Source organism: Cervus elaphus, chromosome 19 (genome assembly GCF_910594005.1).
Source record: "Cervus elaphus chromosome 19, mCerEla1.1, whole genome shotgun sequence".
Taxonomy (NCBI): Eukaryota; Metazoa; Chordata; class Mammalia; order Artiodactyla; family Cervidae; genus Cervus; species Cervus elaphus.
In genome coordinates, this window is record NC_057833.1 from 96,648,875 (window position 1) to 96,720,963 (window position 72,089).

The following is a 72,089-nucleotide window of genomic DNA, read 5'->3' on the forward strand; positions in this document are numbered from 1 at the left end:
ACGTGTGTGGAAGGGCCATCCCCGTCGTAACTCGAGACTATACTCCAGGTTCCCGCCGCAACTCGAGAAAAACCATGAGACTTCCCCCTCGCCGCGAGATGAGGCCCGATACCCCTGCACTGTGTGCAGAGCAATTCCGTGTTGCACATCACACATGAAAGGAGTCTTGATTTCCTTGGTGGCACTCCAGAGAAACCCCAAGAACACTGTTTCAAGGCTAGAGGGATCCTGAGGTCACTGTAGCAACACGAAAGAGCTCCGTGGACCAAAAATCAACTCGAGATGAGAGGTTAGTCCCTGGCTTCGACTCCAGAGGAATACCACCTTACCACAAGCACCTCAAGTGGAGGCTTCTCTCAGCCTTAGGTATGTTAGAGGGACCCTGAGTTTGCGGCCTCAAGTGGAATGGACACCGCGATGCCCTGACTCAAAATAAGGCCGGATATCCTTGCAGTGACTTGAATGCAGGCTCGTCTTGCATCTCCCAAGACGAAAGGATGTCTGAATCACCTGTGTAGACCACAGAGAAAGACCTAGTTCCCCACCTCATCGCGATCGGAGGCCTCACATCCTTTGAAAACTCCAGAGGTACACGGAGATCAGTGCCTCGAAAGGAGACGATGCCTGACTCCTCGTGAAACTTGATAGGAGTCCCAGGATTCCTGTGGCACGTGGAAAGGGACCCTTGGTCTCCCGCCTCAGCTGGAGAGGCGTCCCAATTGCCCTGCCAAGCCTCGAGGAGAATCCCGAGTTGTCCCTCGCAACTAGGCAGGAGTCCTGAAGTCGCTGAACAAACACGTGGGTAGAGGTACCATCCCCGTCTTAACTCGAGAATATACCCCAGGTTCCCGCCGCAACTCGAGAAAAACCATGAGACTTCCCCCTCGCCGCGAGATGAGGCCCGATTCCCTTGCACTGCGTGCAGAGCAATTCCGTGTTGCACATCACACATGAAAGGAGCCTTGATTTCCTTGGTGGCACTCCAGAGAAACCCCAAGAACACTGTTTCAAGGCTAGAGGGATCCTGAGGTCACTGTAGCAACACGAAAGAGCTCCGTGGACCCAAAATCAACTCGAGATGAGAGGTTAGTCCCTGGCTTCGACTCCAGAGGAATACCACCTAACCACAAGCACCTCAAGAGGAGGCTTCTCTCAGCTCTAGGTATGTTATAGGGACCCTGAGTTTGCGGCCTAAAGTGGAATGGACACCGCGATGCCCTGACTCAAAATAAGGCCGGATATCCTTGCAGTGACTTGAATGAAGGCTCGTCTTGCATCTCCCAAGACGAAAGGATGTCTGAATCACCTGTGTAGACCACAGAGAAAGACCTAGTTCCCCACCTCATCGCGATCGGAGGCCTCACATCCTTTGAAAACTCCAGAGGTACACGGAGATCAGTGCCTCGAAAGGAGACGATGCCTGACTCCTCGTGAAACTTGATAGGAGTCCCAGGATTCCTGTGGCACGTGGAAAGGGACCCTTGGTCTCCCGCCTCAGCTGGAGAGGCGTCCCAATTGCCCTGCCAAGCCTCGAGGAGAATCCCGAGTTGTCCCTCGCAACTAGGCAGGAGTCCTGCCGTCGCTGAACAAACACGTGTGTGGAAGGGCCATCCCCGTCGTAACTCGAGAATATACCCCAGGTTCCCGCCGCAACTCGAGAAAAACCATGAGACTTCCCCCTCGCCGCGAGATGAGGCCCGATTCCCCGGCACTGCGTGCAGAGCAATTCCGTGTTACACATCACACATGAAAGGAGCCTTGATTTCCTTGGTGGCACTCCAGAGAAACCCCAAGAACACTGTTTCAAGTCTACAGGGATCCTGAGGTCACTGTAGCAACACGAAAGAGCTCCGTGGACCAAAAATCAACTCGAGATGAGAGGTTAGTCCCTGGCTTCGACTCCAGAGGAATACCACCTTACCACAAGCAGCTCAAGAGGAGGCTTCTCTCAGCTCTAGGTAAGTGAGAGGGACCCTGAGTTTGCGGCCTCAAGTGGAATGGACACTGCGATGCCCTGACGCGAAATAAGGCCGGATATCCCTGCAGTGACTTGAATGCAGGCTCGTCTTGCATCTCCCAAGACGAAAGGATGACTGAATCCCCTGGGGAGACCACAGAGAAAGACCTAGTTCCCCACCTCATCGCGACCGGAGGCCTCACATCCTTTGAAAACTCTAGAGGTACGCGAAGATCAGTGCCTCCAAAGGAGACGATGCCTGACTCCTCGTGAAACTTGATAGGAGTCCCAGGATTCCTGTGGCACGTGGAAAGGGACCCTTGGTCTCTCGCCTCAGCTGGAGAGGCGTCCCAATTGCCCTGCCAAGCCTCGAGGAGAATCCCGAGTTGTCCCTCGCAACTAGGCAGGAGTCCTGACGTCGCTGAACAAACACGTGGCTGGAAGGGCCATCCCCGTGGTAACTCGAGAATATACCCCAGGTTCCCGCCGCAACTCGAGAAAAACCATGAGACTTCCCCCTCGCCGCGAGATGAGGCCCGATTCCCCTGCACTGCGTGTAGAGCAATTCCGTGTTGCACATCACACATGAAAAGAGCCTTGATTTCCTTGATGGCACTCCAGAGAAACCCCAAGAACACTGTTTCAAGGCTAGAGGGATCCTGAGGTCACTGTAGCAACACGAAAGAGCTCCGTGGACCAAGAATCCACTCGAGATGAGAGGTTAGTCCCTGGCTTCGACTCCAGAGGAATACCACCTTACCACAAGCACCTCAAGAGGAGGCTTCTCTCAGCTCTAGGTATGTGAGAGGGACCCTGAGTTTGGGGCCTCAAGTGAAATGGACACTGTGATGCCCTTACACGAAATAAGGCCGGATATCCCTGCAGTGACTTGAATGCAGGCTCGTCTTGCATCTCCCAAGACGAAAGGATATCTGAATCCCCTTTGGAGACCACAGAGAAAGACCTAGTTCCCCAACTCATCACGACCGGAGGCCTCACATCCTTTGAAAACTCCAGAGGTACGCGGAGATCAGTGCCTCCAAAGGAGACGATGACTGACTCCTCGTGAAACTTGATAGGAGTCCCAGGATTCCTGTGGCACGTGGAAAGAGAACCTTGGTCTCCCGCCTCAGCTGGAGAGGCGTCCCAATTGCCCTGCCAAGCCTCGAGGAGAATCCCGAGTTGTCCCTCGCAACTAGGCAGGAGTCCTGCCGTCGCTGAACAAACACGTGGGTGGAAGGGCCATTCCCGTCGTAACTCGAGAATATACCCCAGGTTCCCGCCGCAACTTGAGAAAAACCATGAGACTTCGCCCTCGCCGCGAGATGAGGCCCGATTCCCCTGCACTGCGTGCAGAGCAATTCCGTGTTGCACATCACACATGAAAAGAGCCTTGATTTCCTTGATGGCACTCCAGAGAAACCCCAAGAACACTGTTTCAAGGCTAGAGGGATCCTGAGGTCACTGTAGCAACACGAAAGAGCTCCGTGGACCAAGAATCAACTCGAGGTGAGAGGTTAGTCCCTGGCTTCGACTCCCGAGGAATACCACCTTACCACAAGCACCTCAAGAGGAGGCTTCTCTCAGCTCTAGGTATGTGAGAGGGACCCTGAGTTTGCGGCCTCAAGTGGAATGGACACTCCGATGCCCTGACGCGAAATAAGGCCGGATATCCCTGCAGTGACTTGAATGCAGGCTCGTCTTGCATCTCCCAAGACGAAAGGATGTCTTAATCCCCTTTGGAGACCACAGAGAAAGACCTAGTTCCCAACCTCATCGCGACCGGAGGCCTCACATCCTTTGAAAACTCCAGAGGTACGCGGAGATCAGTGCCTCCAAAGGAGACGATGCCTGACTCCTCGTGAAACTTGATAGGAGTCCCAGGATTCCTGGGGCACACGGAAAGGGACACTTGGTCTCCCGCCTCAGCTGGAGAGGCGTCCCAATTGCCCTGCCAAGCCTCGAGGAGAATCCCGAGTTGTCCCTCGCAACTAGGCAGGAGTCCTGCCGTCGCTGAAAAAACACGTGGGTGGAAGGGCCATTCCCGTCGTAACTCGAGAATATACCCCAGGTTCCCGCCGCAACTTGAGAAAAACCATGAGACTTCCCCCTCGCCGCGAGATGAGGCCCGATTCCCCTGCACTGCGTGTAGAGCAATTCCGTGTTGCACATCACACATGAAAAGAGCCTTGATTTCCTTGATGGCACTCCAGAGAAACCCCAAGAACACTGTTTCAAGGCTAGAGGGATCCTGAGGTCACTGTAGCAACACGAAAGAGCTCCGTGGACCAAGAATCCACTCGAGATGAGAGGTTAGTCCCTGGCTTCGACTCCAGAGGAATACCACCTTACCACAAGCACCTCAAGAGGAGGCTTCTCTCAGCTCTAGGTATGTGAGAGGGACCCTGAGTTTGGGGCCTCAAGTGTAATGGCACTGTGATGCCCTGACGCGAAATAAGGCCGGATATCCCTGCAGTGACTTGAATGCAGGCTCGTCTTGCATCTCCCAAGACGAAAGGATATCTGAATCCCCTTTGGAGACCACAGAGAAAGACCTAGTTCCCCACCTCATCACGACCGGAGGCCTCACATCCTTTGAAAACTCCAGAGGTACGCGGAGATCAGTGCCTCCAAAGGAGATGATGCCTGACTCCTCGTGAAACTTGATAGGAGTCCCAGGATTCCTGTGGCACGTGGAAAGGGACTCTTGGTCTCCCGCCTCAGCTGAAGAGGCGTCCCAATTGCCCTGCCAAGCCTCGAGGAGAATCCCGAGTTGTCGCTCGCAACTAGGCAGGAGTCCAGACGTCGCTGAACAAACACGTGTGTGGAAGGGCCATCCCCGTCATAACTCGAGAATATACCCCAGGTTCCCACCGCAACTCGAGAAAAACCATGAGACTTCCCCCTCGCCGCGAGATGAGGCCCGATTCCCCTGCACTGCGTGTAGAGCAATTCCGTCTTGCACATCACACATGAAAGGAACCTTGATTTCCTTGATGGCACTCCAGACAAACCCCAAGAACACTGATTCAAGGCTAGAGGGATCCTGAGGTCACTGTAGCAATACGAAAGAGCTCCGTGGACCAAGAATCAACTCGAGATGAGAGGTTAGTCCCTGGCTTCGACTCCAGAGGAATACCACCTTACCACAAGCACCTCAAGAGGAGGCTTCTCTCAGCTCTAGGTATGTGAGAGGGACCCTGAGTTTGCGGCCTCAAGTGGAATGGACACTGCGATGCCCTGAATCGAAATAAGGCCGGGTATCCCTGCAGTGACTTGAATGCAGGCTCGTCTTGCATCTCCCAAGACGAAAGGATGTCTGAATCCCCTGTGGAGACCGCAGAGAAAGACCTAGTTCCCCACTTCATCGCGACCGGAGGCCTCACATCCTTTGAAAACTTCAGAGGTACGCGGAGATCAGTGCCTCGAAAGGAGACGATGCCTGACTCCTTGTGAAACATGATAGGAGTCCCAGGATTCCTGTGGCACGTGGAAAGGGACCCTTGGTCTCCCGCCTCAGCTGGAGAGGCGTCCCAATTGCCCTGCCAAGCCTCGAGGAGAATCCCGAGTTGTCCCTCGCAACTAGGAAGGAGTCCTGACGTCGCTGAACAAACACGTGTGTGGAAGGGCCATCCCCGTCGTAACTCGAGAATATACCCCAGGTTCCCGCCGCAACTCGAGAAAAACCATGAGACTTCCCCCTCGCCGCGAGATGAGGCCCGATTCCCTTGCACTGCGTGCAGAGCAATTCCGTGTTGCACATCACACATGAAAGGAGCCTTGATTTCCTTGGTGGCACTCCAGAGAAACCCCAAGAACATTGTTTCAAGGCTAGAGGGATCCTGAGGTCACTGTAGCAACATGAAAGAGCTCCGTGGACCACAAATCAACTCGAGATGAGAGGTTAGTCCCTGGCTTCGACTCCAGAGGAATACCACCTTACCACAAGCACCTCAAGAGGAGGCTTCTCTCAGCTCTAGGTATGTGAGAGGGACCCTGAGTTTGCGGCCTCAAGTGGAATGGACACCGCGATGCCCTGACTCGAAATAAGGCCGGATATCCCTGCAGTGACTTGAATGCAGGCTCGTCTTGCATCTCCCAAGACGAAAGGATGTCTGAATCCCCTGTGGAGACCACAGAGAAAGACCTAGTTCCCCACCTCATCGCGACCGGAGGCCTCACATCCTTTGAAAATTCCAGAGGTACGCGATCACTGCCTCCAAAGGAGACGATGCCTGACTCCTCGTGAAACTTGATAGGAGTCCCAGGATTCCTGTGGCACGTGGAAAAGGACACTTGGTCTCCCGCCTCAGCTGGAGAGGCGTCCCAATTGCCCTGCCAAGCCTCGAGGAGTATACCGATTTGTCCCTCGCAACTAGGCAGGAGTCCTGCCGTCGCTGAACAAACACGTGGGTGGAAGGGCCATCCCCGTCATAACTCGAGAATATACCCCAGGTTCCCACCGCAACTCGAGAAAAACCATGAGACTTCCCCCTCGCCGCGAGATGAGGCCCGATTCCCCTGCACTGCGTGCAGAGCAATTCCGTGTTGCACATCACACATGAAAGGAGCCTTGATGTCCTTGATGGCACTGCAGAGAAACACCAAGAACACTGTTTCAAGGCTAGAGGGATCCTGAGGTCACTGTAGCAACACGAAAGAGCTCCATGGACCAAAAATCAACTCGAGATGAGAGGTTAGTCCCTGGCTTCGACTCCAGCGGTATACCACCTTACCACAAGCACCTCAAGAGGAGGCTTCTCTCAGCTCTAGGTATGTGAGAGGGACCCTGAGTTTGCGGCCTCAAGTGAAATGGACACCGCGATGCCCTGACTCGAAATAAGGCCGGATATCCCTGCAGTGACTTGAATGCAGGCTCGTCTTGCTTCTCCCAAGACGAAAGGATGTCTGAATCCCCTGTGGAGGCCACAGAGAAAGACCTAGTTCCCCACCTCATCGCGACCCGAGGCCTCACATCCTTTGAAAACTTCAGAGGTACGCGGCGATAAGTGCCTCCAAAGGAGAAGATGCCAGATTCCTCAAGAAGCTTGATAGGAGTCCCAGGATACCTGTGCCACGTGGAAAGGGACTCTTGGTCTCCCGCCTCAGCTGGAGAGGCGTCCCAATTCCCCTGCCAAGCCTCGAGGAGATTCCCGAGTTGTCCCTTGCAACTAGGCAGGTGTCCTGACGTCGCTGAACAAACACGTGAGTGGAAAGGCCATCCCTGTCGTAACTCGAGAATATACCCCAGGTTCCCGCCGCAACTCGAGAAAAACCATGAGACTTCCCCCTCACCGCGAGATGAGGCCCGATTCCCCTGCACTGTGTGCAGAGCAATTCCGTCCTGCACATCACACATGAAAGGAACCTTGATTTCCTTAATGGCACTCCAGAGAAACCCCAAGAACACTGTTTCAAGGCTAGAGGGATCCTGAGGTCACTGTAGCAAAACGAAAGAGCTCCGTGGACCAAGAATCAACTCGAGATGAGAGGTTAGTCCCTGGCTTCGACTCCAGAGGAATACCACCTTACCACAAGCACCTCAAGAGGAGGCTTCTCTCAGCTCTAGGTATGTGAGAGGGACCCTGAGTTTGCGGCCTCAAATGGAATGGACACTGCGATGCCCTGACGCAAAATAAGGCCGGATATCCCTGCAGTGACTTGAATGCAGGCTCGTCTTGCATCTCCCAAGACGAAAGTATGTCTGAATCCCCTGTGGAGACCACAGAGAAAGACCTAGTTCCCCACCTCATCGCGACCGGGGGCCTCACATCCTATGAAAACACCAGAGGTACAAGGAAATCAGTGCCTCCAAAGGAGACGATGCCTGACTCCTCGTGAAACTTGATAGGAGTCCCAGGATTCCTGTGGCACGTGGAAAGGGACCCTTGGTCTCCCGCCTCAGCTGGAGAGGCGTCCCAATTGCCCTGCGAAGCCTCGAGGAGAATCCCGAGTTGTCCCTCGCAACTAGGCAGGAGTCCTGCCGTCGCTGAACAAACACGTGGGTGGAAGGGCCATCCCCGTCGTAACTCGAGAATATACCCCAAGTTCCCGCCTCAACTCGAGAAAAACCATGAGACTTCCCCCTCGCCGCGAGATGAGGCCCGATTCCCCTGCACTGCGTGCAGAGCAATTCCGTGTTGCACATCACACATGAAAGGAGCCTTGATTTCCTTGATGGCACTGCAGAGAAACACCAAGAACACTGTTTCAAGGCTAGAGGGATCCTGAGGTCACTGTAGCAACACGAAAGAGCTCCATGGACCAAAAATCAACTCGAGATGAGAGGTTAGTCCCTGGCTTCGACTCCAGAGGAATACCACCTTACCACAAGCACCTCAAGAGGAGGCTTCTCTCAGCTCTAGGTATGTGAGAGGGACCCTGAGTTTGCGGCCTCAAGTGAAATGGACACCGTGATGCCCTGACTCGAAATAAGGCCGGACATCCCTGCAGTGACTTGAATGCAGGCTCGTCTTGCATCTCCCAAGACGAAAGGATGTCTGAATCCCCTGTGGAGACCACAGAGAAAGACCTAGTTCCCCACCTCATCGCGACCGGAGGCCTCACATCCTTTGAAAACTTCAGAGGTACGCGGCGATAAGTGCCTCCAAAGGAGAGGATGCCTGATTCCTCAAGAAGCTTGATAGGAGTCCCAGGATTCCTGTGCCACGTGGAAAGGGACCCTTGGTCTCCCGCCTCAGCTGGAGAGGCGTCCCAATTCCCCTGCCAAGCCTCGAGGAGATTCCCGAGTTGTCCCTCGCAACTAGGCAGGAGTCCTGACGTCGCTGAACAAACACGTGAGTGGAAAGGCCATCCCTGTCGTAACTCGAGAATATACCCCAGGTTCCCGCCGCAACTCGAGAAAAACCATGAGACTTCCCCCTCACCGCGAGATGAGGCCCGATTCCCCTGCACTGTGTGCAGAGCAATTCCGTCCTGCACATCACACATGAAAGGAACCTTGATTTCCTTAATGGCACTCCAGAGAAACCCCAAGAACACTGTTTCAAGGCTAGAGGGATCCTGAGGTCACTGTAGCAAAACGAAAGAGCTCCGTGGACCAAGAATCAACTCGAGATGAGAGGTTAGTCCCTGGCTTCGACTCCAGAGGAATACCACCTTACCACAAGCACCTCAAGAGGAGGCTTCTCTCAGCTCTAGGTATGTGAGAGGGACCCTGAGTTTGCGGCCTCAAATGGAATGGACACTGCGATGCCCTGACGCAAAATAAGGCCGGATATCCCTGCAGTGACTTGAATGCAGGCTCGTCTTGCATCTCCCAAGACGAAAGTATGTCTGCATCCCCTGTGGAGACCACAGAGAAAGAACCAGTTCCCCACCTCATTGCGACCGGGGGCCTCACATCCTATGAAAACACCAGAGGTACAAGGAAATCAGTGCCTCCAAAGGAGACGATGCCTGACTCCTCGTGAAACTTGATAGGAGTCCCAGGATTCCTGTGGCACGTGGAAAGGGACCCTTGGTCTTCCGCCTCAGCTGGAGAGGCGTCCCAATTGCCCTGCCAAGCCTCGAGGAGAATCCCGAGTTGTCCCTCGCAACTAGGCAGGAGTCCTGAAGTCGCTGAACAAACACGTGGGTGGAGATACCATCCCCGTCTTAACTCGAGAATATACCCCAGGTTCCCGCCGCAACTCGAGAAAAACCATGAGACTTCCCCCTCGCCGCGAGATGAGGCCCGATTCCCCTGCACTGCGTGCAGAGCAATTCCGTGTTGTACATCACACATGAAAGGAGTCTTGATTTCCTTGGGGGCACTCCAGAGAAACCCCAAGAACACTGTTTCAAGTCTACAGGGATCCTGAGGTCACTGTAGCAACAAGAAAGAGCTCCGTGGACCAAGAATCAACTCGAGATGAGAGGTTAGTCCCTGGCTTCGACTCCAGAGGAATACCACCTTACCACAAGCACCTCAAGAGGAGGCTTCTCTCAGCTCTAGGTATGTGAGAGGGACCCTGAGTTTGCGGCCTCAAGTGGAATGGACACAGCGATGCCCTGACGCGAAAGAAGGCCGGATATCCCTGCAGTGACTTGAATGCAGGCTCGTCTTGCATCTCCCAAGACGAAAGGATGTCTGAATCCCCTGTGGAGACCACAGAGAAAGACCTAGTTCCCCACCTCATCGCGACCGGAGGCCTCACATCCTTTGAAAACTTCAGAGGTACGCGGCAATAAGTGCCTCCAAAGGAGAGGATGCCTGATTCCTCATGAAGCTTGATAGGAGTCCCAGGATTCCTGTGGCACGTGGAAAGGGACCCTTGGTCTCCCGCCTCAGCTTGAGAGGCGTCCCAATTGCCCTGCCAAGCTTCGAGGAGAATCCCGAGTTGTCCCTCGCAACTAGGCAGGAGTCCTGCCGTGGCTGAACAAACACGTGGGTGGAAGGGCCATCCCCGTCGTAACTCGAGAATATACCCCATGTTCCCGACTCAACTCGAGAAAAACCATGAGACTTCCCCCTCGCCGCGAGATGAGGCCCGATTCCCCTGCACTGCGTGCAGAGCAATTCCGTCCTGCACATCACACTTGAAAGGAGCCTTGATTTCCTTGATGGCACTCCCGAGAAACACCAAGAACACTGTTTCAAGGCTAGAGGGATCCTGAGGTCACTGTAGCAACACGAAAGAGCTCCGTGGACCAAGAATCAACTCGAGATGAGAGGTTAGTCCCTGGCTTCGACTCCAGAGGAATACCACCTTACCACAAGCACCTCAAGAGGAGGCTTCTCTCAGCTCTAGGTATGTGAGATGGACCCTGAATTTGCGGCCTCAAGTGGAATGGACACCGCGATGCCCTGACTCGAAATAAGGCCGGATATCCCTGCAGTGACTTGAATGCAGGCTCGTCTTGCATCTCCCAAGACGAAAGGATGTCTGAATCCCCTGTGGAGACCACAGAGAAAGACCTACTTCCCCACTTCATCGCGAATGGAGGCCTCACATTCTTTGAAAACTCCAGAGGTACGCGGAGATCAGTGCCTCCAAAGGAGACGATGCCTGACTCCTCGTGAAACTTGATAGGACTCCCAGGATTCCTGTGCACGTGGAAAGGGACCCTTGATCTCCCGCCTCAGCTGGAGAGGCGTCCCAATTGCCCTGCCAAGCCTCGAGGAGAATCCCGAGTTGTCCCTCGCAACTAGGCAAGAGTCCTGACGTCGCTGAACAAACACGTGGTTGGAAGGGCCATCCCCGTCGTAACTCGAGAATATACCCCAGGTTAACGCCGCAACTCGAGAAAAACCATGAGACTTCCCCATCGCCGCGATATGAGGCCCGATTCCCCTGCACTGCGTGCAGAGCAATTCCGTGTTGCACATCACACATGAAAGGAGCATTGATTTCCTTGGTGGCACTCCAGAGAAACCTCAAGAACACTGTTTCAAGGCTACAGGGATCCTGAGGTCACTGTAGCAACACGAAAGAGCTCCGTGAATAATCAACTCGAGATGAGAGGTTAGTCCCTGGCTTCGACTCCAGAGGAATACCACCTTACCACAAGCACCTCAAGAGGAGGCTTCTCTGAGCTCTAGGTATGTGAGAGGGACCCTGAGTTTGCGGCCTCAAGTGGAATGGACACCCGCGATGCCCTGACTCGAAATAAGGCCGGATATCCCTACAGTGACTTGAATGCAGGCTCATCTTGCATCGCCCAAGACGAAAGGATGTCTGAATCCCCTGTGGAGACCACAGAGGAAGACCTAGTTCCCCACCTCATCGCGACCGGAGGCCTCACATCCTTTGAAAACTCCAGAGGTACGCGGAGATCAGTGCCTCCAAAGGAGACGATGCCTGACTCCTCGTGAAACTTGATAGGAGTCCCAGGATTCCTGTGGCACGTGGAAAGGGGACCCTAGGTCCTCCCGCCTCAGCTGGAGAGGCGTCCCAATTGCCCTGCCAATCCTCGAGGAGAATCCCGAGTTGTCCCTCGCACTAGGCAGGAGTCCTGCCGGCGCTGAACAAGCACGTGTGTGGATGGGCCATCCCCGTCGTAACTCGAGAATATACCCCAGGTTCCTGCCGCAAGTCGAGAAAAACCATGAGACTTCCCCCTCGCCGCGAGATGAGGCCTGATTCCCCTGCCCTGCATGCAGAGCAATTCCGTGTTGCACATCACACATGAAAGGAGCCTTGATTTCCTTGGTGGCACTCCAGAGAAACCCTAAGAACACTGTTTCAAGGCTAGAGGGATCCTGAGGTCACTGTAGCAACACAAAAGAGCTCCGTGGACCAAAAATCAACTCGAGATGAGAGGTTAGTCCCTGGCTTCGACTCCAGAGGGAATACCACCTTACCACAAGCACCTCAAGAGGAGGCTTCTCTCAGCTCTAGGTATGTGAGAGGGACCCTGAGTTTGCGGCCTTAAGTGGAGTCGACACCGCGATGCCCTGGCTCGAAATAAGGCCGGATATATCTGCAGTAACTTGAATGCAGGCTCATCTTGCATCTCCCAACACGAAAGGATGTCTGATTCCCCTGTGCAGACCACAGAGAAAAATCTAGTTCCCCACCTCATCGCGACCGGAGGCCTCACATCCTTTGAAAACTCCAGAGGTACGCGGAGATCAGTGCCTCCAAAGGAGACGATGCCTGACTCCTCTTGAAACTTGATAGAAGTCCCAGGTTTCCTGTGGCACGTGGATAGGGACCCTTGGTCTCCCGCCTCAGCTGGAGAGGCGTCCCAATTGCCCTGCCAAGCCTCGAGTAGAATCCCGAGTTGTCCCTCGCAACTAGGCAGGAGTCCTGAAGTCGCTGAACAAACACGTGGGTGGAAGGGCTATCCCCGTCGTAATTCGAGAATATACCCCAGGTTCCCGCCGCAACTCGAGAAAAACCATGAGACTTCCCCCTCGCCGCGATATGAGGCCTGATTCCCCTGCACTGCGTGCAGAGCAATTCCGTGTTGCACATCACACGTGAAAGGAGCATTGATTTCCTTGATGGCACTCCAGAGAAACCCCAAGAACACTGTTTCAAGGCTAGAGGGATCCTGAGGTCACTGTAGCAACACGAAAGAGCTCCGTGGAACAAAAATCAACTCGATTTGAGAGGTTAGTCCCTGGCTTCGACTCCAGAGGAATACCACCTTACCACAAGCACCTCAAGAGGAGGCTTCTCTCAGCTCTAGGTATGTGAGAGGGACCCTGAGTTTGCGGCCTCAAGTGGAGTCGACACCGGGATGCCCTGGCTCGAAATAAGGCCGGATATATCTGCAGTGACTTGAATGCGGGCTCGTCTTGCATCTCCCACGACGAAAGGATGTCTGAATCCCCTGTGGAGACCACAGAGAAAGACCTAGTTCCCCACCTCATCGCGACCGGAGACCTCACATCCTTTGAAAACTCCAGAGGTACGCGGAGATCAGTGCCTCCAAAGGAGACGATGCCTGACTCCTCGTGAAACTTGATAGGAGTCCCAGGATTCCTGTGGCTCGTGGAAAGGGACCCTTGGTCTCCCGCCTCAGCTGGAGAGGCGTCCCAATTGCCCTGCCAAGCCTCGAGGAGAATCCCGAGTTGTCCCTCGAAACTAGGCAGGAGTCCTGACGTCGCTGAACAAACACGTGGGTGGAAGGGCCACCCCGTCGTAACTCGAGAATATACCCCAGGTTCCCGTCGCAACTCGAGAAAAACCATGAGACTTCCCCCTCGCCGCGAGATGAGGCCCGATTCCCCTGCACTCCGTGCAGAGCAATTCCGTGTTGCACATCACACATGAAAGGAGCCTTGATTTCCTTGATGGCACTCCAGAGAAACCCCAAGAACACTGTTTCAAGGCTAGAGGGATCCTGAGGTCACTGTAGCAACACGAAAGAGCTCCATGGACCAAAAATCAACTCGAGATGAGAGGTTAGTCCCTGGCTTCGACTCCAGAGGAATACCACCTCACCACAAGCACCTGAAGAGGAGGCTTCTCTCAGCTATACGTATGTGAGAGGGACCCTGAGTTTGCGGCCTCAAGTGGAATGGACACCGCGATGCCCTGACTTGAAATAAGGTCGGATATCCCTGCTGTGACTTGAATGCAGGCTCGTCTTGCATCTCCCAAGATGAAAGGATGTCTGAATCCCCTGTGGAGACCACAGAGAAAGACCTAGTTCCCCACCTCATCGCGACCGGAGGCCTCACATCCTTTGAAAACTCCAGAGGTACGCGGAGATCAGTGCCTCCAAAGGAGACGATGCCTGACTCCTCGTGAAACTTGATAGGAGTCCCAGGATTCCTGTGGCACGTGGAAAGAGACCCTTGGTCTCCCGCCTCAGCTGGAGAGGCGTCCCAATTGCCCTGCCAAGCCTCGAGGAGAATCCCGAGTTGTCCCTCGCAACTAGGCAGGAGTCCTGACGTCGCTGAACAAACACGTGGGTGGAAGTGCCATCCCCGTCGTAACTCGAGAATATACCCCAGGTTCCCGCCGCAACTCGAGAAAAACCATGAGACTTCCCCCTCGCCACGAGATGAGGCCCGATTCCCCTGCACTGCGTGCAGAGCAATTCCGTGTTGCACATCACACATGAAAGGAGCCTTGATTTTCTTGGTGGCACTCCAGAGAAACCCCAAGAACACTGTTTCAAGGCTAGAGGGATCCTGAGGTCACTGTAGCAACACGAAAGAGCTCCGTGGACCAAAAATCAACTCGAGATGAGAGGTTAGTCCCTGGCTTCGACTCCAGAGGAATACCACCTTACCACAAGCACCTCAAGAGGAAGCTTCTCTCAGCTCTAGCTATGTGCTGAGTTTGCAGTCTCAAGTGGAATGGACACCGAGATGCCCTGGCTCAAAATAAGGCCGGATATCCCTGCAGTGACTTGAATGCAGGCTCGTCTTGCATCTCCCAAGACGAAAGGATGTCTGAATCCCCTTTGGAGACCACAGAGAAAGACCTAGTTCCCCACGTCATCGCGACCGGAATCCTCACGTCCTTTGAAAACTCCAGAGGTACGCGGAGATCAGTGCCTCCAAAGGAGACGATGCCTGACTCCTCGTGAAACTTGATAGGAGTCCCAGGATTCCTGTGGCACGTGAAAAGGGACACTTGGTCTCCCGCCTCAGCTGGGGAGGCGTCCCAATTGCCCTGCCAAGCCTCGAGGACAATCCCGAGTGGTCCCTCGAAACTAGGCAGGAGTCCTGACGTCGCTGAACAAACACGTGGGTGGAAGGGCCATCCCCGTCGTAACTCGAGAATATACCCCAGGTTCCCGCCGCAACTCGAGAAAAACCGTGAGACTTCCCCCTCGCCGCGAGATGAGTCCCGATTCCCCTGCACTGCGTGCAGAGCAATTCAGTGTTGCACATCACACATGAAAGGAGCCTTGATTTCCTTGATGGCACTCCAGAGAAACCCCAAGAACACTGTTTCAAGGCTAGAGGGATCCTGAGGTCACTGTAGCAACACGAAAGAGCTCCGTGGACCAAAAATCAACTCGAGATGAGAGGTTAGTCCCTGGCTTCGACTCCAGAGGAATTCCACCTTACCACAAGCACCTCAAGAGGAGGCTTCTCTCAGCTCTAGGTATGTGAGAGGGACCCTGAGTTTGCGGCCTCAAGTGGAATGGACACCGCGATGCCCTGACTCGAAATAAGGCCGGATATCCCTGCAGTGACTTGAATGCAGGCTCGTCTCGCATCTCCTAAGACGAAAGGATGTCTGAATCCCCTGTGGAGACCACAGAGAAAGACCTAGTTCCCCACCTCATCGCGACCGGAGGCCTCACATCCTTTGAAAATTCCAGAGGTACGCGATCACTGCCTCCAAAGGAGACGATGCCTGACTCCTCGTGAAACTTGATAGGAGTCCCAGGATTCCTGTGGCACGTGGAAAAGGACCCTTGGTCTCCCGCCTCAGCTGGAGAGGCGTCCCAATTGCCCTGCCAAGCCTCGAGGAGAATCCCGATTTGTCCCTCGCAACTAGGCAGGAGTCCTGACGTCGCTGAACAAACACGTGGGTGGAAGGGCCATCCCCGTCATAACTCGAGAATATACCCCAGGTTCCCACCGCAACTCGAGAAAAACCATGAGACTTCCCCCTCGCCGCAAAATGAGGCCCGATATCCTGCACTGCGTGCAGAGCAATTCCGTGCTGCACATCACACATGAAAGGAGCCTTGATTTCCTTGGTGGCACTCCAGAGAAACCTCAAGAACACTGTTTCAAGGCTAGAGGGAACCTGAGGTCACTGTAGCAACACGAAAGAGCTCCGTGGACGAAAAATCAACTCGAGATGAGAGGTTAGTCCCTGGCTTCGACTCCAGAGGAATACCATCTTACCACAAGCACCTCAAGAGGAGGCTTCTCTCAGCTCTAGGTATGTGAGAGGGACCCTGAGTTTGTGGCCTCAAGTGAAATGGACACCGCGATGCCCTGACTCGAAATAAGGCCGGATATCCCTGCAGTGACTTGAATGCAGGCTCGTCTTGCATCTCCCAAGACGAAAGGATGTCTGAATCCCCTGTGGAGAAGACAGAGAAAGACCTAGTTCCCCACCTCATCGCGACCGGAGGCCTCACATCCTTTGAAAACTTCAGAGGTACGCAGCGATAAGTGCCTCCAAAGGAGACGATGCCTGACTCCTCGTGAAACTTGATAGGAGTCCCAGGATTCCTGTGGCTCGTGGAAAGGGACCCTTGGTCTCCCGCCTCAGCTGGAGAGGCGTCCCAATTGCCCTGCCAAGCCTCGAGGAGAATCCCGAGTTGTCCCTCGCAACTAGGCAGGAGTCCTGACGTCGCTGAACAAACACGTGGGTGGAAGGGCCATCCCCGTCGTAACTCGAGAATATACCCCAAGGTTCCCGCCGCAACTCGAGAAAAACCATGAGACTTCCCCCTCGCCGCGAGATGAGGCCCGATTCCCCTGCACTGCGTGCAGAGCAATTCCGTGTTGCACATCACACATGAAAGGAGCCTTGATTTCCTTGATGGCACTCCAGAGAAATACCAAGAACACTGTTTCAAGGCTAGAGGGATCCTGAGGTCAATGTAGCAACACAAAAGAGCTCCGTGGACCAATAATCAACTCGAGATGAGAGGTTAGTCCCTGGCTTCGACTCCAGAGGAATACCACCTTACCACAAGCACCTCAAGAGGAGACTTCTCTCAGCTCTAGGTATGTGAGAGGGACCCTGAGTTTGCGGCCTCAAGTGGAATGGACACCGCGATGCCCTGACTCGAAATAAGGCCGGATATCCCGGCAGTGACTTGAATGCAGGCTCGTCTTGCATCTCCCAAGATGAAAGGACGTCTGAATCCCCTGTGGAGACAACAGAGAAAGACCTAGTTCCCCACCTCATCGCGACCGGAGGCCTCACATCCTTTGAAAACTCCAGAGGTACACGGAGATCAGTGCCTCCAAAGGAGACGATGCCTGACTCCTCGTGAAACTTGATAGGAGTCCCAGGATTCCTGTGGCACGTGGAAAGGGACCCTTGGTCTCCCGCCTCAGCTGGAGAGGCGTCCCAATTGCCCTGCCAAGCCTCGAGGAGTATACCGATTTGTCCCTCGCAACTAGGCAGGAGTCCTGCCGTCGCTGAACAAACACGTGGGTGGAAGGGCCATCCCCGTCGTAACTCGAGAATATACCCCGAGTTCCCGCCTCAACTCGAGAAAAACCATGAGACTTCCCCCTCGCCGCGAGATGAGGCCCGATTCCCCTGCACTGCGTGCAGAGCAATTCCGTGTTGCACATCACACATGAAAGGAGCCTTGATGTCCTTGATGGCACTGCAGAGAAACACCAAGAACACTGTTTCAAGGCTAGAGGGATCCTGAGGTCACTGTAGCAACACGAAAGAGCTCCATGGACCAAAAATCAACTCGAGATGAGAGGTTAGTCCCTGGCTTCGACTCCAGAGGAATACCACCTTAACACAAGCACCTCAAGAGGAGGCTTCTCTCAGCTCTAGGTATGTGAGAGGGACCCTGAGTTTGCGGCCTCAAGTGAAATGGACACCGCGATGCCCTGACTCGAAATAAGGCCGGATATCCCTGCAGTGACTTGAATGCAGGCTCGTCTTGCTTCTCCCAAGACGAAAGGATGTCTGAATCCCCTGTGGAGGCCACAGAGAAAGACCTAGTTCCCCACCTCATCGCGACCCGAGGCCTCACATCCTTTGAAAACTTCAGAGGTACGCGGCGATAAGTGCCTCCAAAGGAGAGGATGCCAGATTCCTCAAGAAGCTTGATAGGAGTCCCAGGATACCTGTGCCACGTGGAAAGGGACCCTTGGTCTCCCGCCTCAGCTGGAGAGGCGTCCCAATTCCCCTGCCAAGCCTCGAGGAGATTCCCGAGTTGTCCCTTGCAACTAGGCAGGAGTCCTGACGTCGCTGAACAAACACGTGAGTGGAAAGGCCATCCCTGTCGTAACTCGAGAATATACCCCAGGTTCCCGCCGCAACTCGAGAAAAACCATGAGACTTCCCCCTCACCGCGAGATGAGGCCCGATTCCCCTGCACTGTGTGCAGAGCAATTCCGTCCTGCACATCACACATGAAAGGAACCTTGATTTCCTTAATGGCACTCCAGAGAAACCCCAAGAACACTGTTTCAAGGCTAGAGGGATCCTGAGGTCACTGTAGCAAAACGAAAGAGCTCCGTGGACCAAGAATCAACTCGAGATGAGAGGTTAGTCCCTGGCTTCGACTCCAGAGGAATACCACCTTACCACAAGCACCTCAAGAGGAGGCTTCTCTCAGCTCTAGGTATGTGAGAGGGACCCTGAGTTTGCGGCCTCAAATGGAATGGACACTGCGATGCCCTGACGCAAAATAAGGCCGGATATCCCTGCAGTGACTTGAATGCAGGCTCGTCTTGCATCTCCCAAGACGAAAGTATGTCTGAATCCTATGTGGAGACCACAGAGAAAGACCTAGTTCCCCACCTCATCGCGACCGGGGGCCTCACATCCTATGAAAACACCAGAGGTACAAGGAAATCAGTGCCTCCAAAGGAGACGATGCCTGACTCCTCGTGAAACTTGATAGGAGTCCCAGGATTCCTGTGGCACGTGGAAAGGGACCCTTGGTCTCCCGCCTCAGCTGGAGAGGCGTCCCAATTGCCCTGCGAAGCCTCGAGGAGAATCCCGAGTTGTCCCTCGCAACTAGGCAGGAGTCCTGCCGTCGCTGAACAAACACGTGGGTGGAAGGGCCATCCCCGTCGTAACTCGAGAATATACCCCAAGTTCCCGCCTCAACTCGAGAAAAACCATGAGACTTCCCCCTCGCCGCGAGATGAGGCCCGATTCCCCTGCACTGCGTGCAGAGCAATTCCGTGTTGCACATCACACATGAAAGGAGCCTTGATTTCCTTGATGGCACTGCAGAGAAACACCAAGAACACTGTTTCAAGGCTAGAGGGATCCTGAGGTCACTGTAGCAACACGAAAGAGCTCCATGGACCAAAAATCAACTCGAGATGAGAGGTTAGTCCCTGGCTTCGACTCCAGAGGAATACCACCTTACCACAAGCACCTCAAGAGGAGGCTTCTCTCAGCTCTAGGTATGTGAGAGGGACCCTGAGTTTGCGGCCTCAAGTGAAATGGACACCGCGATGCCCTGACTCGAAATAAGGCCGGACATCCCTGCAGTGACTTGAATGCAGGCTCGTCTTGCATCTCCCAAGACGAAAGGATGTCTGAATCCCCTGTGGAGACCACAGAGAAAGACCTAGTTCCCCACCTCATCGCGACCGGAGGCCTCACATCCTTTGAAAACTTCAGAGGTACGCGGCGATAAGTGCCTCCAAAGGAGAGGATGCCTGATTCCTCAAGAAGCTTGATAGGAGTCCCAGGATTCCTGTGCCACGTGGAAAGGGACCCTTGGTCTCCCGCCTCAGCTGGAGAGGCGTCCCAATTCCCCTGCCAAGCCTCGAGGAGATTCCCGAGTTGTCCCTCGCAACTAGGCAGGAGTCCTGACGTCGCTGAACAAACACGTGAGTGGAAAGGCCATCCCTGTCGTAACTCGAGAATATACCCCAGGTTCCCGCCGCAACTCGAGAAAAACCATGAGACTTCCCCCTCACCGCGAGATGAGGCCCGATTCCCCCTGCACTGTGTGCAGAGCAATTCCGTCCTGCACATCACACATGAAAGGAACCTTGATTTCCTTAATGGCACTCCAGAGAAACCCCAAGAACACTGTTTCAAGGCTAGAGGGATCCTGAGGTCACTGTAGCAAAACGAAAGAGCTCCGTGGACCAAGAATCAACTCGAGATGAGAGGTTAGTCCCTGGCTTCGACTCCAGAGGAATACCACCTTACCACAAGCACCTCAAGAGGAGGCTTCTCTCAGCTCTAGGTATGTGAGAGGGACCCTGAGTTTGCGGCCTCAAATGGAATGGACACTGCGATGCCCTGACGCGAAATAAGGCCGGATATCCCTGCAGTGACTTGAATGCAGGCTCGTCTTGCATCTCCCAAGACGAAAGGATGTCTGAATCCCCTGTGGAGACCACAGAGAAAGACCCAGTTCCCCACCTCATTGCGACCGGGGGCCTCACATCCTATGAAAACACCAGAGGTACAAGGAAATCAGTGCCTCCAAAGGAGACGATGCCTGACTCCTCGTGAAACTTGATAGGAGTCCCAGGATTCCTGTGGCACGTGGAAAGGGACACTTGGTCTTCCGCCTCAGCTGGAGAGGCGTCCCAATTGCCCTGCCAAGCCTCGAGGAGAATCCCGAGTTGTCCCTCGCAACTAGGCAGGAGTCCTGAAGTCGCTGAACAAACACGTGGGTGGAGATACCATCCCCGTCTTAACTCGAGAATATACCCCAGGTTCCCGCCGCAACTCGAGAAAAACCATGAGACTTCCCCCTCGCCGCGAGATGAGGCCCGATTCCCCTGCACTGCGTGCAGAGCAATTCCGTGTTGTACATCACACATGAAAGGAGTCTTGATTTCCTTGGGGGCACTCCAGAGAAACCCCGAGAACACTGTTTCAAGTCTACAGGGATCCTGAGGTCACTGTAGCAACAAGAAAGAGCTCCGTGGACCAAGAATCAACTCGAGATGAGAGGTTAGTCCCTGGCTTCGACTCCAGAGGAATACCACCTTACCACAAGCACCTCAAGAGGAGGCTTCTCTCAGCTCTAGGTATGTGAGAGGGACCCTGAGTTTGCGGCCTCAAGTGGAATGGACACAGCGATGCCCTGACGCGAAAGAAGGCCGGATATCCCTGCAGTGACTTGAATGCAGGCTCGTCTTGCATCTCCCAAGACGAAAGGATGTCTGAATCCCCTGTGGAGACCACAGAGAAAGACCTAGTTCCCCACCTCATCGCGACCGGAGGCCTCACATCCTTTGAAAACTTCAGAGGTACGCGGCAATAAGTGCCTCCAAAGGAGAGGATGCCTGATTCCTCATGAAGCTTGATAGGAGTCCCAGGATTCCTGTGGCACGTGGAAAGGGACCCTTGGTCTCCCGCCTCAGCTTGAGAGGCGTCCCAATTGCCCTGCCAAGCTTCGAGGAGAATCCCGAGTTGTCCCTCGCAACTAGGCAGGAGTCCTGCCGTCGCTGAACAAACACGTGGGTGGAAGGGCCATCCCCGTCGTAACTCGAGAATATACCCCAAGTTCCTGACTCAACTCGAGAAAAACCATGAGACTTCCCCCTCGCCGCGAGATGAGGCCCGATTCCCCTGCACTGCGTGCAGAGCAATTCCGTCTTGCACATCACACTTGAAAGGAGCCTTGATTTCCTTGATGGCACTCCCGAGAAACACCAAGAACACTGTTTCAAGGCTAGAGGGATCCTGAGGTCACTGTAGCAACACGAAAGAGCTCCGTGGACCAAGAATCAACTCGAGATGAGAGGTTAGTCCCTGGCTTCGACTCCAGAGGAATACCACCTTACCACAAGCACCTCAAGAGGAGGCTTCTCTCAGCTCTAGGTATGTGAGATGGACCCTGAATTTGCGGCCTCAAGTGGAATGGACACCGCGATGCCCTGACTCGAAATAAGGCCGGATATCCCTGCAGTGACTTGAATGCAGGCTCGTCTTGCATCTCCCAAGACGAAAGGATGTCTGAATCCCCTGTGGAGACCACAGAGAAAGACCTACTTCCCCACTTCATCGCGACCGGAGGCCTCACATTCTTTGAAAACTTCAGAGGTACGCGGAGATCAGTGCCTCCAAAGGAGACGATGCCTGACTCCTCGTGAAACTTGATAGGACTCCCAGGATTCCTGTGCACGTGGAAAGGGACCCTTGATCTCCCGCCTCAGCTGGAGAGGCGTCCCAATTACCCTGCCAAGCCTCGAGGAGAATCCCGAGTTGTCCCTCGCAACTAGGCAAGAGTCCTGACGTCGCTGAACAAACACGTGGTTGGAAGGGCCATCCCCGTCGTAACTCGAGAATATACCCCAGGTTAACGCCGCAACTCGAGAAAAACCATGAGACTTCCCCATCGCCGCGATATGAGGCCCGATTCCCCTGCACTGCGTGCAGAGCAATTCCGTGTTGCACATCACACATGAAAGGAGCATTGATTTCCTTGGTGGCACTCCAGAGAAACCTCAAGAACACTGTTTCAAGGCTACAGGGATCCTGAGGTCACTGTAGCAACACGAAAGAGCTCCGTGGACCAATAATCAACTCGAGATGAGAGGTTAGTCCCTGGCTTCGACTCCAGAGGAATACCACCTTACCACAAGCACCTCAAGAGGAGGCTTCTCTGAGCTCTAGGTATGTGAGAGGGACCCTGAGTTTGCGGCCTCAAGTGGAATGGACACCGCGATGCCCTGACTCGAAATAAGGCCGGATATCCCTACAGTGACTTGAATGCAGGCTCGTCTTGCATCGCCCAAGACGAAAGGATGTCTGAATCCCCTGTGGAGACCACAGAGGAAGACCTAGTTCCCCACCTCATCGCGACCGGAGGCCTCACATCCTTTGAAAACTCCAGAGGTACGCGGAGATCAGTGCCTCCAAAGGAGACGATGCCTGACTCCTCGTGAAACTTGATAGGAGTCCCAGGATTCCTGTGGCACGTGGAAAGGGACCCTAGGTCTCCCGCCTCAGCTGGAGAGGCGTCCCAATTGCCCTGCCAATCCTCGAGGAGAATCCCGAGTTGTCCCTCGCAACTAGGCAGGAGTCCTGCCGGCGCTGAACAAGCACGTGTGTGGATGGGCCATCCCCGTCGTAACTCGAGAATATACCCCAGGTTCCTGCCGCAAGTCGAGAAAAACCATGAGACTTCCCCCTCGCCGCGAGATGAGGCCTGATTCCCCTGCCCTGCATGCAGAGCAATTCTGTGTTGCACATCACACATGAAAGGAGCCTTGATTTCCTTGGTGGCACTCCAGAGAAACCCTAAGAACACTGTTTCAAGGCTAGAGGGATCCTGAGGTCACTGTAGCAACACAAAAGAGCTCCGTGGACCAAGAATCAACTCGAGATTAGAGGTTAGTCCCTGGCTTCGACTCCAGAGGAATACCACCTTACCACAAGCACCTCAAGAGGAGGCTTCTCTCAGCTCTAGGTATGTGAGAGGGACCCTGAGTTTGCGGCCTTAAGTGGAGTCGACACCGCGATGCCCTGGCTCGAAATAAGGCCGGATATATCTGCAGTAACTTGAATGCAGGCTCATCTTGCATCTCCCAACACGAAAGGATGTCTGATTCCCCTGTGCAGACCACAGAGAAAAATCTAGTTCCCCACCTCATCGCGACCGGAGGCCTCACATCCTTTGAAAACTCCAGAGGTACGCGGAGGTCAGTGCCTCCAAAGGAGACGATGCCTGACTCCTCTTGAAACTTGATAGAAGTCCCAGATTTCCTGTGGCACGTGGATAGGGACCCTTGGTCTCCCGCCTCAGCTGGAGAGGCGTCCCAATTGCCCTGCCAAGCCTCGAGTAGAATCCCGAGTTGTCCCTCGCAACTAGGCAGGAGTCCTGAAGTCGCTGAACAAACACGTGGGTGGAAGGGCCATCCCCGTCGTAATTCGAGAATATACCCCAGGTTCCCACCGCAACTCGAGAAAAACCATGAGACTTCCCCCTCGCCGCGATATGAGGCCTGATTCCCCTGCACTGCGTGCAGAGCAATTCCGTGTTGCACATCACACGTGAAAGGAGCATTGATTTCCTTGATGGCACTCCAGAGAAACCCCAAGAACACTGTTTCAAGGCTAGAGGGATCCTGAGGTCACTGTAGCAACACGAAAGAGCTCCGTGGAACAAAAATCAACTCGATTTGAGAGGTTAGTCCCTGGCTTCGACTCTAGAGGAATACCACCTTACCACAAGCACCTCAAGAGGAGGCTTCTCTCAGCTCTAGGTATGTGAGAGGGACCCTGAGTTTGCGGCCTCAAGTGGAGTCGACACCGGGATGCCCTGGCTCGAAATAAGGCCGGATATATCTGCAGTGACTTGAATGCGGGCTCGTCTTGCATCTCCCACGACGAAAGGATGTCTGAATCCCCTGTGGAGACCACAGAGAAAGACCTAGTTCCCCACCTCATCGCGACCGGAGACCTCACATCCTTTGAAAACTCCAGAGGTACGCGGAGATCAGTGCCTCCAAAGGAGACGATGCCTGACTCCTCGTGAAACTTGATAGGAGTCCCAGGATTCCTGTGGCTCGTGGAAAGGGACCCTTGGTCTCCCGCCTCAGCTGGAGAGGCGTCCCAATTGCCCTGCCAAGCCTCGAGGAGAATCCCGAGTTGTCCCTCGAAACTAGGCAGGAGTCCTGACGTCGCTGAACAAACACGTGGGTGGAAGGGCCATCCCCGTCGTAACTCGAGAATATACCCCAGGTTCCCGTCGCAACTCGAGAAAAACCATGAGACTTCCCCCTCGCCGCGAGATGAGGCCCGATTCCCCTGCACTCCGTGCAGAGCAATTCCGTGTTGCACATCACACATGAAAGGAGCCTTGATTTCCTTGATGGCACTCCAGAGAAACCCCAAGAACACTGTTTCAAGGCTAGAGGGATCCTGAGGTCACTGTAGCAACACGAAAGAGCTCCATGGACCAAAAATCAACTCGAGATGAGAGGTTAGTCCCTGGCTTCGACTCCAGAGGAATACCACCTCACCACAAGCACCTGAAGAGGAGGCTTCTCTCAGCTATACGTATGTGAGAGGGACCCTGAGTTTGCGGCCTCAAGTGGAATGGACACCGCGATGCCCTGACTTGAAATAAGGTCGGATATCCCTGCTGTGACTTGAATGCAGGCTCGTCTTGCATCTCCCAAGACGAAAGGATGTCTGAATCCCCTGTGGAGACCACAGAGAAAGACCTAGTTCCCCACCTCATCGCGACCGGAGGCCTCACATCCTTTGAAAACTCCAGAGGTACGCGGAGATCAGTGCCTCCAAAGGAGACGATGCCTGACTCCTCGTGAAACTTGATAGGAGTCCCAGGATTCCTGTGGCACGTGGAAAGAGACCCTTGGTCTCCCGCCTCAGCTGGAGAGGCGTCCCAATTGCCCTGCCAAGCCTCGAGGAGAATCCCGAGTTGTCCCTCGCAACTAGGCAGGAGTCCTGACGTCGCTGAACAAACACGTGGGTGGAAGTGCCATCCCCGTCGTAACTCGAGAATATACCCCAGGTTCCCGCCGCAACTCGAGAAAAACCATGAGACTTCCCCCTCGCCACGAGATGAGGCCCGATTCCCCTGCACTGCGTGCAGAGCAATTCCGTGTTGCACATCACACATGAAAGGAGCCTTGATTTTCTTGGTGGCACTCCAGAGAAACCCCAAGAACACTGTTTCAAGGCTAGAGGGATCCTGAGGTCACTGTAGCAACACGAAAGAGCTCCATGGACCAAAAATCAACTCAAGATGAGAGGTTAATCCCTGGCTTCGACTCCAGAGGAATACCACCTCACCACAAGAACCTCAAGAGGAGGCTTCTCTCAGCTCTAGGTATGTGAGAGGGACCCTGAGTTTGCGGCCTCAAGTGGAATGGACACCGCGATGCCCTGGCTCTAAATAAGGCCGGATATCCCTGCAGTGACTTGAATGCAGGCTCGTCTTGCATCTCCCAAGACGAAAGGATGTCTGAATCCCCTGTGGAGACCACAGAGAAAGACCTAGTTCCCCACCTCATCGCGACCGGAGGCCTCACATCGTTTGAAAACTCCAGTGGTACGCGGAGATCAGTGCCTCCAAAGGAGACGATGCCTGACTCCTCGTGAAACTTGATAGGAGTCCAAGGATTCCTGTGGCACGTGGAAAGAGACCCTTGGTCTCCCGCCTCAGCTGGAGAGGCGTCCCAATTGCCCTGCCAAGCCTCGAGGAGAATCCCGAGTTGTCCCTTGCAACTAGGCAGGAGTCCTGCCGTCGCTGATCAAACACGTGTGTGGAAGGTCCATCCCCGTCGTAACTCGAGAATATACCCCAGGTTCCCGTCGCAACTCGAGAAAAACCATGAGACTTCTAACTCGCCGCGAGATGAGGCCCGATTCCCCTACACTGTGTGCAGAGCAATTCCGTGTTGCACATCACACATGAAAGGAGCATTGATTTCCTTGATGGCACTCCAGAGAAAACCCAAGAACACTGTTTCAAGGCTAGAGGGATCCTGAGGTCACTGTAGCAACACGAAAGAGCTCCGTGGACCAAAAATCAACTCGAGATGAGAGGTTAGTCCCTGGCTTCGACTCCAGAGGAATACCACCTTACCACAAGCACCTCAAGAGGAAGCTTCTCTCAGCTCTAGCTATGTGCTGAGTTTGCAGTCTCAAGTGGAATGGACACCGAGATGCCCTGGCTCAAAATAAGGCCGGATATCCCTGCAGTGACTTGAATGCAGGCTCGTCTTGCATCTCCCAAGACGAAAGGATGTCTGAATCCCCTGTGGAGACCACAGAGAAAGACCTAGTTCCCCACGTCATCGCGACCGGAATCCTCACGTCCTTTGAAAACTCCAGAGGTACGCGGAGATCAGTGCCTCCAAAGGAGACGATGCCTGACTCCTCGTGAAACTTGATAGGAGTCCCAGGATTCCTGTGGCACGTGAAAAGGGACACTTGGTCTCCCCGCCTCAGCTGGGGAGGCGTCCCAATTGCCCTGCCAAGCCTCGAGGACAATCCCGAGTGGTCCCTCGAAACTAGGCAGGAGTCCTGACGTCGCTGAACAAACACGTGGGTGGAAGGGCCATCCCCGTCGTAACTCGAGAATATACCCCAGGTTCCCGCCGCAACTCGAGAAAAACCGTGAGACTTCCCCCTCGCCGCGAGATGAGTCCCGATTCCCCTGCACTGCGTGCAGAGCAATTCAGTGTTGCACATCACACATGAAAGGAGCCTTGATTTCCTTGATGGCACTCCAGAGAAACCCCAAGAACACTGTTTCAAGGCTAGAGGGATCCTGAGGTCACTGTAGCAACACGAAAGAGCTCCGTGGACCAAAAATCAACTCGAGATGAGAGGTTAGTCCCTGGCTTCGACTCCAGAGGAATACCACCTTACCACAAGCACCTCAACAGGAGGCTTCTCTCAGCTCTAGCTATTTGCTGAGTTTGCGGCCTCAAGTGGAATGGATACCGCGATGCCCTGACTCGAAATAAGGCCGGATATCCCTGCAGTGACTTGAATGCAGGCTCGTCTTCCATCTCCCAAAACGAAATAATGTCTGAATCCCCTGTGGAAACCACAGAGAAAGACCTAGTTCCCCACCTCATCGCGAACGGAGGCCTCACATCCTTTGAAAACTCCAGAGGTACGGGGAGACCAGTGCCTCCAACGGAGAGGATGCCTGACTCCTCGTGAAACTTGATAGGAGTCCCAGGATTCCTGTGGCACGTGGAAAGGGACCCTTGGTCTCCCGCCTCAGCTGGAGAGGCGTCCCAATTGCCCTGCCAAGCCTCGAGGAGAATCCCGAGTTGTCCCTCGCAACTAGGCAGGAGTCCTGACGTCGCTGAACAAACACGTGGCTGGAAGGGCCATCCCCGTCGTAACTCGAGAATATACCCCAGGTTTCCGCTGCAACTTGAGGAAAACCATGAGACTTCGCCCTCGCCGCGAGATGAGGCCCGATTCCCCTGCACTGCGTGCAGAGCAATTCAGTGTTGCACATCACACATGAAAGGAATTTTGATTTCCTTGATGGCACTCCAGAGAAACCCCAAGAACACTGTTTCAAGGCTAGAGGGATCCTGAGGTCACTGTAGCCACACGAATGAGCTCCGTGGACCAAAAATCAACTCGAGATGAGATGTTAGTCCCTGGCTTCGACTCCAGAGGAATACCACCTTACCACAAGCACCTCAAGAGGAGTCTTCTCTCAGCTCTAGGTATGTGAGAGGGACCCTGATTTTGTGGACTCAAGTGGAATGGACACTGCGATGCCCTGACTCGAAACAAGGCCGGATATCCCTGCAGTGAATTGAATGCAGGCACGTCTTGCATCTCCCAAGATGAAAGGATGTCTGAATCCCCCGTGGAGACCACAGAGAAAGACCTAGTTCCCCACCTCATCGCGACCGGAGGCCTCACATCCTTTGAAAATTCCAGAGGTACGAGGAGACCAGTGCCTCCAACGGAGACGATGCCTGACTCCTCGTGAAACTTGATAGGAGTCCCAGGATTCCTGTGGCACGTGGAAAGGGACCCTTGGTCTCCCGCCTCAGATGGAGAGGCGTCCCAATTGCCCTGCCAAGCCTCGAGGAGAATCCCGAGTTGTCCCTCGCAACTAGGCAGGAGTCCTGACGTCGCTGAACAAACACGTGGGTGGAAGGGCCATCCCCTTCGTAACTCGAGAATATACCCCAGGTTCCCGCCGCAACTCGAGAAAAACCATGAGACTTCCCCCTCGCCGCGAGATGAGGCCTGATTCCCCTGCCCTGCGTGCAGAGCAATTCCGTGTTGCACATCACACATGAAAGGAGCCTTGATTTCCTTGATGGCACTCCAGAGAACCCCCAAGAACACTGTTTCAAGGCTAGAGGGATACTGAGGTCGCAGTAGCAACACGAAAGAGCTCCGTGGACCAAAAATCAACTCGAGATGAGAGGTTAGTCCCTGGCTTCGACTCCAGAGGAATACCACCTAACCACAAGCACCTCAAGAGGAGGCTTCTCTCAGCTCTAGGTATGTGAGAGGGACCCTGATTTTGCGGACTCAAGTGGAATGGACACTGCGATGCCCTGACGCGAAATAAGGCCGGATATCCCTGCAGTGACTTGAATGCAGGCTCGTCTTGCATCTCCCAAGATGAAAGATTGTCTGAATCCCCTGTGGAGACCACAGAGAAAGACCTAGTTCCCCACCTCATCGCGACCGGAGGCCTCACATCCTTCGAAAACTCCAGAGGTACGCGGAAATCTGTGCCTTCAAAGGAGACGATGCCTGACTCCTCGTGAAACTTGATAGGAGTCCCAGGATTCCTGTGGCACGTGGAAAGGGACCCTTGGTCTCCCGCCTCAGATGGAGAGGCGTCCCAATTGCCCTGCCAAGCCTCGAGGAGAATCCCGAGTTGTCCCTCGCAACTAGGCAGGAGTCCTTATGTCGCTGAACAAACACGTGTGTGTAACGGCCATCCCTGTCGTAACTCGAGAATATACCCCAGGTTCCCGCCGCAAGTCGAGAAACACCAAGAGACTTCCCCCTCGCCGCGAGATGAGGCCTGATTCCCCTGCCCTGCGTGCAGAGCAATTCCGTGTTGCACATCACACATGAAAGGAGCCTTGATTTCCTTGATGGCACTCCAGAGAAACCCCAAGAACACTGTTTCCAGGCTAGAGGGATCCTGAGGTCACTGTAGCAACACGAAAGAGCTCCGTGGACCAAAAATCAACTCGAGATGAGAGGTTAGTCCCTGGCTTCGACTCCAGAGGAATACCACCTTACAACAAGCACCTCAACAGGAGGCTTCTCTCAGCTCTAGCTATTTGCTGAGTTTGCGGCCTCAAGTGGAATGGATACCGCGATGCCCTGACTTGAAATAAGGCCGGATATCCCTGCAGTGACTTGAATGCAGGCTCGTCTTGCATCTCCCAAAACGAAATAATGTCTGAATCCCCTGTGGAAACCACAGAGAAAGACCTAGTTCCCCACCTCATCGCGAACGGAGGCCTCACATCCTTTGAAAACTTCAGAGGAACACGGAGATCAGTGCCTCCAAAGGAGACGATGCCTGACTCCTCGTGAAACTTGATAGGAGTCCCAGGATTCCTGTGCACGTGGAAAGGGACCCTTGGTCTCCCGCCTCAGCTCGAGAGGCGTCCCAAATACCCTGCCAAGCCTCGAGGAGAATCCCGAGTTTTCCCTCGCAACTAGGCAGGAGTCCTGCCGTCGCTGAACAAACACGTGGTTGAAAGGGCCATCCCCGTCGTAACTCGAGAATATACCCCAGGTTCCCGCCGCAGCTCGAGAAAAACCATGAGACTTCCCCCTCACCGCGAGATGAGGCCTGATTCCCCTGCACTGCATGCAGAGCAATTCGGTGTTGCACATCACACGTGAAAGGAGCCTTGATTTCCTTGATGGCACTCCAGAGAAACCCCAAGAACACTGCTTCAAGGCTAGAGGGATCCTGAGGTCACTGTAGCAAAACGAAAGAGCTCCGTGGACCACAAATCAACTCGAGATGAGAGGTTAGTCCCTGGCTTCGACTCCAGAGGCATACCACCTTACCACAAGCACCTCAAGAGGAGGCTTCTCTCAGCTCTAGGTATGTGAGAGGGACCCTGAGTTTGCGGCCTCAAGTGGAATGGACACCGCGATGCCCTGACTCGAAATAAGGCCGAATATCCCTGCAGTGACTTGAATGCAGGCTCGTCTTGCATCTCCCAAGATGAAAGGATGTCTGAATCCCCTGTGGAGACCACAGAGAAAGACCTACTTCCCCACCTCATTGCGACCGGAGGCCTCACATCCTTTGAAAACTCCAGAGGTAAGCGGAGATCAGTGCCTCCAAAGGAGACGATGCCTGACTCCTCGTGAAACTTGATAGGAGTCCCAGGATTCCTGTGGCACTTGGAAAGAGACCCTTGGTCTCCTGCCTCAGCTGGAGAGGCGTCCCAATTGCCCTGCCAAGCTTCGAGGAGAATCCCTAGTTATTCGTCGCAACTAGGCAGGAGTCCTGACGTCGCTGAACAAACACGTGGCTGGAAGGGCCATCCCCGTCATAACTCGAGAATATACCCCAGGGTCCAACTGCAACTCGAGAAAAACCATGAGACTTCCCCCTCGTCGCGAGATGAGGCTCGATTCTCCTGCACTGCATGCAGAGCAATTCCGTGTTGCACATCAAATATGAAAGGAGCCTTGATTTCCTTGATGACACTCCAGAGAAAACCCAAGAACACTGTTTCAAGGCTAGAGGGATCCTGAGGTTACTGTAGCAACACGAAAGAGCTCCGTGGACCAAAAATCAACTCGAGATGAGAGGTTAGTCCCTGGCTTCGACTCCAGAGGAATACCACCTTACCACAAGCACCTCAAGAGGAGGCTTCTCTCAGCTCTAGTTATGTGAGAGGGACCCTGATTTTGCGGACTCAAGTGGAATGGACACTGCGATGCCCTGACGCGTAATAAGGCCGGATATCCCTGCAGTGACTTGAATGCAGGCTCGTCTTGCATCTCCCAAGATGAAAGATTGTCTGAATCCCCTGTGGAGACCACAGAGAAAGACCTAGTTCCCCACCTCATCGCGACCGGAGGCCTCACATCCTTTGAAAACTCCAGAGGTACGCGGAGATCAGTGCCTCCAAAGGAGACGATGCCTGACTCCTCGTGAAACTTGATAGGAGTCCCAGGATTCCTGTGGCACGTGGAAAGGGACCCTTGGTCTCCCGCCTCAGCTCGAGGGGCGTCCCAATTGCCTTGCCAAGCCTCGAGGAGAATCCCGAGTTGTCCCTCGCAACTAGGCAGGAGTCCTGCCGTCGCTGAACAAACACGTGGGTGGAAGGGCCATCCCCGTCGTAACTCGAGAATATACCCGAGGTTCCCGTCGCAACTCGAGAAAAACCATGAGACTTCCCCCTCACCGCGATATGAGGCCTGATTCCCCTGCACTGCATGCAGAGCAATTCCGTGTTGCACATTACACATGAAAGGAGCCTTGATTTCCTTGGTAGCACTCCAGAGAAACCCCAAGAACACTGTTTCAAGGCTAGAGGGATCCTGAGGTCACTGTAGCAACACGAAAGAGCTCCGTGGACCAAAAAACAACTCGAGATGAGAGGTTAGTCCCTGGCTTCGACTCCAGAGGAAGACCACCTTACCACAAGCACCTCAAGAGGAGGCGTCTCTCAGCTCTAGGTATGAGAGAGGGACCCTGAGTTTGCGGCCTCAAGTGGAATGGCTACCGCGATGCCCTGACTCGAAATAAAGGCCGGATATCCCTGCAGTGACTTGAATGCAGGCTCGTCTTGCATCTCCCAAGACGAAAAGATGTCTGAATCCCCTGTGGAGACCACAGAAAAAGACCTAGTTCCCCACCTCATCGCGACCGGAGGCCTCACATCCTTTGAAAACTCCAGAGGTACGTGGAGATCAGTGCCTCTAAAGGAGACGATTCCTGACTCCTCGTGAAACTTGATAGGAGTCCCAGGATTCCTGTGGCACGTGGAAAGGGACCCTTGGTCTCCCGCCTCAGCTGGAGAGGCGTCCCAATTGCCCTGCCAAGCCTCGAGGAGAATCGCGAGTTGTCCGTCGCAACTAGGCAGGAGTCCTGCCGTTGCTGAACAAACACGTGGGTGGAAGGGCCATCCCCGTCGTAATTCGAGAATATACCCCAGGTTACCGCTGCAACTGGAAAAAAACCATGAGACTTCCCCCTCGCCGCGAGATGAGGCCCGATTCCTCTGCACTGCGTGCAGAGCAATTCTGTGTTGCACATCACATATGAAAGGAGCCTTGATTTCCTTGATGGCACTCCAGAGAAATCCCCAGAACACTGTTTCAAGGCTAGAGGGATCCTGAGGTCACTGGAGCAACACGAAAGAGCTCCGTGGACCAAAAATCAACTCGAGATGAGAGGTTAGTCCCTGGCTTCGACTCCAGAGGAATACCACCTTACCACAAGCACCTCAAGAGGAGGCTTATCTCAGCTCTAGGTATGTTAGAGGGACCCTGAGTTTGCGGCCTCAAGTGGAATGGACACCGCGATGAACTGACGTGAAATAAGGCCGGATATCCCTACAGTGACTTGAATGCAGGCTCGTCTTGCACCTCCCAAGACGAAAGGATGTCTGAATCCCCTGTGGAGACCACAGAGAAAGACCTAGCTCCCCACCTCATCGCGACCGGAGGCCTCACATCCTTTGAAAACTCCAGAGGTACGCGGAGATCAGTGCCTCCAAAGGAGACGATGCCTGACTCCTCGTGAAACTTGATAGGAGTCCCAGGATTCCTGTGGCACGTGGAAAGGGACCCTTGGTCTCCCGCCTAAGCTGGAGAGGCGTCCCAATTGCCCTGCCAAGCCTCGAGAAGAATCCCGAGTTGTCCCTCGCAACTAGGCAGGAGTCCTTACGTCGCTGAACACACACGTGGGTGGAAGGGCCATCCCCGTCGTAACTCGAGAATATACCCCAGGTTCCCGCCGCAACTCGAGAAAAACCATGAGACTTCCCCCTCGCCGCGAGATGAGGCAATATTCCCCTGCACTGCGTGCAGAGCAATTCCGTCTTGCACATCACACATGAAACGAGCCTTGATTTCCTTGATGGCACTCCAGAGAAACCCCAAGAACACTGTTTAAAGGCTAGAGGGATCCTGAGGTCACTGTAGCAACACGAAAGAGCTCCGTGGACCAAGAATCAACTCGAGATGAGAGGTTAGTCCCTGGCTTCGACTCCAGAGGAATACCACCTTACCACAAGCACCTCAAGAGGGGGCTTCTCTCAGCTCTAGGTATGTGAGAGGGACCCTGAGTTTGCGGCCTCAAGTGGAATGGACACTGCGAAGCCCTGACTCGAAATAAGGCCGGATATCCCTGCAGTGACTTGAATGCAGGCTCGTCTTGCATCTCCCAAGACGAAAGGATGTCTGAATCCCATGTGGAGACCACAGAGAAAGACCTAATTCCCCACCCCATCGCGACCGGAGGCCTCACATCCTTTGAAAACTCCAGAGGTACGCGGAGATCAGTGCCTCCAAAGGAGACGATGCCTGACTCCTCTTGAAACTTGATAGGAGTCCCAGGATTCCTGTGGTACGTGGAAAGGGACCTTTGGTCTCCCGCCTCAGCTGGAGAGGCGTCCCAATTGCCCTGCCAAGCCTCGAGGAGAATCCCGAGTTGTCCCTCGCAACTAGGCAGGAGTCCTGACGTCGCTGAACAAACACCTGGGTGGAAGGGCCATCCCCGTCGTAACTCGAGAATAGACCCCAGGTTCCCGCCGCAACTCGAGAAAAACCATGAGACTTCCCCCTCGCCGCGAGATGAGGCCCGATGCCCCTGCACTGCGTGCAGAGCAATTTCGTCTTGCACATCACACATGAAAGGAGCCTTGATTTCCTTGATGGCACTCCAGAGAAACCCCAAGAACACTGTTTCAAGCCTCGAGGGATCCTGAGGTCACTGGAGCAACACGAAAGAGCTCCGTGGACCAAAAATCAACTCGAGATGAGAGGTTAGTCCCTAACTTCGACTTGAGGAATACCACCTTACCACAAGCACCTCAAGAGGAGGCTTCTCTCAGCTCTAGGTATGTGAGAGGGAACCTGAGTTTGGGGCCTCAATTTGAATGGACACTGCAATGCCCTGACGCGAAATAAGGCCGGATATCCCTGCAGTGTCTTGAATGCAGGCTCGTCTTGCATCTCCCAAGATGAAAGGATGTCTGAATCCCCTGTGGAGACCACAGAGAAAGACCTAGTTCCCCACCTCATCGGGACCGGAGGCCTCACATCCTTTGAAAACTCCAGAGGTACGCGGAGATCAGTGCCTCCAACGAAGACGATGCCTGACTCCTCGTGAAACTTGATAGGAGTCCCAGGATTCCTGTGGCACGTGGAAAGGGACCCTTGGTCTCCCGCCTCAGCTGGAGAGGCGTCCCAATTGCCCTGCCAAGCCTCGAGGAGAATCCCGCGTTGTCCCTCGAAACTAGGCAGGAGTCCTGACGTCGCTGAACAAACACGAGTGTGGAAGGCCCTTCCCGTCGTAACTCGAGAATATACCCCAGGTTCCCGCCGCAACTCGAGAAAAACCATGAGACTTCCCCCTCGCCGCGAGATGAGGCCCGATTCCCCTGCACTGCGTGCAGAGCAATTCCGTCTTGCACATCACACATGAAAGGAGCCTTGATTTCCTTGATGGCACTCCAGAGAAACCCCAAGAACACTGTTTCAAGGCTAGAGGGATCCTGAGGTCACTGTAGCAACACGAAAGAGCTCCGTGGCCCAAAAATCAACTAGAGATTAGAGGTTAGTCCCTGGCTTCGACTCCAGAGGAATACCACCTTACCACAAGCACCTCAAGAGGAGGCTTCTCTCAGCTCTAGCTATGTGAGAGGGACCCTGAGTTTGCGGCCTCAAGTGGAATGGACACCGCGATGCCCTGACTCGAAATAAGGCCGGATATCCCTGCAGTGACTTGAATGCAGGCTCGTCTTGCATCTCCCAAGATGAAAGGATGTCTGAATCCCCTGTGGAGACCACAGAGAAAGACCTAGTTCCCAACCTCATCGCGACCGGAGGCCTCACATCCTTTGAAAACGCCAGAGCTATGCGGAGATCAGTGCCTCCAAAGGAGACGATGCCTGACTCCTCGTGAAACTTGATAGGATTTCCAGGATTCCTGTGGCACGTGGAAAGGGACCCTTGGTCTCCCGCCTCAGCTGGAGAGGCGTCCCAATTGCCCTGCCAAGCCTCGAGGAGAATCCCGAGTTGTCCTTCGCAAATAGGCAGGAGTCCTGACGTCGCTGAATAAACACGTGGGTGGAAGTCCATCCCCGTCGTAACTCGAGAATATACCCCAGGTTCCCGCCGCAACTCGAGAAAAACCATGAGACTTCCCCCTCGCCGCGAGATGAGGCCCGATTCTCCTGCACTGCGTGCAGAGCAATTCCGTGTTGCACATCACATATGAAAGGAGCCTTGATTTCCTTGATGGCACTCCAGAGAAACCCCAAGAACACTGTTTCAAGGCTAGAGGGATCCTGAGGTCACTGTAGCAACACGAAAGAGCTCCGTGGACCAAAAATCAACTCGAGATGAGAGGTTAGTCCCTGGTTTCGACTCCATAGGAATACCACCTACCACAAGCACCTCAAGAGGAGGCTTCTCTCAGCTCTAGGTATGTGAGAGGGACCCTGATTTTGCGGCCTCAAGTGGAATGGACACTGCGATGCCCTGACGCGAAATAAGGCCGGATATCCCTGCAGTGACATGAATGCAGGCTCGTCTTGCATCTCCCAAGACGAAAGGATGTCTGAATCCCCTGTGGAGACCACAGAGAATTACCTAGTTCCCCACCTCATCGCGACCGGAGGCCTCACATCATTTGAAAACTCCAGAGGTACGCGGAGATCAGTGCCTCCAAAGGAGACGATGCCTGACTCCTCGTGAAACTTGATAGGAGTCACAGGAATCCTGTGGCACGTGGAAAGGGACCCTTGGTCTCCCGCCTCAGCTGGAGAGGCGTCCCAATTGCCCTGCCAAGCCTCGAGGAGAATCCCGAGTTGTCCCTCGCAACTAGGCAGGAGTCCTGACGTCGCTGAACAAACACGTGGGTGGAAGGGCCATCCCCATCGTAACTCGAGAATATACTCCAGGTTCCCGCCGCAACTCGAGAAAAACCATGAGACTTCCCACTCGCCGCGAGATGAGGCCCGATTCCCCTGAACTGCGTGCAGAGCAATTCCGTGTTGCACATCACACATGAAAGGAGCCTTGATTTCCTTGATGGCACTCCAGAGAAACCCCAAGAACACTGTTTCACGGCTGGAGGGATCCTGAGGTCAATGTAGCAACACGAAAGAGCTCCGTGGACCAAGATTCAACTCGAGATGAGAGGTTAGTCCCTGGCTTCGACTCCAGAGGAATACCACCTTATCACAAGCACCTCAAGAGGAGGCTTCTCTCAGCTCTAGGTATGTGAGAGGGACCCTGAGTTTGCGGCCTCAAGTGGAATGGACACCGCGATGCGCTGACGCGAAATAAGGCCGGATATCCCTGCAGTGACTTGAATGCAGGCTCGTCTTGCATCTCCCAAGATGAAAGGATGCCTGAATCCCCTGTGGAGACCACAGAGAAAGACCTAGTTCCCCACCTCATGGCGACCGGAGGCCTCACATCCTTTGAAAATTCCAGAGGTACGCGGAGATCTGTGCCTTCAAAGGAGACGATGCCTGACTCCTCGTGAAATTTGATAGGAGTCCCAGGATTCCTGTGGCAGGTGGAAAGGGACCCTTGGTCTCCCGCCTCAGATGGAGAGGCGTCTCAATTGCCCTGCCAAGCCTCGAGGAGAATCCCGAGTTGTCCCTCGCAACTAGGCAGGAGTCCTTACGTCGCTGAATAAACACGTGTGTGTAACGGCCATCCCCGTCGTAACTCGAGAATATACCCCAGGTTCCCGCCGCAACTCGAGAAAAACCATGAGACTTCCCCCTCGCCGCGAGATGAGGCCCGATTCCCCTGCCCTGCGTGCAGAGCAATTCCGTGTTGCACATCACACATGAAAGGAGCCTTGATTTCCTTGATGGCACTCCAGAGAAACCCCAAGAACACTGTTTCAAGGCTAGAGGGATCCTGAGGTCACTGTAGCAACACCAAAGAGCTCCGTGGACCAAAAATCAACTCGAGATGAGAGGTTAGTCCCTGGCTTCGACTCCAGAGGAATACCACCTTACCACGAGCACCTCAAGAGGAGGATTCGCTCAGCTCTACGTATGTGAGAGGGACCCTGAGTTTGCGGCCTCAAGTGGAACGGACACCGTGATGCCCTGACTCGAGATAAGGCCGGATATCCCTGCAGTGACTTGAATGCAGGCTCGTCTTACATCTCCCAAGACGAAAGGATGTCTGAATCCCCTGTGGAGACCACAGAGAATTACCTAGTTCCCCACCTCATCGCGACCGGAGGCCTCACATCCTTTGAAAACTCCAGAGGTACCCGGAGATCAGTGCCTCCAAAGGAGACGATGCCTGACTCCTCGTGAAACTTGATAGGAGTCCCAGGATTCCTGTGGCACGTGGAAAGGGACCCTTCGTCTCCCGCCTCAGCTGGAGAGGCGTCCCAATTGCCCTGCCAAGCCTCGAGGAGAATCCCGAGTTGTCCCTCGCAACTAGGCAGGAATCCTGCCGTCGCTGAACAAGCACGTGTGTGGAAGGGCCATCCCCGTCGTAACTCGAGAATATACCCCAGGTTCCCGGCGCAACTCGAGAAAAACCATGAGACTTCCCCCTCGCCGCGAGATGAGGCCCGATTCCCCTGCACTGCGTGCAGAGCCATTCCGTGTTGCACATCACACATGAAACGAGCCTTGATTTCCTTGGTGGCACTCCAGAGAAACCCGAAGAACACTGTTTCAAGTCTACAGGGATCCTGAGGTCACTGTAGCAACACGAAAGAGCTCCGTGGACCAAAAATCAACTAGAGATGAGAGGTTAGTCCCTGGCTTCGACTCCAGGGGAATACCACCTTACCACAAGCACCTCAAGAGGAGGCTTCTCTCAGCTCTAGGTATGTGAGAGGGACCCTGATTTTGCGGCCTCAAGTGGAATGGACACTGCAATGCCCTGACGCAAAATAAGGCCGGATATCCCTGCAGTGACTTGAATGCAGGCTCGTCTTGCATCTCCCAAGATGAAAGATTGTCTGAATCCCCTGTGGAGACCACAGAGAAAGACCTAGTTCCCCACCTCATCGCGACCGGAGGCCTCACATCCTTTGAAAACTCCAGAGGTACGCGGAGATCTGTGCCTTCAAAGGAGACGATGCCTGACTCCTCGTGAAATTTGATAGGAGTCCCAGGATTCCTGTGGCAGGTGGAAAGGGACCCTTGGTCTCCCGCCTCAGATGGAGAGGCGTCTCAATTGCCCTGCCAAGCCTCGAGGAGAATCCCGAGTTGTCCCTCGCAACTAGGCAGGAGTCCTTACGTCGCTGAATAAACACGTGTGTGTAACGGCCATCCCCGTCGTAACTCGAGAATATACCCCAGGTTCCCGCCGCAACTCGAGAAAAACCATGAGACTTCCCCCTCGCCGCGAGATGAGGCCCGATTCCCCTGCCCTGCGTGCAGAGCAATTCCGTGTTGCACATCACACATGAAAGGAGCCTTGATTTCCTTGATGGCACTCCAGAGAAACCCCAAGAACACTGTTTCAAGGCTAGAGGGATCCTGAGGTCACTGTAGCAACACCAAAGAGCTCCGTGGACCAAAAATCAACTCGAGATGAGAGGTTAGTCCCTGGCTTCGACTCCAGAGGAATACCACCTTACCACAAGCACCTCAACAGGAGGCTTCTCTCAGCTCTAGCTATTTGCTGAGTTTGCGGCCTCAAGTGGAATGGATACCGCGATGCCCTGACTCGAAATAAGGCCGGATATCCCTGCAGTGACTTGAATGCAGGCTCGTCTTCCATCTCCCAAAACGAAATAATGTCTGAATCCCCTGTGGAAACCACAGAGAAAGACCTAGTTCCCCACCTCTTCGCGAACGGAGGCCTCACATCCTTTGAAAACTCCAGAGGTACGCGGAGACCAGTGCCTCGAACGGAGACGATGCCTGACTCCTCGTGAAACTTGATAGGAGTCCCAGGATTCCTGTGGCACGTGGAAAGGGACCCTTGGTCTCCCGCCTCAGCTGGAGAGGCGTCCCAATTGCCCTGCCAAGCCTCGAGGAGAATCCCGAGTTGTCCCTCGCAACTAGGCAGGAGTCCTGACGTCGCTGAAGAAACACGTGGCTGGAAGGGCCATCCCCGTCGTAACTCGAGAATATACCCCAGGTTTCCGCTGCAACTTGAGGAAAACCATGAGACTTCGCCCTCGCCGCGAGATGAGGCCCGATTCCCCTGCACTGCGTGCAGAGCAATTCAGTGTTGCACATCACACATGAAAGGAACTTTGATTTCCTTGATGGCACTCCAGAGAAACCCCAAGAACACTGTTTCAAGGCTAGAGGGATCCTGAGGTCACTGTAGCAACACGAAAGAGCTCCGTGGACCAAAAATCAACTCGAGATGAGAGGTTAGTCCCTGGTTTCGACTCCATAGGAATACCACCTTACCACAAGCACCTCAAGAGGAGGCTTCTCTCAGCTCTAGGTATGTGAGAGGGACCCTGATTTTGCGGCCTCAAGTGGAATGGACACTGCGATGCCCTGACGCGAAATAAGGCCGGATATCCCTGCAGTGACATGAATGCAGGCTCGTCTTGCATCTCCCAAGACGAAAGGATGTCTGAATCCCCTGTGGAGACCACAGAGAATTACCTAGTTCCCCACCTCATCGCGACCGGAGGCCTCACATCATTTGAAAACTCCAGAGGTACGCGGAGATCAGTGCCTCCAAAGGAGACGATGCCTGACTCCTCGTGAAACTTGATAGGAGTCACAGGATTACTGTGGCACGTGGAAAGGGACCCTTGGTCTCCCGCCTCAGCTGGAGAGGCGTCCCAATTGCCCTGCCAAGCCTCGAGGAGAATCCCGAGTTGTCCCTCGCAACTAGGCAGGAGTCCTGACGTCGCTGAACAAACACGTGGGTGGAAGGGCCATCCTCGTCGTAACTCGAGAATATACTCCAGGTTCCCGCCGCAACTCGAGAAAAACCATGAGACTTCCCACTCGCCGCGAGATGACGCCCGATTCCCCTGAACTGCGTGCAGAGCAATTCCGTGTTGCACATCACACATGAAAGGAGCCTTGATTTCCTTGATGGCACTCCAGAGAAACCCCAAGAACACTGTTTCACGACTGGAGGGATCCTGAGGTCAATGTAGCAACACGAAAGAGCTCCGTGGACCATGAATCAACTCGAGATGAGAGGTTAGTCCCTGGCTTCGACTCCAGAGGAATACCACCTTATCACAAGCACCTCAAGAGGAGGCTTCTCTCAGCTCTAGGTATGTGAGAGGGACCCTGAGTTTGCGGCCTCAAGTGGAATGGACACCGCGATGCGCTGACGCGAAATAAGGCCGGATATCCCTGCAGTGACTTGAATGCAGGCTCGTCTTGCATCTCCCAAGATGAAAGGATGTCTGAATCCCCTGTGGAGACCACAGAGAAAGACCTATTTCCCCACCTCATGGCGACCGGAGGCCTCACATCCTTTGAAAACTCCATAGGTACGCGGAGATCAGTGCCTCCAAAGGAGACGATGCCTGACTCCTCGTGAAATTTGATGGGAGTCCCAGGATTCCTGTGGCACGTGGAAAGGGACCCTTGGTCTCCCGCCTCAGCTGGAGAGGCGTCCCAATTGCCCTGCCAAGCCTCGAGGAGAATCCCGAGTTGTCCTTCGCAAATAGGCAGGAGTCCTGACGTCGCTGAATAAACACGTGGGTGGAAGGGCCATCCCCGTCGTAACTCGAGAATATACCCCAGGTTCCCGCCGCAACTCGAGAAAAACCATGAGACTTCCCCCTCGCCGCGAGATGAGGCCCGATATCCTGCACTAGGTGCAGAGCAATTCCGTGTTGCACATCACATATGAAAGGAGCCTTGATTTCCTTGATGGCACTCCAGAGAAACCCCAAGAACACTGTTTCAAGGCTAGAGGGATCCTGAGGTCACTGTAGCAACACGAAAGAGCTCCGTGGACCAAGATTCAACTCGAGATGAGAGGTTAGTCCCTGGCTTCGACTCCAGAGGAATACCACCTTACCACAAGCACCTCAAGAGGAGGCTTCTCTCAGCTCTAGGTATGTGAGAGGGACCCTGATTTTGCGGCCTCTAGTGGAATGGACACTGCGATGCCCTGACGCGAAATAAGGCCGGATATCCCTGCAGTGACTTGAATGCAGGCTCGTCTTGCATCTCCCAAGACGAAAGGATGTCTGAATCCCCTGTGGAGACCACAGAGAAAGACCTAGTTCACCAATTCATCGCGACCGGAGGCCTCACATCCTTTGAAAACTCCAGAGGTACGCGGAGATCAGTGCCTCCAAAGGAGACGATGCCTGACTCCTCGTGAAACTTGATAGGAGTCCCAGGATGCCTGTGGCACGTGGAAAGGGACCCTTGGTCTCCCGCCTCAGCTGGAGAGGCGTCCCAATTGCCCTGCCAAGCCTCGAGGAGAATCCCGAGTTGTCCCTCGCAACTAGGCAGGAGTCCTGCCGTCGCTGAACTAACACGTGGGTGGAGGGGCCATCCCCGTCATAACTCGAGAATATACCCAAGGTTCCCGCCCAAACTCGAGAAAAACCATGAGACTTACCCCTCGCCGCGAGATGAGGCCCGATTCCCCTGCACTGCGTGCAGAGCAATTCCGTGTTGCACATCACACATGAAAGGAGCCTTGATTTCCTTGATGGCACTCCAGAGAAACCCCAAGAACACTGTTTCAAGGCTAGAAGGATCCTGAGGTCACTGTAGCAACACGAAAGAGCTCCGTGGACCAGAATCAACTCGAGATGAGAGGTTAGTCCCTGGCTTCGACTCCAGAGGAATACCACCTTACCACAAGCACCTCAAGAGGAGGCTTCTCTCAGCTCTAGCTATGTGAGAGGGACCCTGAGTTTGCGGCCTCAAGTGGAATGGACACTGGGATGACCTGACTCGAAATAAGGCCGGATATCCCTGCAGTGACTTGATTGCAGCCTCGTCTTGCATCTCCCAAAACGAAAGGATGTCTGAATCCCCTGTGGAGACCACAGAGAATGACCTAGTTCCCCACATCATTGCGACCGGAGGCCTCACATCCTTTGAAAACTCCAGAGGTCCGGGGAGATCAGTGCCTCCAAAGGAGACGATGCCTGACTCCTCGTGAAACTTGATAGGAGTCCCAGGATTCCTGTGCCACGTGGAAAGGGACCCTTGGTCTCCCGCCTCAGCTGGAGAGGCGTCCCAATTGCCCTGCCAAGCCTCGAGGAGAATCCCGAGTTGTCCCTAAAAACTAGGCAGGAGTCCTGACGTCGCTGAACAAACAAGTGGGTGGAAGGGCCATCCCCGTCGTAACTCGAGAATATACCCCAGGTTCCCGCCGCACCCCGAGAAAAACCATGAGACTTCCCCCTCGCCGCGAGATGAGGCCCGATTCCCCTGCACTGCGTGCAGAGCAATTCCGTGTTGCACATCACACATGAAAGGAGCCTTGATTTCCTTGACGGCACTCCAGCGAATCCACAAGAACACTGTTTCAAGGCTAGAGGGATCCTGAGGTCACTGTAGCAACACGAAAGAGCTCCGTGGAACAAAAATCAACTCGAGATGAGAGCTTAGTCCCTGGCTTCGTCTCCAGAGGAATACCACCTTACCACAAGCACCTCAAGAGGAGGCTTCTCTCAGCTCTAGGTATGTGAGAGGGACCCTGAGTTTGCGGCCTCAAGTGGAATGGACACTGCGATGCCCTGACGCCAAATAAGGGCGGATATCCCTGCAGTGACTTGAATGCAGGCTCGTCTTGCATCTCCCAAGACGAAAGGATGTCTGAATCCCCTGTGGAGACCACAGAGAAAGACCTAGTTCCCCAGCTCATCCCGACCGGAGGCCTCACATCCCTTGAAAACTCCAGAGGTACGCGGAGATCAGTGCCTCCAAAGGAGACGATGCCTGACTCCTCGTGAAACTTGATAGGAGTCCCAGGATTCCTGTGGCACGTGGAAAGGGACCCTTGGTCTCCCGCCTCAGCTGGAGAGGCGTCCCAATTGCCCTGCCAAGCCTCGAGGAGAATCCCGAGTTGTCCCTCGCAACTAGGCAGGAGTCCGGCCGTCGCTGAACTAACACGTGTGTGGAAGGGCCATCCCCGTCGTAACTCGATAATATACCCCAGGTTCCCGCCGCAACTCGAGAAAAACCATGAGACTTCCCCCTCGCCGCGAGATGAGGCCTGATTCCCCTGCACTGCGTGCAGAGCAATTCCGTGTTGCACATCACTCATGAAAGGAGCCTTGATTTCCTTGATGGCACTGCAGAGAACCCCCAAGAACACTGTTTCAAGGCTAGAGGGATCCTGAGGTCAATGTAGCAACACGAAAGAGCTCCGTGGACCAAAAATCAACTCGAGATGAGAGGTTAGTCCCTGGCTTCGACTCCAGAGGAATACCACCTTACCACAAGCACCTCAAGAGGAGGCTTCTCTCAGCTCTAGCTATGTGAGAGGGACCCTGAGTTTGCGGCCTCAAGTGGAATGGACACCGCGATGCCCTGACTCGAAATAAGGCCGGATATCCCTGCAGTGACTTGAATGCAGGCTCGTCTTGCATCTCCCAAGACGAAAGGATGTCTGAATCCCCTGTGGAGACCACAGAGAAAGACCTAGTTCCCCACCTCATGGCGACCGGAGGCCTCACATCCTTTGAAAACTCCAGAGGTACGCGGAGATCAGTGCCTCCAAAGGAGACGATGCCTGACTCCTCGTGAAACTTGATAGGATTCCCAGGATTCCTGTGGCACGTGGAAAGGGACCCTTGGTCTCCCGCCTCAGCTGGAGAGGCGTCCCAATTGCCCTGCCAAGCCTCGAGGAGAATCCCGAGTTGTCCCTCGCAACTAGGCAGGAGTCCTGACGTCGCTGAAGAAACACGTGTGTGGAAGGGCCATCCCCGTCGTAACTTGAGAATATACCCCAGGTTCCCGCCGCAACTCGAGAAAAACCATGAGACTTCCCCCTCGCCACGAGATGAGGCCCGATGCCCCAGCACTGCGTGCAGAGCAATTCCGTGTTGCACATCACACATGAAAGGAGCCTTGATTTCCTTGATGGCAATTCAGACATACCCCAAGAACACTGTTTCAAGGCTAGAGGGATCCCGAGGTCACTGGAGCAACACGAAAGAGCTCCGTGGACGAAAAATTAACTCGAGATGAGAGGTTAGTCCCTGGCTTCGACTCCAGAGGAATTCCACCTTACCACAAGCATCTCAAGAGGAGGCTTCTCTCAGCTCTAGCTATGTGAGAGGGACCCTGAGTTTGCGGCCACAGGTGGAATGGACACTGCGATGCCCTGACGCGAAATAAGGCCGGATATTCCTGCAGTGACTTGAATGCAGGCTCGTCTTGCATCTCCCAAGACGAAAGGATGTCTGAATCCCCTGTGGAGACAACAGAGAAAGACCTACTTCCCCACCTCATCGCGACCGGAGGCCTCACATCCTTTAAAAACTACAGAGGTACGCGGAGATCAGTGCCTCCAAAGGAGACGATGCCTGACTCCTCGTGAAACTTGATAGGATTCCCAGGATTCCTGTGGCACGTGGAAAGGGACCCTTGGTCTCCCGCCTCAGCTGGAGAGGCGTCCCAATTGCCCTGCCAAGCCTCGAGGAGAACCCCGAGTTGTCCCTCGCAACTAGGCAGGAGTCCTGACGTCGCTGAACAAACACGTGGTTGGAAGGGCCATCCGCATCGTACTTCGAGAATATACCCCAGGTTCCCGCCGCAACTCGAGAAAAACCATGAGACTTCCCCCTCGCCACGAGATGAGGCCCGATGCCCCTGCACTGCGTGCAGAGCAATTCCGTGTTGCACATCACACATGAAAGGAGCCTTGATTTCCTTGACGGCACTCCAGAGAAACCCCAAGAACACTGTTTCAAGGCTAGAGGGATCCTGAGGTCACTGTAGCAACACGAAAGAGCTCCGTGGACCAAAAATCAACTCGAGATGAGAGGTTAGTCCCTGGCTTCGACTCCAGAGGAATACCACCTTACCACAAGCACCTCAAGAGCAGGCTTATCTCAGCTCTAGGTATGTGAGAGGGACCCTGATTTTGCGGCCTCAAGTGGAATGGACACTGCGATGCCCTGACGCGAAATAAGGCCGGATATCCCTGCAGTGACTTGAATGCAGGCTCGTCTTGCATCTCCCAAGACGAAAGGATGTCTGAATCCCCTGTGGAGACCACAGAGAAAGACCTAGTTCCCCACCTCACCACGACCGGAGGCCTACATCCTTTGAAAACTCCAGAGGTACGCGGAGATCAGTGCCTCCAAAGGAGACGATGCCTGACTCCTCGTGAAACTTGATAGGATTCCCAGGATTCCTGTGGCACGTGGAAAGGGACCCTTGGTCTCCCGCCTCAGCTGGAGAGGCGTCCCAATTGCCCTGCCAAGCCTCGAGGAGAATCCCAAGTTGTCCCTCGCAACTAGGCAGGAGTCCTGCCGTCGCTGAACTAACACGTGTGTGGAAGGGCCATCCGCGTCATAACTCGAGAATATACCCAAGGTTCCTGCCGCAACTCGAGAAAAACCATGAGACTTACCCCTCGCCGCGAGATGAGGCCCGATTCCCCTGCACTGCGTGCAGAGCAATTCCGTGTTGCACATCACACATGAAAGGAGCCTTGATTTCCTTGATGGCACTCCAGAGAAACCCCAAGAACACTGTTTCAAGGCTAGAGGGATCCTGAGGTCACTGGAGCAACACGAAAGAGCTCCGTGGACCAACAATCAACTCGAGATGAGAGGTTAGTCCCTGGCTTCGACTCCAGAGGAATACCACCTTACCACAAGCACCTCAAGAGGAGGCTTCTCTCAGCTCTAGATATGTGAGAGGGACCCTGAGTTTGCGGCCTCAAGTGGAATGGACACCGCGATGCCCTGACTCGAAATAAGGCCGGATATCCCTGCAGTGACTTGAATGCAGGCTCGTCTTGCATCTCCCAAGACGAAAGGATGTCTGAATCCCCTGTGGAGACCACAGAGAAAGACCTAGTTCCCCACCTCATGGCGACCGGAGGCCTCACATCCTTTGAAAACTCCAGAGGTACGCGGAGATCAGTGCCTCCAAAGGAGACGATGCCTGACTCCTCGTGAAACTTGATAGGATTCCCAGGATTCCTGTGGCACGTGGAAAGGGACCCTTGGTCTCCCGCCTCAGCTGGAGAGGCGTCCCAATTGCCCTGCCAAGCCTCGAGGAGAATCCCGAGTTGTCCCTCGCAACTAGGCAGGAGTCCTGACGTCGCTGAAGAAACACGTGTGTGGAAGGGCCATCCCCGTCGTAACTTGAGAATATACCCCAGGTTCCCGCCGCAACTCGAGAAAAACCATGAGACTTCCCCCTCGCCACGAGATGAGGCCCGATGCCCCAGCACTGCGTGCAGAGCAATTCCGTGTTGCACATCACACATGAAAGGAGCCTTGATTTCCTTGATGGCAATTCAGACATACCCCAAGAACACTGTTTCAAGGCTAGAGGGATCCCGAGGTCACTGGAGCAACACGAAAGAGCTCCGTGGACGAAAAATTAACTCGAGATGAGAGGTTAGTCCCTGGCTTCGACTCCAGAGGAATTCCACCTTACCACAAGCATCTCAAGAGGAGGCTTCTCTCAGCTCTAGCTATGTGAGAGGGACCCTGAGTTTGCGGCCACAGGTGGAATGGACACTGCGATGCCCTGACGCGAAATAAGGCCGGATATTCCTGCAGTGACTTGAATGCAGGCTCGTCTTGCATCTCCCAAGACGAAAGGATGTCTGAATCCCCTGTGGAGACAACAGAGAAAGACCTACTTCCCCACCTCATCGCGACCGGAGGCCTCACATCCTTTAAAAACTACAGAGGTACGCGGAGATCAGTGCCTCCAAAGGAGACGATGCCTGACTCCTCGTGAAACTTGATAGGATTCCCAGGATTCCTGTGGCACGTGGAAAGGGACCCTTGGTCTCCCGCCTCAGCTGGAGAGGCGTCCCAATTGCCCTGCCAAGCCTCGAGGAGAACCCCGAGTTGTCCCTCGCAACTAGGCAGGAGTCCTGACGTCGCTGAACAAACACGTGGTTGGAAGGGCCATCCGCATCGTACTTCGAGAATATACCCCAGGTTCCCGCCGCAACTCGAGAAAAACCATGAGACTTCCCCCTCGCCACGAGATGAGGCCCGATGCCCCTGCACTGCGTGCAGAGCAATTCCGTGTTGCACATCACACATGAAAGGAGCCTTGATTTCCTTGACGGCACTCCAGAGAAACCCCAAGAACACTGTTTCAAGGCTAGAGGGATCCTGAGGTCACTGTAGCAACACGAAAGAGCTCCGTGGACCAAAAATCAACTCGAGATGAGAGGTTAGTCCCTGGCTTCGACTCCAGAGGAATACCACCTTACCACAAGCACCTCAAGAGCAGGCTTATCTCAGCTCTAGGTATGTGAGAGGGACCCTGATTTTGCGGCCTCAAGTGGAATGGACACTGCGATGCCCTGACGCGAAATAAGGCCGGATATCCCTGCAGTGACTTGAATGCAGGCTCGTCTTGCATCTCCCAAGACGAAAGGATGTCTGAATCCCCTGTGGAGACCACAGAGAAAGACCTAGTTCCCCACCTCACCACGACCGGAGGCCTACATCCTTTGAAAACTCCAGAGGTACGCGGAGATCAGTGCCTCCAAAGGAGACGATGCCTGACTCCTCGTGAAACTTGATAGGATTCCCAGGATTCCTGTGGCACGTGGAAAGGGACCCTTGGTCTCCCGCCTCAGCTGGAGAGGCGTCCCAATTGCCCTGCCAAGCCTCGAGGAGAATCCCAAGTTGTCCCTCGCAACTAGGCAGGAGTCCTGCCGTCGCTGAACTAACACGTGTGTGGAAGGGCCATCCGCGTCATAACTCGAGAATATACCCAAGGTTCCTGCCGCAACTCGAGAAAAACCATGAGACTTACCCCTCGCCGCGAGATGAGGCCCGATTCCCCTGCACTGCGTGCAGAGCAATTCCGTGTTGCACATCACACATGAAAGGAGCCTTGATTTCCTTGATGGCACTCCAGAGAAACCCCAAGAACACTGTTTCAAGGCTAGAGGGATCCTGAGGTCACTGGAGCAACACGAAAGAGCTCCGTGGACCAACAATCAACTCGAGATGAGAGGTTAGTCCCTGGCTTCGACTCCAGAGGAATACCACCTTACCACAAGCACCTCAAGAGGAGGCTTCTCTCAGCTCTAGGTATGTGAGAGGGACCCTGAGTTTGCGGCCACAAGTGGAATGGACACCGCGATGCCCTAACTGGAAATAAGGCCGGATATCCCTGCAGTGACTTGAATGCAGGCTCGTCTTTCATCTCCCAAGACGAAAGGATGTCTGAATCCCCTGTGGAGACCACAGAGAAAGACCTAGTTCCCCACCTCATCGCGACCGTAGGCCTCACATCCTTTCAAAACTCCAGAGGTACGCAGAGATCAGTGCCTGCAAAGGAGAAGATGCCTGACTCCTCGTGAAAATAATAGGAGTCCCAGGATTCCTGTGGCACGTGGAAAGGGACCCTTGGTCTCCCGCCTCAGCTGGAGAGGCGTCCCAATTGCCCTGCCAAGCCTCGAGGAGAACCCCGAGTTGTCCCTCGCAACTAGGCAGGAGTCCTCACGTCGCTGAACAAACAAGTGGGTGGAAGGGCCATCCCCGTCGTAACTCGAGAATATACCCCAGTTTCCGGCCGCAACTCGAGAAAAACCATGAGACTTCCCCCTCGCCGCGAGATGAGGCCCGATTCCCCGGCACTGCATGCAGAGCAATTCCGTGTTGCACATCAAATATGAAAGGAGCCTTGATTTCCTTGATGGCACTCCAGAGAAACACCAAGAACACTGTTTCCAGGCTAGAGGGATACTGAGGTCACTGTAGCAACACGAAAGAACTCCGGGGACCAAAAATCAACTAGAGATGAGAGGTTAGTCAATGGCTTCGACTCCAGAGGAATACCACCTTACCACAAGAACCTCAAGAGGAGGCTTCTTTCAGCTCTAGGTATGTGAGAGGGACCCTGAGTTTGCGGCCTCAACTGGAATGGACACCGCGATGCCCTGACTCGAAATAAGGCCGGATATCCCTGCAGTGACTTGAATGCAGGCTCGTCTTGCAACTCCCAAGACGAAAGGATGTCTGAATCCCCTGTGGAGACCACAGAGAAAGACCTAGTTCCCCACCTCATCGCGACCGGAGACCTCACATCCTTTGAAAACTCCAGAGGTACTCAGAGATCAGTGCCTCCAAAGGAGACGATGCCTGACTCCTCGTGAAACTTGATAGGAGTCCCAGGATTCCTGTGGCACGTGGAAAGGGACCATTGGTCTCCCGCCTCAGCTGGAGAGGCGTGCCAATTGACCTGCCAAGCCTCGAGGAGAACCCCGAGTTGTCCCTCGCAACTAGGCAGGAATCCTGACGTCGCTGAACAAACACGTGGGTGGAAGGGCCATCCCCGTCGTACTTCGAGAATATACCCCAGGTTCCCGCCGCAACTCGAGAAAAACCATGAGACTTCCCCCTCGCCGCGAGATGAGGCCCGATTCCCCTGCACTGCGTGCAGAGCAATTCCGTGTTGCACATCACACATGAAAGGAGCCTTGATTTCCTTGATGGCACTCCAGAGAAACCCCAAGAACACTGTTTCAAGGCCAGAGGGATCCTGAGGTCACTGTAGCAACACGAAAGAGCTCCGTGGACCAAAAATCAACTCGAGATGAGAGGTTAGTCCCTGGCTTCGACTCCAGAGGAATACCACCTTACCACGAGCACCTCAAGAGGAGGATTCGCTCAGCTCTACGTATGTGAGAGGGACCCTGAGTTTGCGGCCTCAAGTGGAACGGACACCGTGATGCCCTGACTCGAGATAAGGCCGGATATCCCTGCAGTGACTTGAATGCAGGCTCGTCTTACATCTCCCAAGACGAAAGGATGTCTGAATCCCCTGTGGAGACCACAGAGAATTACCTAGTTCCCCACCTCATCGCGACCGGAGGCCTCACATCCTTTGAAAACTCCAGAGGTACCCGGAGATCAGTGCCTCCAAAGGAGACGATGCCTGACTCCTCGTGAAACTTGATAGGAGTCCCAGGATTCCTGTGGCACGTGGAAAGGGACCCTTCGTCTCCCGCCTCAGCTGGAGAGGCGTCCCAATTGCCCTGCCAAGCCTCGAGGAGAATCCCGAGTTGTCCCTCGCAACTAGGCAGGAATCCTGCCGTCGCTGAACAAGCACGTGTGTGGAAGGGCCATCCCCGTCGTAACTCGAGAATATACCCCAGGTTCCCGGCGCAACTCGAGAAAAACCATGAGACTTCCCCCTCGCCGCGAGATGAGGCCCGATTCCCCTGCACTGCGTGCAGAGCCATTCCGTGTTGCACATCACACATGAAACGAGCCTTGATTTCCTTGATGGCACTCCAGAGAAACCCCAAGAACACTGTTTCAAGGCTAGAGGGATCCTGAGGTCACTGTAGCAACACGAAAGAGCTCCGTGGACCAAAAATCAACTAGAGATGAGAGGTTAGTCCCTGGCTTCGACTCCAGGGGAATACCACCTTACCACAAGCACCTCAAGAGGAGGCTTCTCTCAGCTCTAGGTATGTGAGAGGGACCCTGATTTTGCGGCCTCAAGTGGAATGGACACTGCAATGCCCTGACGCAAAATAAGGCCGGATATCCCTGCAGTGACTTGAATGCAGGCTCGTCTTGCATCTCCCAAGATGAACGGATGTTTGAATCCCCTGTGGAGACCGCAGAGAAAGACCTAGTTCCCCACCTCATGGCGACCGGAGGCCTCACATCCTTTGAAAACTCCAGAGGTCCGCGGAGATCAGTGCCTCCAAAGGAGACGATGCCTGACTCCTCGTGAAACTTTATAGGAGTCCCAGGATTCCTGTGGCACGTGGAAAGGGACCCTTTGTCTCCCGCCTCAGCTGGAGAGGCGTCCCAATTGCCCTGCCAAGCCTCCAGGAGAACCCCGAGTTGTCCCTCGCAACTAGGCAGGAGTCCTGACGTCGCTGAACAAACACGTGGGTGGAAGGGCCATCCGCATCGTACTTCGAGAATATACCCCAGGTTCCCGCCGCAACTCGAGAAAAACCATGAGACTTCCCCCTCGCCACGAGATGAGGCCCGATGCCCCTGCACTGCGTGCAGAGCAATTCCGTGTTGCACATCAAACATGAAAGGAGCCTTGATTTCCTTGATGGCACTCCAGAGAAACCCCAAGAACACTGTTTCAAGGCTAGAGGGATCCTGAGGTCAATGTAGCAACACGAAAGAGCTCCGTGGACGAAAAATCAACTCGAGATGAGAGGTTAGTCCCTGGCTTCGACTCCAGAGGAATACCACCTTACCACAAGCACCTCAAGAGGAGGCTTCTCTCAGCTCTAGCTATGTGAGAGGGACCCTGAGTTTGCGGCCTCAAGTGGAATGGACACGGCGATGCCCTGACTCGAAATAAGGCCGGATATCCCTGCAGTGACTTGAATGCAGGCTCGTCTTGCATCTCCCAAGACGAAAGGATGTCTGAATCCCCTGTGGAGACCACAGAGAAAGACCTAGTTCCCCACCTCATGGCGACCGGAGGCCTCACATCCTTTGAAAACTCCAGAGGTACGCGGAGATCAGTGCCTCCAAAGGAGACGATGCCTGACTCCTCGTGAAACTTGATAGGATTCCCAGGATTCCTGTGGCACGTGGAAAGGGACCCTTGGTCTCCCGCCTCAGCTGGAGAGGCGTCCCAATTGCCCTGCCAAGCCTCGAGGAGAATCCCGAGTTGTCCCTCGCAACTAGGCAGGAGTCCTGCCGTCGCTGAACTAACACGTGGGTGGAGGGGCCATCCCCGTCATAACTCGAGAATATACCCAAGGTTCCCGCCCAAACTCGAGAAAAACCATGAGACTTACCCCTCGCCGCGAGATGAGGCCCGATTCCCCTGCACTGCGTGCAGAGCAATTCCGTGTTGCACATCACACATGAAAGGAGCCTTGATTTCCTTGATGGCACTCCAGAGAAACCCCAAGAACACTGTTTCAAGGCTAGAAGGATCCTGAGGTCACTGTAGCAACACGAAAGAGCTCCGTGGACCAGAATCAACTCGAGATGAGAGGTTAGTCCCTGGCTTCGACTCCAGAGGAATACCACCTTACCACAAGCACCTCAAGAGGAGGCTTCTCTCAGCTCTAGCTATGTGAGAGGGACCCTGAGTTTGCGGCCTCAAGTGGAATGGACACTGGGATGACCTGACTCGAAATAAGGCCGGATATCCCTGCAGTGACTTGATTGCAGCCTCGTCTTGCATCTCCCAAAACGAAAGGATGTCTGAATCCCCTGTGGAGACCACAGAGAATGACCTAGTTCCCCACATCATTGCGACCGGAGGCCTCACATCCTTTGAAAACTCCAGAGGTCCGGGGAGATCAGTGCCTCCAAAGGAGACGATGCCTGACTCCTCGTGAAACTTGATAGGAGTCCCAGGATTCCTGTGGCACGTGGAAAGGGACCCTTGGTCTCCCGCCTCAGCTGGAGAGGCGTCCCAATTGCCCTGCCAAGCCTCGAGGAGAATCCCGAGTTGTCCCTCGCAACTAGGCAGGAGTCCGGCCGTCGCTGAACTAACACGTGTGTGGAAGGGCCATCCCCGTCGTAACTCGATAATATACCCCAGGTTCCCGCCGCAACTCGAGAAAAACCATGAGACTTCCCCCTCGCCGCGAGATGAGGCCTGATTCCCCTGCACTGCGTGCAGAGCAATTCCGTGTTGCACATCACTCATGAAAGGAGCCTTGATTTCCTTGATGGCACTGCAGAGAACCCCCAAGAACACTGTTTCAAGGCTAGAGGGATCCTGAGGTCAATGTAGCAACACGAAAGAGCTCCGTGGACCAAAAATCAACTCGAGATGAGAGGTTAGTCCCTGGCTTCGACTCCAGAGGAATACCACCTTACCACAAGCACCTCAAGAGGAGGCTTCTCTCAGCTCTAGCTATGTGAGAGGGACCCTGAGTTTGCGGCCTCAAGTGGAATGGACACCGCGATGCCCTGACTCGAAATAAGGCCGGATATCCCTGCAGTGACTTGAATGCAGGCTCGTCTTGCATCTCCCAAGACGAAAGGATGTCTGAATCCCCTGTGGAGACCACAGAGAAAGACCTAGTTCCCCACCTCATGGCGACCGGAGGCCTCACATCCTTTGAAAACTCCAGAGGTACGCGGAGATCAGTGCCTCCAAAGGAGACGATGCCTGACTCCTCGTGAAACTTGATAGGATTCCCAGGATTCCTGTGGCACGTGGAAAGGGACCCTTGGTCTCCCGCCTCAGCTGGAGAGGCGTCCCAATTGCCCTGCCAAGCCTCGAGGAGAATCCCGAGTTGTCCCTCGCAACTAGGCAGGAGTCCTGACGTCGCTGAAGAAACACGTGTGTGGAAGGGCCATCCCCGTCGTAACTTGAGAATATACCCCAGGTTCCCGCCGCAACTCGAGAAAAACCATGAGACTTCCCCCTCGCCACGAGATGAGGCCCGATGCCCCAGCACTGCGTGCAGAGCAATTCCGTGTTGCACATCACACATGAAAGGAGCCTTGATTTCCTTGATGGCAATTCAGACAAACCCCAAGAACACTGTTTCAAGGCTAGAGGGATCCCGAGGTCACTGGAGCAACACGAAAGAGCTCCGTGGACGAAAAATTAACTCGAGATGAGAGGTTAGTCCCTGGCTTCGACTCCAGAGGAATTTCACCTTACCACAAGCATCTCAAGAGGAGGCTTCTCTCAGCTCTAGCTATGTGAGAGGGACCCTGAGTTTGCGGCCACAGGTGGAATGGACACTGCGATGCCCTGACGCGAAATAAGGCCGGATATTCCTGCAGTGACTTGAATGCAGGCTCGTCTTGCATCTCCCAAGACGAAAGGATGTCTGAATCCCCTGTGGAGACAACAGAGAAAGACCTACTTCCCCACCTCATCGCGACCGGAGGCCTCACATCCTTTAAAAACTACAGAGGTACGCGGAGATCAGTGCCTCCAAAGGAGACGATGCCTGACTCCTCGTGAAACTTGATAGGATTCCCAGGATTCCTGTGGCACGTGGAAAGGGACCCTTGGTCTCCCGCCTCAGCTGGAGAGGCGTCCCAATTGCCCTGCCAAGCCTCGAGGAGAACCCCGAGTTGTCCCTCGCAACTAGGCAGGAGTCCTGACGTCGCTGAACAAACACGTGGTTGGAAGGGCCATCCGCATCGTACTTCGAGAATATACCCCAGGTTCCCGCCGCAACTCGAGAAAAACCATGAGACTTCCCCCTCGCCACGAGATGAGGCCCGATGCCCCCTGCACTGCGTGCAGAGCAATTCCGTGTTGCACATCACACATGAAAGGAGCCTTGATTTCCTTGACGGCACTCCAGAGAAACCCCAAGAACACTGTTTCAAGGCTAGAGGGATCCTGAGGTCACTGTAGCAACACGAAAGAGCTCCGTGGACCAAAAATCAACTCGAGATGAGAGGTTAGTCCCTGGCTTCGACTCCAGAGGAATACCACCTTACCACAAGCACCTCAAGAGCAGGCTTATCTCAGCTCTAGGTATGTGAGAGGGACCCTGATTTTGCGGCCTCAAGTGGAATGGACACTGCGATGCCCTGACGCGAAATAAGGCCGGATATCCCTGCAGTGACTTGAATGCAGGCTCGTCTTGCATCTCCCAAGACGAAAGGATGTCTGAATCCCCTGTGGAGACCACAGAGAAAGACCTAGTTCCCCACCTCACCACGACCGGAGGCCTACATCCTTTGAAAACTCCAGAGGTACGCGGAGATCAGTGCCTCCAAAGGAGACGATGCCTGACTCCTCGTGAAACTTGATAGGATTCCCAGGATTCCTGTGGCACGTGGAAAGGGACCCTTGGTCTCCCGCCTCAGCTGGAGAGGCGTCCCAATTGCCCTGCCAAGCCTCGAGGAGAATCCCAAGTTGTCCCTCGCAACTAGGCAGGAGTCCTGCCGTCGCTGAACTAACACGTGTGTGGAAGGGCCATCCGCGTCATAACTCGAGAATATACCCAAGGTTCCTGCCGCAACTCGAGAAAAACCATGAGACTTACCCCTCGCCGCGAGATGAGGCCCGATTCCCCTGCACTGCGTGCAGAGCAATTCCGTGTTGCACATCACACATGAAAGGAGCCTTGATTTCCTTGATGGCACTCCAGAGAAACCCCAAGAACACTGTTTCAAGGCTAGAGGGATCCTGAGGTCACTGGAGCAACACGAAAGAGCTCCGTGGACCAACAATCAACTCGAGATGAGAGGTTAGTCCCTGGCTTCGACTCCAGAGGAATACCACCTTACCACAAGCACCTCAAGAGGAGGCTTCTCTCAGCTCTAGGTATGTGAGAGGGACCCTGAGTTTGCGGCCACAAGTGGAATGGACACCGCGATGCCCTAACTGGAAATAAGGCCGGATATCCCTGCAGTGACTTGAATGCAGGCTCGTCTTTCATCTCCCAAGACGAAAGGATGTCTGAATCCCCTGTGGAGACCACAGAGAAAGACCTAGTTCCCCACCTCATCGCGACCGTAGGCCTCACATCCTTTCAAAACTCCAGAGGTACGCAGAGATCAGTGCCTGCAAAGGAGAAGATGCCTGACTCCTCGTGAAAATAATAGGAGTCCCAGGATTCCTGTGGCACGTGGAAAGGGACCCTTGGTCTCCCGCCTCAGCTGGAGAGGCGTCCCAATTGCCCTGCCAAGCCTCGAGGAGAACCCCGAGTTGTCCCTCGCAACTAGGCAGGAGTCCTCACGTCGCTGAACAAACAAGTGGGTGGAAGGGCCATCCCCGTCGTAACTCGAGAATATACCCCAGTTTCCCGCCGCAACTCGAGAAAAACCATGAGACTTCCCCCTCGCCGCGAGATGAGGCCCGATTCCCCGGCACTGCATGCAGAGCAATTCCGTGTTGCACATCAAATATGAAAGGAGCCTTGATTTCCTTGATGGCACTCCAGAGAAACACCAAGAACACTGTTTCCAGGCTAGAGGGATACTGAGGTCACTGTAGCAACACGAAAGAACTCCGGGGACCAAAAATCAACTAGAGATGAGAGGTTAGTCAATGGCTTCGACTCCAGAGGAATACCACCTTACCACAAGAACCTCAAGAGGAGGCTTCTTTCAGCTCTAGGTATGTGAGAGGGACCCTGAGTTTGCGGCCTCAACTGGAATGGACACCGCGATGCCCTGACTCGAAATAAGGCCGGATATCCCTGCAGTGACTTGAATGCAGGCTCGTCTTGCAACTCCCAAGACGAAAGGATGTCTGAATCCCCTGTGGAGACCACAGAGAAAGACCTAGTTCCCCACCTCATCGCGACCGGAGACCTCACATCCTTTGAAAACTCCAGAGGTACTCAGAGATCAGTGCCTCCAAAGGAGACGATGCCTGACTCCTCGTGAAACTTGATAGGAGTCCCAGGATTCCTGTGGCACGTGGAAAGGGACAATTGGTCTCCCGCCTCAGCTGGAGAGGCGTGCCAATTGACCTGCCAAGCCTCGAGGAGAACCCCGAGTTGTCCCTCGCAACTAGGCAGGAATCCTGACGTCGCTGAACAAACACGTGGGTGGAAGGGCCATCCCCGTCGTACTTCGAGAATATACCCCAGGTTCCCGCCGCAACTCGAGAAAAACCATGAGACTTCCCCCTCGCCGCGAGATGAGGCCCGATTCCCCTGCACTGCGTGCAGAGCAATTCCGTGTTGCACATCACACATGAAAGGAGCCTTGATTTCCTTGATGGCACTCCAGAGAAACCCCAAGAACACTGTTTCAAGGCCAGAGGGATCCTGAGGTCACTGTAGCAACACGAAAGAGCTCCGTGGACCAAAAATCAACTCGAGATGAGAGGCTAGTCCCTGGCTTCGACTCCAGAGGAATACCACCTTACCACGAGCACCTCAAGAGGAGGATTCGCTCAGCTCTACGTATGTGAGAGGGACCCTGAGTTTGCGGCCTCAAGTGGAACGGACACCGTGATGCCCTGACTCGAGATAAGGCCGGATATCCCTGCAGTGACTTGAATGCAGGCTCGTCTTACATCTCCCAAGACGAAAGGATGTCTGAATCCCCTGTGGAGACCACAGAGAATTACCTAGTTCCCCACCTCATCGCGACCGGAGGCCTCACATCCTTTGAAAACTCCAGAGGTACCCGGAGATCAGTGCCTCCAAAGGAGACGATGCCTGACTCCTCGTGAAACTTGATAGGAGTCCCAGGATTCCTGTGGCACGTGGAAAGGGACCCTTCGTCTCCCGCCTCAGCTGGAGAGGCGTCCCAATTGCCCTGCCAAGCCTCGAGGAGAATCCCGAGTTGTCCCTCGCAACTAGGCAGGAATCCTGCCGTCGCTGAACAAGCACGTGTGTGGAAGGGCCATCCCCGTCGTAACTCGAGAATATACCCCAGGTTCCCGGCGCAACTCGAGAAAAACCATGAGACTTCCCCCTCGCCGCGAGATGAGGCCCGATTCCCCTGCACTGCATGCGGAGCAATTCCGTGTTGCACATCAAACATGAAAGGAGCCTTGATTTCCTTGATGACACTCCAGAGAAACCCCAAGAACACTGTTTCAAGGCTAGAGGGATTCTGAGGTCACTGTAGCAACACGAAAGAGCTCCGTGGACCAACAATCAACTCGAGATGAGAGGCTAGTCCCTGGCTTCGACTCCAGAGGAATACCACCTTACCACAAGCACCTCAAGAGGAGGCTTCGCTCAACTCTAGGTAGGTGAGAGGGACCCTGAATTTGCGGCCTCAAGTGGAATGGACACCGCGATGCCCTTACTCGAGATAAGGCCGGATATTCCTGCAGTAACTTGAATGCAGGCTCGTCTTACATCTCCCAAGACGAAAGGATGTCTGAATCCCCTGTGGAGACCACAGAAAACGACCTAGTTCCCCACCTCATCGCGACCGGAGGCCTCACATCCTTTGAAAACTCCAGAGGTACGCGGAGATCAGTGCCTCCAAAGGAGACGATGCCTGACTCCTCGTGAAACTTGATAGGAGTCCCAGGATTCCTGTGGCACGTGGAAAGGGACCCTTGGTCTCCCGCCTCAGCTGGAGAGGCGTTCCAATTGCCCTGCCAAGCCTCGAGGAGAATCCCGAGTTGTCCCTCGCAACTAGGCAGGAGTCCTGACGTCGCTGAATAAACACGTGGGTGGAAGGGCCATCCCCTTCGTAACTCGAGAATATACCACAGGTTCTCGCCGCAACTCGAGAAAAACCATGAGACTTACCCCTCGCCATGAGATGAGGCCTGATTCCCCTGCACTGCATGCGAAGCAATTCCGTGTTGCACATCAAACATGAAAGGAACCTTGATTTCCTTGATGACACTCCAGAGAAACCCAAGAACACTGTTTCAAGGCTAGAGGGATTCTGAGGTCACTGTAGCAACACGAAAGAGCTCCGTGGACCAAAAATCAACTCGAGATGAGAGGCTAGTCCCTGGCTTCGACTCCAGAGGAATACCACCTTACCACAAGCACCTCAAGAGGAGGCTTCTCTCAGCTCTAGGTATGTGAGAGGGACCCTGAGTTTGCGGCCTCAAGTGGAATGGACACCGCGATGCCCTGACTCGAAATAAGGCCGGATATCCCTGCAGTGACTTGAATGCAGGCTCGTCTTGCATCTCCCAAGACGAAAGGATGTCTGAATCCCCTGTGGAGACCACAGAGAAAGACCTAGTTCCCCACCTCATGGCGACCGGAGGCCTCACATCCTTTGAAAACTCCAGAGGTACGCGGAGATCAGTGCCTCCAAAGGAGACGATGCCTGACTCCTCGTGAAACTTGATAGGAGTCCCAGGATTCCTGTGGCACGTGGAAAGGGACCCTTGGTCTCCCGCCTCAGCTGGAGAGGCGTCCCAATTGCCCTGCCAAGCCTCGAGGAGAATCCCGAGTTGTCCCTCGCAACTAGGCAGGAGTCCTGACGTCGCTGAAGAAACACGTGTGTGGAAGGGCCATCCCCGTCGTAACTTGAGAATATACCCCAGGTTCCCGCCGCAACTCGAGAAAAACCATGAGACTTCCCCCTCGCCACGAGATGAGGCCCGATGCCCCAGCACTGCGTGCAGAGCAATTCCGTGTTGCACATCACACATGAAAGGAGCCTTGATTTCCTTGATGGCACTTCAGACAAACCCCAAGAACACTGTTTCAAGGCTAGAGGGATCCCGAGGTCACTGGAGCAACACGAAAGAGCTCCGTGGACGAAAAATTAACTCGAGATGAGAGGTTAGTCCCTGGCTTCGACTCCAGAGGAATTCCACCTTACCACAAGCATCTCAAGAGGAGGCTTCTCTCAGCTCTAGCTATGTGAGAGGGACCCTGAGTTTGCGGCCGCAGGTGGAATGGACACCGCGATGCCCTGACTCGAGATAAGGCCGGATATCCCTGCAGTGACTTGAATGCAGGCTCGTCTTACATCTCCCAAGACGAAAGGATGTCTGAATCCCCTGTGGAGACCACAGAGAAAGACCTAGTTCCCCACCTCATGGCGACCGGAGGCCTCACATCCTTTGAAAACTCCAGAGGTACGCAGAGATCAGTGCCTCCAAAGGAGACGATGCCTGACTCCTCGTGAAACTTGATAGGAGTCCCAGGATTCCTGTGGCACGTGGAAAGGGACCATTGGTCTCCCGCCTCAGCTGGAGAGGCGTGCCAATTGACCTGCCAAGCCTCGAGGAGAACCCCGAGTTGTCCCTCGCAACTAGGCAGGAATCCTGACGTCGCTGAACAAACACGTGGGTGGAAGGGCCATCCCCGTCGTACTTCGAGAATATACCCCAGGTTCCCGCCGCAACTCGAGAAAAACCATGAGACTTCCCCCTCGCCGCGAGATGAGGCCCGATTCCCCTGCACTGCGTGCAGAGCAATTCCGTGTTGCACATCACACAAAAGGAGCCTTGATTTCCTTGATGGCACTCCAGAGAAACCCCAAGAACACTGTTTCAAGGCCAGAGGGATCCTGAGGTAACTGTAGCAACACGAAAGAGCTCCGTGGACCAAAAATCAACTCGATATGAGAGGCTAGTCCCTGGCTTCGACTCCAGAGGAATACCACCTTACCACGAGCACCTCAAGAGGAGGCTTCGCTCAGCTCTACGTATGTGAGAGGGACCCTGAGTTTGCGGCCTCAAGTGGAACGGACACCGTGATGCCCTGACTCGAGATAAGGCCGGATATCCCTGCAGTGACTTGAATGCAGGCTCGTTTACATCTCCCAAGACGAAAGGATGTCTGAATCCCCTGTGGAGACCACAGAGAATTACCTAGTTCCCCACCTCATCGCGACCGGAGGCCTCACATCCTTTGAAAACTCCAGAGGTACCCGGAGATCAGTGCCTCCAAAGGAGACGATGCCTGACTCCTCGTGAAACTTGATAGGAGTCCCAGGATTCCTGTGGCACGTGGAAAGGGACCCTTGGTCTCCCGCCTCAGCTGGAGAGGCGTTCCAATTGCCCTGCCAAGCCTCGAGGAGAATCCCGAGTTGTCCCTCGCAACTAGGCAGGAGTCCTGACGTCGCTGAATAAACACGTGGGTGGAAGGGCCATCCCCTTCGTAACTCGAGAATATACCACAGGTTCTCGCCGCAACTCGAGAAAAACCATGAGACTTCCCCCTCGCCGTGAGATGAGGCCTGATTCCCCTGCACTGCATGCGGAGCAATTCCGTGTTGCACATCAAACATGAAAGGAGCCTTGATTTCCTTGATGACACTCCAGAGAAAACCCAAGAACACTGTTTCAAGGCTAGAGGGATTCTGAGGTCACTGTAGCAACACGAAAGAGCTCCGTGGACCAAAAATCAACTCGAGATGAGAGGCTAGTCCCTGGCTTCGACTCCAGAGGAATACCACCTTACCACAAGCACCTCAAGAGGAGGCTTCGCTCAGCTATATGTATGTGAGAGGGACCCTGAGTTTGCGGCCTCAAGTGGAACGGACACCGCGATGCCCTGACTCGAGATAAGGCCGGATATAACTGCAGTGACTTGAATGCAGGCTCGTCTTACATCTCCCAAGACGAAAGGATGTCTGAATCCCCTGTGGAGACCACAGAGAAAGACCTAGTTCCCCACCTCATCGCGACCGGAGGCCTCACATCCTTTGAAAACTCCAGAGGTACGCAGAGATCAGTGCCTCCAAAGGAGACGATGCCTGACTCCTCGTGAAACTTGATAGGAGTCCCAGGATTCCTGTGGCAGGTGGAAAGGGACCATTGGTCTCCCGCCTCAGCTGGAGAGGCGTGCCAATTGACCTGCCAAGCCTCGAGGAGAACCCCGAGTTGTCCCTCGCAACTAGGCAGGAATCCTGACGTCGCTGAACAAACACGTGGGTGGAAGGGCCATCCCCGTCGTACTTCGAGAATATACCAATGGTTCCCGCCGCAACTCGAGAAAAACCATGAGACTTCCCCCTCGCCGCGAGATGAGGCCCGATTACCCTGCACTGCGTGCAGAGCAATTCCGTGTTGCACATCACACATGAAAGGAGCCTTGATTTCCTTGATGGCACTCCAGAGAAACCCCAAGAACACTGTTTCAAGGCCAGAGGGATCCTGAGGTCACTGTAGCAACACGAAAGAGCTCCGTGGACCAAAAATCAACTCGAGATGAGAAGCTAGTCCCTGGCTTCGACTCCAGAGGAATACCACCTTACCACAAGCACCTCAAGAGGAGGCTTCGCTCAGCTCTACGTATGTGAGAGGGACCCTGAGTTTGCGGCCTTAATTGGAACGGACACCGTGATGCCCTGACTCGAGATAAGGCCGGATATCCCTGCAGTGACTTGAATGCAGGCTCGTCTTACATCTCCCAAGACGAAAGGATGTCTGAATCCCCTGTGGAGACCACAGAGAAAGACCTAGTTCCCCACCTCATCGCGACCGGAGGCCTCACATCCTTTGAAAACTCCAGAGGTACCCGGAGATCAGTGCCTCCAAAGGAGACGATGCCTGACTCCTCGTGAAACTTGATAGGAGTCCCAGGATTCCTGTGGCACGTGGAAAGGGACCCTTGGTCTCCCGCCTCAGCTGGAGAGGCGTCCCAATTGCCCTGCCAAGCCTCAAGGAGAATCCCGAGTTGTCCCTCGCAACTAGGCAGGAGTCCTGACGTCGCTGAACAAGCACGTGTGTGGAAGGGCCATCCCCGTCGTAACTCGAGAATATAACCCAGGTTCCCGCCGCAACTCGAGAAAAACCATGAGACTTCCCCCTCGCCGCGAGATGAGGCCCGATTCCCCTGCACTGCGTGCAGAGCAATTCCGTGTTGCACATCACACATGAAAGGAGCCTTGATTTCCTTGATGGCACTCCAGAGAAACCCCAAGAACACTGTTTCAAGGCTAGAGGGATCCTGAGGTCACTGTAGCAACACGTAAGAGCTCCGTGGACCAAAAATCAACTCGAGATGAGAGGTTAGTCCCTGGCTTCGACTCCAGAGGAATACCACCTTACCACAAGCACCTCAAGAGGAGGCTTCTTTCATCTCTAGGTATGTGAGAGGGACCCTGATTTTGCGGACTCAAGTGTAATGGACACTGCGATGCCCTGACGCGAAATAAGGCCGGATATCCCTGCAGTGAATTGAATGCAGGCTCGTCATGCATCTCCCAAGATGGAAGGATGTCTGAATCCCCTGTGGAGACCACAGAGAAAGACCTACTTCCCCACCTCATCGCGACCGGAGGCCTCACATCCTTTGAAAACTTCAGAGGTACGCGGAGATCAGTGCCTCCAAAGGAGACGATGCCTGACTCCTCGTGAAACTTGATAGGAGTCCCAGGATTCCTGTGCACGTGGAAAGGGACCCTTGGTCTCCCGCCTCAGCAGGAGAGGCGTCCCAATTGCCCTGCCAAGCCTCGAGGAGAATCCCGAGTTGTCCCTCGCAACTAGGCAGGAGTCCTGACGTCGCTGAACAAGCACGTGTGTGGATGGGCCATCCCCGTCGTAACTCGAGAATATACCCCAGGTTCCCGCCACAACTCGAGAAAAACCATGAGACTTCCCCCTCGCCACAAGATGAGGCCCGATTCCCCTGCACTGCGTGCAGAGCAATTCCGTGTTGCACATCACACATGAAAGGAGCCTTGATTTCCTTGATGGCACTCCAGAGAAACCCCAAGACCACTGTTTCAAGGCTAGAGGGATCCTGAGGTCACTGTAGCAATATGAAAGAGCTCCGTGGACCAAAAATCAACTCGAGATGAGAGGTTAATCCCTGGCTTCGACTCCAGAGGAATACCACCTTACCACAAGCACCTCAAGAGGAGGCTTCTCTCAGCTCTAGGTATGTGAGAGGGACCCTGAGCTCGCGGCCTCAAGTGGAATGGACACCGCGATGCCCTGACTCGAAATAAGGCCGGATATCCCTGCAGTGACTTGAATGCAGGCTCGTCTTGCATCTCCCAAGATGAAAGGATGTCTGGATCCCCTGTGGAGACCACAGAGAAAGACCTAGTTCCCCACCTCATCGCGACCGGAGGCCTCACATCCTTTGAAAACTCCAGAGGTACGCGGAGATCAGTGCCTCCAAGGGAGACGATGCCTGACTGCTCGTGATACTTGATAGGAGTCCCAGGATTCCTGTGGCACGTGGAAAGGGCACCTTGGTCTCCCGCTTCAGCTGGAGAGGCGTCCCAATTTCCCTGCCAAGCCTCGAGGAGAATCCCGAGTTGTCCCTCGCAACTAGGCAGGAGTCCTGACGTCGCTGAACAAACACGTGTGTGGAAGGGCCATCCCCGTCGTAACTCGAGAATATACCCCAGGTTCCCGCCGCAACTCGAGAAAAACCATGAGACTTCCCCCTCGCCGCGAGATGAGGCCCGATTCCCCTGCACTGCGTGCAGAGCAATTCCGTGTTGCACATCACACAAGAAAGGAGCCTTGATTTCCTTGATGGCACTCCAGAGAAACCCCAAGAACACTGTTTCAAGGCTAGAGGGATCCTGAGGTCACTGTAGCAACACGAAAGTGCTCCGTGGACCAACAATCAACTCGAGATGAGAGGTTAGTCCCTGGCTTCGACTCCAGAGGAATACCACCTTACCACAAGCACCTCAAGAGGAGGCTTCTCTCAGCTCTAGGTATGTGAGAGGGACCCTGAATTTGCGGCCTCCAGTGGAATGGACACCGCGATGCCCTGACTCGAAATAAGGCCGGATATCCCTGCAGTGACTTGAATGCAGGCTCGTCTTGCATCTCCCAAGACGAAAGGATGTCTGAATCCCCTGTGGAGACCACAGAGAATTACCTAGTTCCCCACCTCATCGCGACCGGAGGCCTCACATCCTTTGAAAACTCCAGAGGTACGCGGAGATGAGTGCCTCCAAAGGAGACGATGCCTGACTCCTCGTGAAACTTGATAGGAGTCCCAGGATTCCTGTGGCACGTGGAAAGGGACCCTTCGTCTCCCGCCTCAGCTGGATAGGCGTCGTAATTGCCCTGCCAAGCCTCGAGGAGAATCCCGAGTTGTCCCTCGAAAATAGGCAGGAGTCCTGCCGACGCTGAACAAACACGTGGGTGGAAGGGCCATCCCCGTCGTAACTCGAGAATATACACCAGGTTCCCGCCGCAACTCGCGAAAAACCATGAGACTTCCCCCTCGCCGCGAGATGAGGCCCGATTCCCCTGCACTGTGTCCAGAGCGATTCAGTGTTGCACATCACACATGAAAGGAGCCTTGATTTCCTTGATGGCACTCCAGAGAAACCCCAAGAACACTGTTTCAAGACTAGAGGGATCCTGAGGTCACTGTAGCCACACGAAAGAGCTCCGTGGACCAAAAATCAACTCGAGATGAGAGGTTAGTCCCTGGCTCCGACTCCAGAGGAATACCACCTTAACACAAGCACCTCAAGAGGAGGCTTCTCTCAGCTCTAGGTATGTGAGAGGGACCCTGAGTTTGCGGCCTCAAGTGGAATGGACACCGCGATGCCCTGACTCGAAATAAGGCCGGATATCCCTGCAGTGACTTGAATGCAGGCTCGTCCTGCATCTCCCAAGACGAAAGGATGTCTGAATCCCCTGTGGAGACCACAGAGAAAGACCTAGTTCCCCACCTCATCGCGACCGGAGGCCTCACATCCTTTGAAAACTCCAGAGGTACGCGGAGATCAGTGCCTCCAAAGGAGACGATGCCTGACTCCTCGTGAAACTTGATAGGAGTCCCAGGATTCCTGTGGTACGTGGAAAGGGACCCTTGGTCTCCCGCTTCAGCTGGAGAGGCGTCCCAATTGCCCTGCCAAGCCTCGAGGAGAATCCCGAGTTGTCCCTCGCAACTAGGCAGGAGTCCTGACGTCGCTGAACAAACACGTGTGTGGAAGGGCCATCCCCGTCGTAACTCGAGAATATACCCCATGTTCCCGCCGCAACTCGAGAAAAACCATGAGACTTCCCCCTCGCCGCGAGATGAGGCCCGATTCCCCTGTACTGCGTGCAGAGCAATTCCGTGTTGCACATCACACAAGAAAGGAGCCTTGATTTCCTTGATGGCACTCCAGAGAAACCCCAAGAACACTGTTTCAAGGCTAGAGGGATCCTGAGGTCACTGTAGCAACACGAAAGAGCTCCGTGGACCAAAAATCAACTCGAGATGAGAGGTTAGTCCCTTGCTTCGACTCCAGAGGAATACCACCTTACCACAAGCACCTCAAGAGGAGGCTTCTCTCAGCTCTAGGTATGTGAGAGGGACCCTGAGTTTGCGGCCTCAAGTGGAATGGACACTGCGATGCCCTGACGCTAAATAATCCCGGATATCCCTGCAGTGACTTGAATGCAGGCTCGTCTTGCATCTCCCAAGATGAAAGGATGTCTGAATCCCCTGTGGAGACCACAGAGAAAGACCTACTTCCCCACCTCATCGCGACCGGAGGCCTCACATCATTTGAAATCTCCAGAGGTATGCGGAGATCAGTGCCTCCAAAGGAGACGATGCCTGACTCCTCGTGAATCTTGATAGGAGTCCCAGGATTCCTGTGGCACGTGGAAAGGGACCCTTGGTCTCCCGCCTCAGCTGGAGAGGCGTCCCAATTGCCCTGCCAAGCCTCGAGGAGAATCCCAAGTTGTCCTTCGAAACTAGGCAGGATTCCTGTCGTCGCTGAAAAAACACGTGGGTGGAAGGGCCATCCCCGTCGTAACTCGAGAATATACCCCAGGTTCCCGCCGCAACTCGAGAAAAACCATGAGACTTCCCCCTAGCCACGAGATGAGGCCCGATTCCCCTGCACTGCGTGCAGAGCAATTCCGTGTTGCACATCACACTTGAAAGGAGCCTTGATTTTCTTGATGGCACTCCAGAGAAACCCCAAGAACACTGTTTCAAGGCTAGAGGGATCCTGAGGTCACTGTAGCAACACGAAAGAGTTCCGTGGACGAAAAATCAACTCGAGATGAGAGATTAGACCCTGGCTTCGACTCCATAGGAATACCACCATACCACAAGCACCTCAAGAGGAGGCTTCTCTCAGCTCTAAGTATGTGAGAGGGACCCTGATTTTGCGGCCTCAAGTGAAATGGACACCGCGATGCCCTGGCTCGAAATAAGGCCGGATATCCCTGCAGTGACTTGAATGCAGGCTCGTCTTGCATCTCCCAAGACGAAAGGATGTCTGAATCCCCTGTGGAGACCACAGAGAAAGACCTAGTTCCCCACCTCATGGCGACCGGAGGCCTCACATCCTTTGAAAACTCCAGAGGTACGCGGAGATCAGTGCCTCCAAAGGAGACGATGCACGACTCCTCGTGAAACTTGATAGGAGTCCCAGGATTCCTGTGGCGCGTGGAAAGGGACCCTTGGTCTCCCGCCTCAGCTGGAGAGGCGTCCCAATTGCCCTGCCAAGTCTCGAGGAGAATCTCGAGTTGTCCCTCGCAACTAGGCAGGAGTCCTGACGTCGCTGAACAAACAAGTGGGTGGAAGGGCCATCCCCGTCGTAACTCGAGAATATACCCCAGGTTCCCGCCGCAACTCCAGAAAAACCATGAGACTTCCCCCTCGCCGCGAGATGAGGCCCGATTCCCCTGCACTGCGTGCAGAGCAATTCCGTGTTGCACATCACACATGAAAGGAGCCTTGATTTCCTTGATGGCACTCCAGAGAAACCCCAAGAACACTGTTTCAAAGCTAGAGGGATCCTGAGGTCACTGTAGCAACACGAAAGAGGTCCGTGGACCAAAAATCAACTCGAGATGAGAGGTTAGTCCCTGGCTTCGACTCCAGAGGAATACCACCTTACCACAAGCACCTCAAGAGGAGGCTTCTCTCAGCTCTAGGTATGTGAGAGGGACCCTGAGTTTGCGGCCTCAAGTGGAATGGACACGGCGATGCCCTGACTCGAAATAAGGCCGGATATTCCTGCAGTGACTTGAATGCAGGCTCGTCTGGCATCTCCCAAGATGAAAGGATGTCTGAATCCCCTGTGGAGACCACAGAGAAAGACCTACTTCCCCACCTCATCGCGACCAGAGGCCTCACATCCTTTGAAAACTCCAGAGGTACGCGGAGATGAGTGCCTCCAAAGGAGACGATGCCTGACTCCTCTTGAAACTTGATAGGAGTCCCAGGATTCCTGTGGCACGTGGAAAGGGACCCTTGGTCTCCCGCCTCAGCTGGAGAAGCGGCCCAATTGCCCTGCCAAGCCTCGAGGACAATCCCGAGTTGTCCCTCACAACTAGGCAGGAGTCCTGACGTAGATGAACAAACACGTGGGTGGAAGGGCCATCCCCGTCATAACTCGAGAATATACCGCAGGGTCCCGCCGCAACTCGAGAAAAACCATGAGACTTGCCCTCGCCGCGAGATGAGGCTCGATTCTCCGGCACTGCATGCAGAGCAATTCCGTGTTGCACATCACACATGAAAGGAGCCTTGATTTCCTTGATGGCACTCCAGAGAAACCCCAAGAACACTGTTTCAAAGCTAGAGGGATCCTGAGGTCAGTGTAGCAACACGAAAGAGCTCCGTGGACCAAAAATCAACTCGAGATGAGAGGTTAGTCCCTGGCTTCGGCTCCAGAGGAATACCACCTTACCACAAGCACCTCAAGAGGAGGCTTCTCTCAGCTCTATGTATGTGAGAGGGACCCTGATTTTGCGGCCTCAAGTGGAATGGACACTGCGATGCCCTGACTCGAAATAAGGCCGGATATCCCTGCAGTGACTTGAATGCTGGCTCGTCTTGCATCTCCCAAGATGAAAGGATGTCTGAATCCCCTGTGGAGACCTCAGAGAAAGATCTAGTTCCCCACCTCATCGCGACCGGAGGCCTCACATCCTTTGAAAACTCCAGAGGTACGCGGAGATCAGTGCCTCCAAAGGAGACAATGCCTGACTACTCGTGAAACTTGATAGGAGTCCCAGGATTCCTGTGGCACATGGAAAGGGACCCTTGGTCTCCCTCCTCAGCTGGAGAGGCGTCCCAATTGCCCTGCCAAGCCTCGAGGAGAATCCTGAGTTGTCCGTCACAACTAGGCAGAAGTCCTGATGTCGCTGAACAAACACGTGGCTGGAAGGGCCATCCCTGTCATAACTCGAGAATATACCGCAGGGTACCGCCGCAACTTGAGAAAACCCATGAGACTTCCCCCTCGCCTCGAGATGAGGCTCGATTCTCCAGCACTGCATGCAGAGCAATTCCGTGTTGCACATCAAACATGGAAGGAGCCTTGATTTCCTTGATGGCACTCCAGAGAAACCCCAAGAACACTGTTTCAAGGCTAGAGGGATCCTGAGGTTACTGTAGCAACACGAAAGAGCTCCGTGGCCCAAAAATCAACTCGAGATGAGAGGTTAGTCCCTGGCTTCGACTCCAGAGGAATACCACCTTACCACAAGCACCTCAAGAGGAGGCTTCTCTCAGCTCTAGGTATGTGAGAGGGACCCTGATTTTGCGGCCTCAAGTGGAATGGACACCGCGATGCCCTGACTCGAAATAAGGCCGGATATCCCGGCAGTGACTTGAATGCAGGCTTGTCTTGCATCTCCCAAGACGAAAGGATGTCTGAATACCCTGTGGAGACCACAGAAAAAGACCTAGTTCCCCACATCATCGCGACCGGAGGCCTCACATCCTATGAAAACTCCAGAGGTACGCGGAGATCAGTGCCTCCAAAGGAGACGATGCCTGACTCCTCGTGAAACTTGATAGGAGTCCCAGGATTCCTGTGGCACGTGGAAAGGGACCCTTGGTCTCCCGCCTCAGCTGGAGAGGCGTCCCAATTGCCCTGCCAAGCCTCGAAGAGAATCCCGAGTTGTCCCTCGCAACTAGGCAGGAGTCCTGACGTCGCTGAACAAACACGTGGGTGGAAGGGCCATCCCCGTCGTAACTCGAGAATATACCCCAGGTTCCCGCCGCAGCTCGAGAAAAACCATGAGACTTCCCCCTCGCCGAGAGATGAGGCCCGATTCCCCTGCACTGCGTGCAGAGCAATTCCGTGTTGCACATCACACATGAAAGGAGCCTTGATTTCCTTGATGGCACTCCAGAGAAACCCCAAGAACACTGTTTCAAGGCTAGAGGGATCCTGAGGTCACTGTAGCAACACGAAAGAGCTCCGTGGACCAAAAATCAACTCGAGATGAGAGGTTAGTCCCTGGCTTCGACTCCAGAGGAATACCACCTAACAACAAGCACCTCAAGAGGAGGCTTCTATCAGCTCTAGGTATGTGAGAGGGACCCTGAGTTTGCGGCCTCAAGTGGAATGGACACCGCGATGCCCTGACTCGAAATAAGGCCGGATATCCCTGCAGTGACTTGAATGCAGGCTCGTCTTGCATCTCCCAAGACGAAAGGAAGTCTGAATCCCCTGTGGAGACCACAGAAAAAGACCTAGTTCCCCACCTCATCGCGACCGGAGGGCTCACATCCTTTGAAAACTCCAGAGGTACGCGGAGATCAGTGCCTCCAAAGGAGACGATGCCTGACTCCTCGTGAAACTTGATAGGAGTCCCAGGATTCCTGTGGCACGTGGAAGGGGACCCTTGGTCTCCCTCCTCAGCTGGAGAGGCGTCCCAATTGCCCTGCCAAGCCTCGAGGAGAATCCCGAGTTGTCCCTCGCAACTAGGCAGGAGTCCTGACGTCGCTGAACAAACACGTGTGTGGAAGGGCCATCCCCGTCGTAACTCGAGATTATACCCCAGGTTTCCGCCGCAACTCGAGGAAAACCATGAGACTTCCCCCTCGCCGCGAGATGAGGCCCGATTCCCCTGCACTGCGTGCAGAGCAATTCAGTGTTGCACATCACACATGAACGGAGCCTTGATTTCCTTGATGGCACTCCAGAGAAACCCCAAGAACACTGTTTCAAGGCTAGAGGGATCCTGAGGTGACTGTAGGAACATGAAAGAGGTCCGTGGACCAAAAATCAACTCGAGATGAGAGGTTAGTCCCTGGCTTCGACTCCAGAGGAATACCACCTTACCACAAGCACCTCAAGAGGAGGCTTCTCTCAGCTCTAGGTATGTGAGAGGGACCCTGAGTTTGCGGCCTCAAGTAGAATGGACACCGCGATGCCCTGACTCGATTTAAGGCGGCATATCCCTGCAGTGACTTGAATGCAGGCTCGTCTTGCATCTCCCAAGACGAAAGGATGTCTGAATCCCCTGTGGAGACCACAGAGAAAGACCTAGTCCCCACCTCATCGCGACCGGAGGCCTCACATCCTTTGAAAACTTCAGAGGTACGCGGAGATCAGTGCCTCCAAAGGAGACGATGCCTGACTCCTCGTGAAACTTGATAGGAGTCCCAGGATTCCTGTGGCTCGTGGAAAGAGACCCTTGGTCTCCCGCCTCAGCTGGAGAGGCGTCCCAATTGCCCTGCCAAGCCTCGAGGAGAATCCCGAGTTGTTCCTCACAACTAGGCAGGAGTCCTGACGTCGCTGAACAAACACGTGGGTGGAAGGGCCATCCTCGTCGTAACTCGAGAATATACCCCAGGTTTCCGCCGCAACTCGAGAAATACCATGAGACTTCCCGCTCGCCGCGAGATGATGCCCAATTCCCCTGCACTGCGTGCAGAGCAATTCCGTGTTGCACATCACACATGAAAGGAGCCTTGATTTCCTTGATGGCACTGCAGAGAAACCCCAAGAACACTGTTTCAAGACTACAGGGATCCTGAGGTCACTGTAGCAACACGAAAGAGCTCCATGGACCAAAAATCAACTCGAGATGAGAGGTTAGTCCCTGGCTTCGACTCCAGAGGAATACCACCTTACCACAAGCACCTCAAGAGGAGGCTTCTCTCAGCTCTAGGTATGTGAGAGGGATCCTGAGTTTGTGGCCTCAAGTGGAATGGACACCGCGATGCCCTGACTCGAAATAAGGCCGGATATTCCTGCAGTGACTTGAATGCAGGCTCGTCTGGCATCTCCCAAGATGAAAGGATGTCTGAATCCCCTGTGGAGACCA